The 72,089-nt window shown below is 33.4% G+C and overlaps 3 protein-coding genes and 1 non-coding gene across 4 annotated transcripts; 1 reads left to right on the forward strand and 3 right to left on the reverse strand.

The window, feature by feature from the left end:
• The first annotated feature begins 769 nt into the window (after positions 1-769).
• Positions 770-2,108, forward strand: LOC21392519 (elongation of fatty acids protein 3-like). Its single transcript, XM_010101055.2, has one exon. The coding sequence runs from the start codon at positions 842-844 to the stop codon at positions 1,883-1,885; it is 1,044 nt and encodes a 347-aa protein (XP_010099357.2). The 5' UTR covers positions 770-841; the 3' UTR covers positions 1,886-2,108.
• Positions 2,109-25,221: 23,113 nt separating this feature from the next.
• LOC21392521 (calcium uniporter protein 2, mitochondrial) lies at positions 25,222-27,863 on the reverse strand. The gene is made up of 2 exons (XM_010101057.2): positions 27,257-27,863; positions 25,222-25,876 (listed from the first exon to the last, which is right to left on the reverse strand). The coding sequence occupies exons 1-2, from the start codon at positions 27,785-27,787 to the stop codon at positions 25,364-25,366; spliced, it is 1,044 nt and encodes a 347-aa protein (XP_010099359.1). The 5' UTR covers positions 27,788-27,863; the 3' UTR covers positions 25,222-25,363.
• Positions 27,864-39,565: 11,702 nt separating this feature from the next.
• TRNAE-UUC lies at positions 39,566-39,637 on the reverse strand. The gene has a single exon. It is a non-coding gene; the product is annotated as a tRNA-Glu (tRNA).
• A 1,920-nt stretch (positions 39,638-41,557) lies between these two features.
• LOC21392522 (UPF0496 protein At2g18630) lies at positions 41,558-43,736 on the reverse strand. Its single transcript, XM_010101058.2, has 2 exons — positions 43,356-43,736; positions 41,558-43,124 (listed from the first exon to the last, which is right to left on the reverse strand). The coding sequence occupies exon 2, from the start codon at positions 42,966-42,968 to the stop codon at positions 41,796-41,798; it is 1,173 nt and encodes a 390-aa protein (XP_010099360.2). The 5' UTR covers positions 42,969-43,124; positions 43,356-43,736; the 3' UTR covers positions 41,558-41,795.
• Between the last annotated feature and the right edge of the window lie 28,353 nt (positions 43,737-72,089).

Raw genomic sequence — 72,089 nt, forward strand, 5'->3', positions numbered from 1 at the left:
GTTAAATTTTTTTTTTTTTTTCATAATCATTAAACTTTGAAAGTTGCAAAGTAAATTTTTTTAAAAATAATTTAGAAACTATAAAAATTATAATGATTATATGAGAAAGTAAACATCTAATTAATAATATTAAATGTCAAATTCTCCATATACTATATTTAGTGAGAAATTTATCACAAAATATAACATATAAAAAATTTAACACAACAGATAATACTGCATTAAAGAGTATTTTTTATACTTAAATATTAAATTTATAATTGACACATTAATTTTAACACTGCATTAGAGTTGCTCTAAATAAATTATTTTTCCCACCAATTTTTTTTTTTAAATTATTGACATCATGAAATGTAGACAATAGAAATATTCTCAGCTAATCATTCAGATGTTTTCTGATTACTATAAAATGATGGCACCTATAAATAATAAATTTATAATTAACACATTAATTATAACACTGCATTAAAATTGCTCTAAACAAATTATTTTTCCCACCAATTTTTTTTTAAATTATTGACATCATGAAATGTAGACAATAGAAATATTCTCAGCTAATCATTCAGATGTTTTCTGATTACCATAAAATGGTGGCACCTATAAATAATAAATTAATTGATTATTATCATTACTCATTTTTATTATGCGTAAACTTATAATAACCTTAACCTACCACGAGACTCGTAATTTGTCGTTTTCGGCCACCGTCAATATAATTTTCTCCAAATTGTATTGATTTTGACTCACTAATAGAAAAGTGGCGACGTAATACTCACACACTCTACACATGTGAACACAACACCCCGAATGTCCAATATCAATTCGACACGTGTCCAATAAAATGACCTTTATTTTTTCCATGGCTTCATTCTCTCTCACCAGACATTCGCGTTCCCCTAATTTAGTCGCCTCTCCAGCTCCTCTCCGCCTAATTCCCAGTTGCTCCCCGTCTCTCTCTCCCCTTCTCTTTCTCTCTCTAGATTTTTTTACCAAACAAAAACTGATCTTGGCGGTGGCAGCGGCGGAGGAGATGGTGAACGCGGCGACATTCTGGCTGTCGGAGCACCCATCAATAGTGGGGTTCCGGTGGAGCCACACCCAATCATGGGGCTCCACGTGGTCATTCCTCTTCACCTCAATCTCCCTCTACCTTACCCTATCCCTCCTCCTCTCCGCCGCCATCCGCCTCCTCCGCACCCGACCCTTCCACCTCGGCCCCCTCTCCGCCCTCCACAGCCTCTCGATGGCCCTCATCTCCGTCACCATCTTCGCCGGAATCCTCCTCTCCGCCGCCGCAGAGATCCGCGACACCCGCTGGTTCTGGCGGCGTTCCAAGACCCCCTTCCAATGGCTCCTCTGCCTCCCCCTCGGGCCCCGCCCCTCCGGTCGGGTCTTCTTCTGGTCCTACGTCTTCTACCTCTCCCGCTTCCTCCACATGTTCCGCACCTTCTTCGCCATCGTACGACGTCGTAGGCTCGCCTTCTCCCAGCTCTTCAACAACTCCATCCTCACTTTCATGTCGTTTCTCTGGCTCGAGTTCTCGCAGTCCTTTCAAGTTCTCGCGATACTTTCCACCACGCTCGTCTACTCCGCGGTCTACGGGTATCGCTTCTGGACCGCCGTCGGATTGCCTAGCGCGTGTGATTTCCCTTTCGTTGTCAACTGCCAGATCGTCCTCCTCGGGTGCCACGTGGCCTGCCACGTCGGAGTTCTGGCGATGCACTTCTTGAAGGGAGGGTGCAATGGGATCGGCGCGTGGGTTTTAAACTCGGTTTTGAATGGGGTTATGATGTTGTTGTTTTTGAGGTTTTATGTGGAGAAGATGCGCTTAGGGAAGAGAAGGGACATAATTAATCATGGGCAATTGAGAGATAAGGAGACGTGATTGGGAATTGATTAGTGGTTTTGCTCTGTTTTTGCAATTTTCTAGAAGGTTAATTGTACACAATACAATACATACATATATATACGTTATGGTTTAATTAGTAAGAGGTTTTCACGTAAGGCTCTAAAGTCTAAAGCGAAATTTGGGTGGGTTTGAGGATTAAATCTCATTTGAGATCCCACATTGACTCGGATTAATAAAATCATAAACGTGTATAATTTTCTGAATTTTCTCTATAATAGCATTGTAGGATCCGATTAGTTGATGCATTTAAATTAATATATTAAAAAATACTGTAACAGAATTAAAATTATGAGTTTAAATACATGAAATAAATGAGCCTTTAAAACTTTGTGAGATAATTAAGAATGCTAAAACTTGGGATTGAATTATGTTGGAAAATAAAAACTCTGACAATTTCTATCACAGTGATTTTGAAAAAAGAAATTGTATAGACTTAAATAACCCCCGAGGGGAATTCACTCCAGGGATTCACTCTCATTCAGTTCGCTAATTCAAGTTTTTAATTCGAGTTGAAATGTGATGTTATGTGAGAGTTTTTATTGTAGCAAAAAGTTAGATGTGACTGTTTCTGAGAGCTTTTTACTGTAGCAAAACTCGAATTCTAAACTCGAATCAGCGAAATGAACCGGACTGCCAAACTTGTGGCAGTTCCTTTAAAGTCCAAACTTTTTTTTATGTCTCTTGACATGAAATATGTGGCAGTTCCTTTAAAGTCCAAACTTTTTTTAGCCAAATGGACTATGTGATTTTACTCTGATACAAAGACGTTGTTTTAGCAAGTAAATTTTGGTCTTTTAAGCAGAAGAACCGGGAAATACCGTCGGCAGGTGGTTTCTTTTGTTTAGTTGAAAATTATACGTTTATTTTCTATATTCGTCTTTCATTTTAAATCATGATTCATAATTCTTTATAGTATTTTTTTTTTATAAAATAATACACGTAAAATGAAAATAATTCTGAATACATAAACTAAACGTCTCTTAATTTACGGAAATTATAGATTGTGGTCAAATTCCGGTGACTAATGATTTTGTTGACAAATCAAAGGAGGGTATTTTGTACTATGAAGAAGAATATTCGCACGTTTCTAAACGAGATCGTTTTGGCACCAAAAATTGGAATATCTTACTGCGATACGTGGTCACCTAAAGGGGTAGTAGACATACAAGTAATGACAATGAGATTTGACCGTCTGACTGTTTAAGAAGGGTCTCAGAGATATGCTTATTAATCTCACTTGAGCTCTTGCCTTTTATTTTATTTTGATGAGTGTTAAAAGCACTCGATTTGAGTGCAAGATTTATTTGTTTACTAGTAAAAAAAAGTAATTAATGGTGTTCCCAGCCGCGACTTGGCATACTTTCATATACTAGCATTTAGAGAATCTAAAATCACCAGAGCTCAAGCCATATTGATCATTTGATTGTTTGTTGTGAATCCTACGACAGAGACCAAGTAAATTAGGGGTTGTTTGGTCGGGGGATTCGTACCCCGATTCGAATCATGGTTAATGATTCGTTACAGTATTTTTTCTCATAAAAAATACACGTAAATTAAAAATGGTTCTAATCTTATGATTTTAATTCATGAACCAAACGTCTCTTTAATCTTTTAGACCATGCGATGGTGAGTTCCTTTTTAATGTTACTTGTTGAATTATCACTCATTTACAACATTTTCAATGCCGTGTCAAATTATTGTGTTCAATTTTAAATTTTAAAATTTGAGTAGAAAAATTACTTGAATGTAATGCTATTCTTAGTGCTATATTTGATGACAAATTTGGTACCAAGCCACCAACTATGTCATATACCAAATTATGATATTTATTTGTTATTGGGTAATGTATTGACTTTTTGACTTGCTCATCACAACATTAGTATTTTCAAATTAGAAGTTATCACAACATTAGTATTTTCAAATTAAAAGTTAACTTGTACAACTTCTAAATATTTCATTTTCACACTTTTTTTATGTCATATATAGAACTGAAATTAGCGTGTATATTAGAAATGATATTACTCAGTACTTTGTTAGGATTATTTTCTTTTGAGTAACTTTAGGAAAATTTCACTACTGCTTATTTACGATATGCATGTCTTTTTTAGATCCCCGACAGTCACTTTTAATTAGAGCTTTAACTACCATGATGTTAATATACAGTTTTGATTCGTTTGTTGAAAAATTATCTACTTTCAGACATATTTTCGAAACGACTATGGCACGTAAGGATCTTACGAGAAATAAAATGGAAAAAAAAACAAAAAAGCATATTTGAAAAAGAAAAAAGATAGTACTGATCAATCCTAATCTGATTTTTTTTTTCTATTAGCATAATTTTTTAGATATTTTTTATTTCAATAATTTATAACTTTTCAAAGCCTTGCATGACTTCCTATGCTAAATTTTTTTTTTTTTTTTTTTTAAAGAATTTATCAATAGATGAGTCAAAATTGTATATTTCAAAAACAATAAAATAAAACAAGTGCAAATCATCGTGACGTTGGTGAAAGTAACAATATTTGTTTTATCTTTTTACAAATTTCTTTCTGACATTGTTCTTTTTTTTTTCTTTTAGGATCAAAAAACTCTACCAGATTATCAATTTTGGTTGGAACGTTAATACTAAATTTATTTTTTCCATAAATATTGTGATGTTCAGTCTCACAATTTTCAGTGAATGTAACAGTGGTCTCGTTCATTTCACCGATTCGAGTTTTCAGTTCTAAATTTTTATAGTTAAAAGCTCTCAGAAAATGTTAAATCTAACTTTTTCTGTCACAGTTAAAAACTCTCAAAAAAATGTTACATCTCAGCTCGAATTAAAACTTGAATATGCAAAACGAACAATGCCAAATATATAGATTCACTATAACAGTCAAAATGTATAGATTGAGTACAGGAAATCTGCAAGATTGTTAAACTGCAACAAAGTTTAGTGAAGAGCATGTTTATTGAAGAGTTCCAACTCAGTTCAAATGATTTTATTACAGTATTTTTTTTCTTTTTTACAAAAATTTAAATTTTATTTCAAATCATCTAATTTAAACTCATAAACTAATCTGGCTAATTTTCACTGCGAATTGGATTTTCAGTCACTCTTTTCTCTGTTTCTTATGGAACTTTGAGTCTTTTTTTTTTTCGTTGGGAATTAAATGCACGCTAATCGTGATCATTAAAACCTTGGGCACTGCATGGATGTCGAAAATATTGATGATGCTTTGAGCCTTTTTGAGGTATTCAAGATTCAAGACATGGCTGGCACTTGAATTCCATAACAAGTTGCGTATATATTCTTTACTCTTCCGACTGCACTTCCATTTCCAAAGTGCTTCTTCGACAAAACTAACGTTTCCAAAGCGCTTCTGAATGACTTCATTCCAAACTAAAAATATGTTTGTTTTGACTCCCATGCAACCAATAAGATGGAACTACATCTCACTAAACGACTGCAGCTTTTATCCTCGGCGTGAAGTCCAAACGGTGGAGGAGATAATAGTAACACAAAAAAAGCGTAGAATAAATTAGATAGAAAATTCCGAAAATAAAGAGAGAATAAAGTAAATAGCATATTCACGATAAATAATTGAAGTAAATAATATATTATAAAAATATTTAAAACAAATAATAATAAATTTAAAAATTTAAGTGGTAAAAAAAAATTTTAGCACGTATTTTAATCGTAAAAAAAAATATTTCGTAATAAAAAATCTTTTTACTAAGTAATTCAGTCGTCAATAAAAATTTACGAGCTAAAAAATCTTTTTATAGCTATTTACTTTAAATATATTCTAAAATCTGTCATTTGTTTAATTTAATTTTAAAATCGGCTATTTAGTGTAATTTTTGGAAAATAGACACGTGAGTAGATTTTTTAAATTATTATTTCAACACAATTATCGAGAGATTTTTACAATTACCTTTTAAAATGGATCACCAAACTATTATTAACCGCCAAACATTAGTCATTTTTATTTCTACCCCTTTAGAATAAGCCCAATCAAAGGCTTAATATATAGATTATTAAAATACCCTCAAAGGTATTTATAAGATGTTGGCTCTCTTCGATCGCCGGCTAGCAACGGTCTCTGGTGGGGTCTTCAAAGGGCGACAGCGGTGTTTCCGACGGCCGACGGTTGTCCGTCGTGTCGCCGGTGACCGTTTGCATGTGTCTCCGGTGGCCGTCCGCATGTGTCTCCGGTAGCCGACAGCGGGGTCTCAAGTGACCGGTGACTCGCTGACCATAGTCTGTCATACTATGACCCATAGTCTGACAGGTTACGTCAGAGCCAGACATAGTTTGTCAGACTATGATCCATAGTCTGTCAGATTATGATCCGTAGTTTGCCATACTATGACTATGATCCATAATATGTCAGGCTATATCCTATAATCTGTCAGGCTATATCCCATAATCTGTCAGACTATTTCCTTTAGTATGTCAGACTATTACCTATAGTCTCACAAGTTATGCCGGCCGCCGGTCCCTAGTTGCCGGCGTTGGCCATAGTCTAGCAGGCTATGATCCATAGTTTGATAGATTACGTCGGCCGGTAGATCTTAAATCTCCGGTGCTAGTCATAGTCTATCAGACTATAATCCATAGTCTGCTAGACTATGATCTATAGTCTGTCAAGTTACGCTAGATTATAAGCAATAATTTGTCAAATTCACATAATTTTCAATACAAGAAAATACACAAAATTAGAAATATCACATTACAAAAATAAAAACACAAGATTCCAAAATCCATAAACAATAATTCCTTCAACATCCAATATAGTCCATTTAGTCTGCACGACCACTTGTGGCTCCCCTGAGTCGCTAAAATAGGCAAACATAGTAAGAAACAACAACTAATCAATCATCAATCATATTCTGTGCTAAATTGTCTTCTTGGTAGCTTTACAGAAGAAACAACAAAAATAAACATGCATTATAGTCCTTCTCCTAGTGCACACGAAACACTCTCATGAAGGGGAAAAAAGCCTTGTCAAAGGAAACTTACAAATTACAGAAGAAAAAGAAAAAAAACGAGGATTAGATTCTTCAAACAAACAACATTAAAAGAGAGAGATAAAATCAGATAACAGAAAAGAAAAACCTAGCAAAGAAGAAACCGAAAATACTAAAGAATACCTGAAAATATTCCACGTGAAAAGAAAATCCTCAAACAAATTTATACAACAAACAACAATTTAATCTGCAGATATGGCATTTTGTGCATGATCAAGACTTCAAGTCCAAAAGTTCCAAACCAAAATGCATAACAACCAACCATAATAAGCGAACAATAACATGACAGATTGTTATGCACACGTTTTGGTGTCAATGATTTAGCTAAAGACCTTTTCGATACTTCCGTTTGGCCCTTAAATCGCAAAACATAAACATAATTGTGACTAAGGAACTTCTTGTATGTCCTTTAGAGTGTAACTATCCTGCACACTTCTAACGTACTATTTACCAAGCAATTCCAAATATCGAGTTCTACTAAAATTATTACTCATGTTCTATCAGATCTTAAGAACCATGTAAAGGAACATATCATACCAGATTTGGCTTGGAATTAATTGATGGGAAATACAATGAAGCGTGACAAGTATCAGAGAACAGAGAATTTATATCTAAGAACAAAACTTCTGTAGGCCAAAATACCATGATAACAACAGAAGTGACTCCCTTATAAACACAGAAATACGTTCCAGCCCTACAAGCATATTGCTCTGAGAACTTCCTCATTAACTCAGCCGACTTCTCTAATGGTTCCACTGCAAATATTAGACAACGCGGTGTTAACAACCATAAATTTGCATTTATAGGACAGTATGTGGGTCAGCGAAACAACATGGCAAACATTAGAATGAATCCTCATCAAGTGGCACAAAAGATCAAATATAATACCGCTCTTAAAGCCACTCGAGTCTACCATATAAGAATTTATCCCTCCTTAAGCACATAGGGTTAATAAATCTACAAATTTTAGTCCCAAAGATCGCGAACAACTGAGAATCGCAAAGATCGCGAGGAAGAGGGATCTCCGAGAAGTCATCGAAGAACTCCGTCGAGGAAGCAGAGAGAAACCGCGTCTTCTACGTTCGGTTCTCCCGCGAAGTGCCGTAATCTCAAGGTTTGAATTGACTCATAACCAAAATAAATAATTATAAAAATGTCATCATACTATATTTTGAAATTCTAAAGTTGGCCTTAAGATATCGATTGGTATCCATACCGATAACCAGAGATTGCTGTAATACTAGCCAGTTACTGATCGGTAACTTCTCATATCCATCTATATGCCTTTATTTGGCCATGATATCAGCTGGTATCCACCACAATACTCACCAGTAACCGCCAATACCAGCAACACCGCGACCTTTATCGTCAACGGAACACCTAAAAAATCACAAAAATCACAAATATAGATTTAAAAAAAATCACAAAAAAATAAGAAAGAGAAAGGGAAAGAATACAAAAGAATTAGGATAAAGGAAAAAAAAAATCCACCACCGGTGGAGGAGAGCAACAGTGGCAGAAGGAGAGTCTTCTCCGTGGCAACACAGCCGACCAGAGAAAGAAAAGCAGAGAGAGAGAGAGAGAGAGAGAGAGGAGGGAGAACGGGAGGAAAAGAAGCTAATCTTGATTATATTTGAAGGTATTTTAGGTTTATTTAATTTGTTAATTTTAATATTTAATTTAAATTAAGATATAATTTTATGTGAAAAATTTTTATTATAATAAAAAAATTAAATATAATATTTTATTATAAAAAAATTTAAATTAATAAAATAAACAAGACTGTCTGTTTAGTCTCATTTTTTACCGGTGAAAAAACTGATTGTTTATAGGCCACTAGCATAAGTCGATCCTCGCTAAAATACCATAGCATTTCTAGTACTTCTCCGAAGAATTTTAGTTGCAACTAGTGGAATTTCCGCGCGTTGCTGCGGAATATCATCTTATATCATATAAAAGAGTTTTTATTATTCTAAACATAGTTATAAAGATATGTATATATACAAAAGGTCTATTATTATTATAAACATAGTTCTAAATATATACACATATAGTATTATAATTGTAACACCTATCAGATCCAATGTGTTGTCTTTTTTAACTGCAAGATAGAAATGTTACGAAATCATAATAAGTCACTACAATATATAAATAGCTTGACAAAGTTTTTATATAGATAATGTATAATAGAAGATATGATGTCAGAATCACATGATCTAATTGATCCTTGTAATGCTTTGTGTTATAAAAAAAGAAATATATTGTTATTCAATTATAATAAATATGTATTTGAGATAATTCTAATCAGAAATTTATGGAAGTTATTACCTCTTCGTCAACCAAAATATCATCAAGACTTATCAGTTGTCCTGTAACGAAATCATTGTTTGTCCACATGCAACATATTCTTGCTCTGATTGTATCGTAGATTTCATTTAGTTGCAGCGTTCAAATTGGTGTTGCCATCATATCTTACTGCTGAAATCAATAAATAATTTTTTTAGTATAAGATTGAATAAATATATTTTATATATTATTATAATAATGATATTAATTTTTCAGGTAATATAAATAATATTATAAAATAAGTAAATTTAAAGTTTTTATATTTTTATATTATGTTATGTAAAATTTCTTTGTAAACAATGTTTTTTATGTGATTTTGATATATATTATTTGAATCATTAATTAGTATGTGCAGTCCTTTTGGGTTTGTTACTCTAGATAAAAAAACATATAGTTGACCATGAGTAAAAATTTAATTTTCTAAATATATTCCAATTTTATTTAAAGATTGTCCCTGACTTTTATTTATTGTCATTGCGTAGCAAATTTTTATAGGAAATTGTCATCTTTTTAATGTAAATGGCTATTTAGATTCATGTACAGTAAGTTCAATTCTTGGAATATACACTTTTTCATTAATATTATTAGAACTTATGATTTGTGCTTCTATTATTTTGTTTGTCAATTGTGTAATAATTAATCTTGTTCCATTACATAGTCCAATGGATTGATTTAGATTTCTTAATAGCATGATTGGAGTTTCAAGTTTAAGCTTTAATTCATGTATTGGTAAACCATTAAAGTTTAAAGTGTGTAAAAATTCTTGTGGATATAATAGATTTAATTCATCTATATTGTCTGATGTAGATATTATTGTATCATAACTATAATATGATTTTAGTTCGTTAGGTACTATAGACAGTATATATTCATTAATGTCATTAGCTGTTTTATTTTTAGGTGTTAATATTGCTCGTTGTTTTAAATATTCAATATTGTTAAAATTTTGTATGAAATCATCATATACAAATGTTGAGATTTTTTGAATTGGATCTATTTCATAATGTACAATGTATTTTCAGGTATTTCTATCCATGTGATGTCTTCATTTTCTGAATCATTTATTCCTATTACTGTGCCATTTCTAATATTTAATATCCATTTTGAGAATTGCTCAATTTTTTTTTCTTCTTCTGTTTGGTTGCTACATTGTAATCTAATATTTTTTGTTAATGTTAACATACGGAACTGTGGCCATAAATATGAATTATTTATACATGCGTTTATTATGTGTTCTTTTGTTCCAGTAGGGATAACAGGTAAAATTTGTCTAAAATCACCTCCTAAAATAACTGTCATACCACCAAATGGTTAGTCAAAATTATTTTGTAAATCTTGTAGTGTTTTATCTAATGCTTCAAATCAGTATTTATTAGTCATAGGAGCTTCATCCCATAGTGTTAATGATGTTTTTTCAATTAAATGTGCTAAATGGGTACCTTTTTTAATATGACATGTGGAGAATTTATCTATTGATAATGGTATTCGAAATCTAGAATATGCAGTTCTTCCTTTAGGTAATAACAATGATGCAATTCCTGATGATGCAACAGTAAGAACAATTTCGTTCTCTGATCTAATTTTTGAAATTAGTGTATTCCACAAATATGTTTTTCCAGTACCGCCATGACCACTAATGAAAAAAAGATTATTTTTTTATTTAGATTATATTCTAATAATGAGTTCTCTTTTTTTTTAATTTGTTTATATCATAATTGAGTTCTTCTCTTAATAATTTATTTTTTAGATCATTTATTATTGAGCCAGTTGGAAGTGGTAAATTAAAATTTGCCAGTGCTGATGAATTTAAATTTAACAATTTTTCTAGTTCATATAATATAAACTTATATAATTCATTTTCAGGAATTTCAAAATACGGGTTATTAAATAAAGTTTTAATTTTATGCAATATTTCATCTGTCATTAGTTTCCAATGTTTTTGAAGTAAATTTATTGGATTATTTACATTGCAAAATAGTAAAATTATAACAAATAATTGGCGTAGTTGGGATGAACTTGACCAGAATGACGCTTCTAATATTGATTGATCCCATTCTTTATCATCTCCTAGTAAACCTAATGCACAACATGTTGCCGGATATGTTGGATATATTATGTTGTCAATTGTTTGAAGATGCTCATAACTTATAATTCCTTTTCGATGATTTAATAATAATTTTAGATAATATAATTCTCCTGAACTTGGATGGATATAATATGTTCTTCCAATTGTATGCCCTGTTTGTCTATGAGACCAATATTGATATTTACTGTTCCAAACATATTTACTTGGAAACTCATTGTAAGTTAGTTCTCTAGCATTAATATCATGTTTATTTGTTTCCCTCAGTAAAAGTTATTTTGTAAATTTTTGGATTTTGTAATATATCATTAGGATTTTGAGTTGAGCGGAAAGTTATATTTTGCTTTTTTTGTAAATGTATTGCAAGACGTTGAATAGCTGGATTTCTGTGATGAATTGGGTATTCATATAAACGCCACAATGCTTCATATGGTGTTATGTATCTATAATTAATATATTTTTTTATTTCATCTATTTCTTGTTAAATTATTTGCCTAGAGTTTTCTGTACATAAATTGTCTTCTATAACTGCTCTTATTCTATCTGGCCCTTTTGTTAAATATTTAAATAAATATTTTATAAGCATTAATTGAGAACAAACTTCTACATTTATATGAACATTATATTTGAGACATAGATATGTATTATATGGAATAACAAATCTATTATCTAATTTAATACCTTCTTTTTCAACATAAAAGCCTGTATTTCTGCGTCTATAAATGATAAATCCATTTTCTTCGATACTTGTTGTATTTTTTAATTGTTTTGGGAATTTTTTTGAGCATTCTGTATTTTTCATACATAGAGCACTTGTTTTGGCAATTACACACGGTCCATGCATCATATATTCAGCAACAACATTATGTTCTAATTTATTTTTTTCAGGATCACGTATTTCTGCAGATATATTCTATCAATCTCGGATGGTTCTCGTATTTTTTCATTAGCACGTAACCAAAACAGGAAATGACAATGTGGCAAACCTCATTTCTGAAATTCGACTACATATAAATATACAAAATGAAAAAAAAATTAGTTATTATCTAATAGAGTCTAAACAATATTTTATTTATTTATATTAAGAAATAGAATTAAAAAAAATAAACTAACCTGCTACTATTGTTCCAAATATTTTTTTTTTATTTTTTATAGTGGACAAAAAATGATCTAATTTCATTTTAAAAATTCTTGTAATAATAATTGGTCTATCTGCTGCTTTTAGACCTGGTATTTTTGCTAAGGTTCTAGTAATCTTAGACCATTTTGGATTGCATGTAAATGTTATAAATAAACCAGGATTTCCATAATGTGTACAAATTGCCATTGCATCTTGATAGTTTTGAATCATATATCTAGAACTACCTGTATGACTGGAAGGAAGAATAATTCTTTTTCCTATTGCCTGTGCATTTGTGTCACCTTTAGTAATAGCATCTTTTATACCTTGATAAATTTCAGATCTTAAATTTTTTTGATTTTGTCTAATATAATCTAATCAATCTTCTTCTACATAGGCACATGAATAAACTATATATTGTTGAAATAGTCTACCGCTTCTGAAAAGAGTATTTCCTTCATTTTAGTGTTCTAATAGTTGATAGCAATAAAATTCTCTCATAGAAATTCGTATTTCTATTATATTCTAAATTAGTTATAAAACCATCTTCTCCATAAGGAAATAATAAAGGGTATTGAAGAGCCATATAGGATGGATGTAATTTTGTAATTATTTGTAATTTATATGTTTTATCCTCGATTATAATATCTCTTTCTTGTTCACAATCACCAATATCTCTAACTATTAAACATCCTATATCACTTGAATTTGGTAATTCATATTGATTACTATCTATATATCTTCGATTTATAAGTCTTAATTTCATCGATGGTATTTCATTTTCTTTATATCTATCTCTTATCATTCAAAACATTTTGACTAAATTATTTGTATTATCCAACATTATAATTAAATTTTCTGTTATTAATTTAATAAATTCTTTTGATTGATCATTAAATGAAAATGTTGCTATACGATTATCAATTTCATTTTCTGTATCATATATATAAAGTTGTGCAAATTTATGAGGATTGTTATTAACTGGAAGAAAAGATCCTATAAGATGATGAATTTGTCCACTTATTTTAAAAATATAAGGACCATTTGAATTTTTTTTTATTTGTTTCAATATTTCTTCCAAATGATGTAAATGAAAACATAGAATTAAATATTCGAATATTCTTTCTAAAATGTGTACTTATTGGTCCTCCATAGTAATCAAGTAGGTTATCTAGTATTGGAGGTGTTTTTTTTGTCTGGGGCAATTTAATTTTTCCTCCTTTACATCAAAGATTAAATGTAGGAGTGCTTGTTGTTTTTATTCGTTCATTAAGCCAAAATAATGCACCACAGTATTGACAAATGTAAGAATAATTTCTAAAATCTACATAAATATTAGAAGTACCTATAAAAAGAAAAAGAACCTGTAAGCATAATAAATAAATTTTTTACATTTTTTAATTGATAAGAATTTAAAATGTAATGTAATTAGAATAATTACATTTTTTATTTTGATTTTCGGATGTTGATGGAGTACTTAGGTCGAGTGTGTGTACTTCAGTTTGGTAGAAAAGTGACTACATTGCGTTAACTCTGGATCAGGAGGTTGTTGTAAATGAAGTTCTTACATCTTCAGTTGTTGGGGTTTGGTCCATACGTGGAATGATACGCCGCATACGGTATTTTGATTGTATGGATTTTTTTGAATATTTTGTATTATCCATCTGTTATTTATAATGTAACATTATATATATAATTTTTGTAGCCAATAAGTTTTTATATATAAATAAAACCTAAGTATGTAACATAAATATTTATACAAACATTTTAAATAACTTTATAACAATATTTGGCATTGCATCTTAATAAGCAAAATAATTACTTTGTACAAACGTACAATAATATACAATTGTCGCATATTTATAAAAGTAAGAATAAATTATTTATAAATGTGAACAATAAACTAAATAAATGGAATACATAAAATAGTAAGAAAAATGTGAATACAAAAGTAAATTCATACATATAATTAATTTCTTTCTCATAGATGATGCAACAATATGATAATATTTTGTAATGTAATATAATTACATAGACTTAATAAAGTAGGAAAATTTATTAGACATAAGTCATAAAATATAAAAAAAAAACAATAAAATATATAATTGGAAAAAGTATAAATATATTTTACAACAAAATATTACATAAAAAATTATTTTAAAAAATTATAAAAAATAACTATAGTGCAGGTATAACTTTTTTCAGCATTATGTGACAAATATAATGAAGTTTAATATATAATGCTAATATGTAGCTATCCATGCAAGTGTTTTTAGATGGGAAAAAAACACTTGCTGTAACTGCACAAAATCATAAAATATATTAAAACATTATATATGTCACATAAATCAGGAAAGACAAAGGGAAAAAAATATAAAAGATTTAATTACAGCAAAGGCTTAGATTGTCCAAAAACTATCAGGTGATACTATAGAGAACGAAAAAACATTATATAAAATAGTACAAAAAATAAATCGAAAAGATTAATTTTGAGAAAAAAAATAAAGCTTGAAAAAATATGTACAAACGGCAATAACAAAAGTATGGAAAAAAACATTATGAAAAAAGTATTCTAAAATCAGTGAATACACATTTAAGAGATTGAAAGAAAAAATTTATTGTTGATAACACTGTACAGTGAACAGTACTGCCGAAGAGTTCCCTTTAGATTATTTAAAATAATAGTAATGGTAAGTAGATCATAAAAATACTAAAACATGAAATGTACTAAACTAAGATAAGGAAAAAAAATTATGAGTAGTTTTGTAAGATTAAAATACCAATGGTATTAGAATAAGTCTAAGTAAAGAAGAACATTAGAAAGAAAAAGGAAACTATTTTAGTAAACAAAATTTAGGAAAAAAGTTGATTCAAAATAAGGAGAATATATTCACAAAAATATTTGGACAATCTATGTGATAAAAAAGGAATATGAACATTTTGTGACATCATCATCGCTACAGTTCAAAAATTATTAGAGTAAAATGTGTAAATCAATGAAAAATATAAAATCTATTTGTAGCTAAAATCAAGTAATGTGTATATATATATGTAAACTTCAAATTTAAAAAAAAAATGTATAAAAAATTAAATAGCTACAATACGTAAAAGAATAAAAAATATATGTATATAGCTAAATAAGTATATCAAATAGTTAGTAATAACAAGAAACATGTTTAACAGAAAATGGTTAAGAATAAAAAAGATTAACAATGAGAAATATATGATAGTAATGGTTGTTAAAAATCTATTAAAGTATAGCATGAACAAATACTCTTGGATAAAAAAAAGTACATATCACTATCAGCATACTATACCCATATATGAAACAACAACAGCTGAAAAATACCTGGAGTGATACCCAATCAATGTTGAATATAGATTAAAAAGAGATGCACAGATAGCAATAGAAAGGAGCAAAGCACTGTTAATGAAGCACGAGACTAAAGGACCGAAAGAGCAACTATATTTGATTTTCAATGTCTAGCACTGATTCTGCTACGAATAAGCAAAATACAACAAAAAACATTATTATATATTAAATATTTAACATGACAAAGATGGTTTTACAAAAAAAAGGAAATTTAAATAGTTTGTACAATATACTTAACTTAATAAATACATGACATACACATTTTCCATCAAGTTATAGAATAAATTCTCCTATGACATTGTTGAGTTCAGTAAAAAAGAAAAAAAAGACACTCATTTGAATTAACATATATAAAGGGAAAAAAAATTAGAAGCGAGATTAAGTAAAACATAACTTATGCAAAACATGGAATATAAACTAAAGACAAATTTTTGGGAACCGATTAGTAAGAAGAACAAACCTTATTTTTAATAGGAAAGAACAAAAATACGACATGAATAAAAAAGTTAAAAGATACCAAAATAAATCAAGCAGCAGTAAAAACAACCAACTCATTATTAATAAAATGATTTCTTCTTTGACATTCTTCAATTCAGTAAAAAAAAATCCATTTAAACTCTTATACGTAAAAAATATTGCAGTGAGTATTTAATTTTAGTGTCAAGAGAACATAAATAAAATATGAAAATATTTATTAGTTAGTTGATTTAGGTATTTATCTTCTAATCTTACCTATATATATACATCATATGGAACTAAAACAGAACCTAGCAACGTTATTGACTGCCATCTAAGTTATTACATAATTTATGGGAAATATCAATAAATGTTAATAAAACAGTTAAAAGATAAGGGCATAAAACCATAATAACTCGGGCAACAACAAAAACAGCCAAGTCTCTATTAATAGTCATATGATACATGCTCATAATAATAGAAGACAAATACATCATCATCACCAACATATAGTAAAATACTTTAAAAAATGTAGACTCTCAAAAATGGAAGAAAAATTTGAGATGAAAAAGATATATTACCGTTTACAAAGAAGTATGCCAAATAGAGCAGATATAAAAGAAGACCAAATATTGGGAATGAAAAAGAAACATATTCGAACAAGTAGTAAAAATATTATTAAAAGTCTAATACGACTAATACTTTTAAACTGTAAGAAAACATATGAGGCTAGAAAGGATAAAATATAACAGGTAAAGAAAAAACATAAAATGAACACACACACACACACACACACACACACACACACATATATATATATATATATATATATATATAGACATGAGGTAACTGAAATCTTGATAACATGCAAAAAAAAAAAAAGAACAAAAGTAATGATTATTTTTGAACACTCAAAAGTAATGATTATACTATGGCCAGTGTCATTAAGCATGGATCGCACCGCAAAATACAACCAATAAACAACTAACAGTAAAATATTAGATTTGTATTATACAGAATTGAAAGAGATAAAGTATACGTGTCATGATATAATAATAAGGAAGCTTGCGCAATCTCCCATATAAACACCTGCAAATAAATATCAATTAGGATAATAGGTATATTACGGCAGATGTCATGAAGCATGAGTTTCACCGCAAAATAAAACCAATAAATAACTCACAGTAACACATTAGATATATGTTATACAAAACGGAAAAAAAAAAATTTGAGTATACGACTCAAACTATAACAATTGTAATAAAAAATCAGAAATAACTAATAAAGGAAAAAAATTACACAAAGTGAAAAAAAAAAGCGCATTAAAAAAACTTATGTATATAAATCCAAAATGATAGCAAAATATTAAAGAGAAAAAATAAAATATATACAAATAATAAATAATAATGTGAAAAATAGCATTAAAAAATAAGGAAAGAATGGAAAAATTAAGTGGCAAAGGAAAAAAGCGAAGCAGTAAAATTCAGAAAAAAAAACCCAGATAGAATATAAAAGATATAGAAGAAACAGTAAAAAAATACATACAAAAAAAATATCGAAATAAGTAAAGAAAAAATCAAAGCAGCAAAATCATAAAAAAAAAATACCCAAAAAGAAAAAAAAATAAAATGAAACATATCGAGAAAAAATGAAAAAGAGAAAAATTTCTAACGGACAAAATGAAGACAAAATCAGTTCTGTATCCAAATAAGTAGAATAAAAATCAAATCAGCAAAACTGTAAAAAAAAATATACCGAAAAGGGAAAAATCAAATAAAATCAACAGTCACAAAATAAAACAGATCGGGAAAAAACGAAGAAGGAAAAAATTTCTAACTGACAAAAGAGATACAAAAACAAATCTCAGCCAAAAATACAAAAACAGATCTCGGCAAAAAAAATTTCCAAAAGGGAAAAAAATCAAAGAGAATAAACAGTAACAAAATATATCAGACCGGGAAAAAATGCATAAGAGAAATTTTCTTAACGGACAAAATAGAGACAAAATCATATCTGTGCATATAATATAAAATGAAAGGAAAATGGAAGAATCAGAGAAGAAATGTAGAGAGCAAAAACTTTCAAAAATATATCAGATCGAACGCAGAGAGCAAAAACTTGCGAAAGGAAAATGGAAGAATCAGAGAAGAAATGCAGAGAGCAAAAACTTTCAAAATATATCAGATCGCGAAAAAACGAAGAAAGAAAAAAAAGGCAGAGAGCAAAAACTTGCAGAGGAAAGAGAATAAAACTTTAGACGGTGGAAAATAGTAAGAGAAGAAAAGCCCCCGCAAGAAATAGACAAAAACGACATCAGGCAGAAACTTCCCATAAACAAAAAATAAAGGACAAAACTGTAAATACACATTTAAAAGGTTAAAAATGGAAGTTAATTGTTCATAACACTGTACAGTAAACAGTAAAGTCGAAGAGTCTCCTTTAGAATATTTAGAATAGAGGTGGAAGGTCATCAAGTTGGGCTAGGAGTCAAAATTGCTTATAAAAAGAAAATCATTAGAAATTTCAAAAAAAAATTAGGTGGCACAATCTTATATATTTTTCAATTTAAGTATCAGTTTGTTTGTGATTCGAATTTATGTCGGGCTTTATTGTGTTTTAATTAGTTTATACATATGGCATAAATCAAAAGCTATTTTATTTGTGGCACAAATCGAAGCATTTTTTTTTTTTTTTTAGATTCCTCAAAATTTCTCTAGAAATTGTAGGAAACAATGCACTTTTAAAATTGTTTTACAAGTAAATTAATAGCATATGTACCGGGAGTAAATAACATTTTTAAAGGTTTTATTTGTATGTTATTCTAATTTTTTACCCTTTCGTTTTCCTTCTTCCTCATTTTCCCCTTTCTCAAATTTCTTTCCATCTTTCTTTAAAAGTTTCTTGTCATTCATTTTAGCAATTTGGCATAATAGCAAATTCAAACTTACATAAAAAAAAACTGCTATTTACCTTTCCTCAAAATTTCTGCTGTTATTTAAAAAAAAAAAAAAAAAAACAAATTCTGCCATTAATTTTTATTTTCTTTCAAACTAAGTTATTTCCCTCTTTCATTAAAATTCACCCACAACAATATTAGATTGATTTTTATTATCCTTAAAAGCTATTGCCCCAAATATCATGTTTTCTCATAATAAAAAAGTCTTGCAACAAATATACTCTTATGATTTTTATTTTCTTTCAAACTAAGTTATTTCCCTCTTTCTAGTTTCTAAACTTTTAATTTTAATAGCATACTTTCTAAACTTATGTTTTTTTAGCAGCTTTGATCCCTAACACTAAAATTAATAAATAAATTTTAAAATTTGACTGTGATAATCATGTTTTCGTCGCTTGAAACTCAAAATTTAAAAATCAACAATGCTTATAACCCTTTTATAAAAAAAATTATATATTATTTTCTCTCCCCCATTTTCTCTCTTGGTGTGGATCCGGTTAGAATATGGTGCTCTGTAAAGTAACTTTTATTTTGACATCGGGACATGATTTTCAAAATTTTTTTAATATTTGATTTTAATAAAAGCATGTTATTATTTATTTATGATCTATTATGTAATGATACATCATGTTCTGATTGGAAAAAAAATTATGTAATTAAATATTTTAATCCTTAATAGTTGACGGACTCACATCTTATGTAGTATATGTTACTTAATATATTAATGAGTGAGGACATTCGATAGATATTAGAGCAACTCCAACCATACTAATAATTTCATGTTTTAAATTAAAATGGCTAATAATTTAGTTAAAATTGTCCGTTTAGTTCGCTGATTTGAGTTTTTAATTCGAGTTGAGATGTGACTTTATGTGAGAGTTTTTTTACTGTAGCAAATAGTTAGATGTGATTATTTCTGAGAGCTTTTTATTGTAGCAAAACTCGAATCGGTAAAATGAACGGGGCCAGTTTTTCTCTACTCTAACCATTAGCTATTTTAGAGAATTCACTTCATGCTAATTAAATATAACTAGCATGAAGAGGCTAGCCATTTTATTTTTTATATTATTTTATTCTCTCAATCATAATAAATGTAAAGGTTTTTTTTTAATTCAATAAAGTTATTTATATTTTAAATTTAATAAATATTAAAATAATCTATATTTAACTAAAATAGGGAGTATAGTTGGAGTAAATCAAAAAGTACTAGTTAAAATTACTTTTTAGCTATTTTAGTTAAAATTTTGAAAATGCTCTTAGAAGCATATTACTTTGGATTGTTGAGAACATCAATTATAGACATGGAATTCACAACTTCAATACTAAAGAATAATGATATTCTCAAAAGGCATCAATTAGGGAATCTTGAGTGAATGGAGTCTCGTGTTAATTGGATATACTAAACTTTATATATAATTTTGTTCTAAGGTAAAACACTCACTAAAGAATGAATTAATGGAACTGATAGATAAAGATATAATTAGAGACATTAAAATAGAATTATTTATCCAATTTTAATTGATATTCATAGTAAAGGATCGCATCACATGGTAATTAATTATATATATGGACAAAACTTTTTTTTTTTTTTTTTTTTTCATACATTCGCTTCTCTTAAATGTATTTATGTATTCTCAGTCTAGACGTAGTGCTAGAAAAGGCCTTTTTATTGTGTCTGAAAAAATTATGTCTTTTTTTTTTTTTTAACTGTCATCAATGTTTCCTAGTTTTTCCCCTACGGAGAAAAAGAAGGCATAGCCACTAGAGGTTGGATGGAGAAAACTGATAATTGAGAAGAATTAATTGGGGGACACACCAGTAATCTAATGACTAGAGAATAGCGTGGAAGGCCAAAGGTAGAGAAGCCTTGGAGTGACTACCACGATTCGAGCATTGTTTATTGTTGCAATTAGGTAACTAACTTATGCTTACGATTAATTATTTTATGCAAGTAATAAATGTGAGATTCTGGCTAGTTATAAAAGTTTTTGAAATCAAATTCCACTATGTTGCTGCTTTATTACAACCACCAAATCGTGCATTGTCATGTTCCCCTATTGTAACGAAAGACCTCTTACAACGCCTTACGTCAATTGTTACTATTCTGTAAAGAGATCTTGCTAGTGAGAGCTGTGGTATTACGAAGATACCTTCGATCACCTGATGGGCTACTGCTAGTATCATGGTAAGTTACTCTGAGCAAAATTGCAGAAATTATAATATATAATAGGTTCCTTAAATAACATAATTTTATCAAGTGAGTAAAGAGCATATTCTTTGAAATTTGAATTTATTTTTCCTATTTTACTCACATTTATTGGAGTTAATATTGAACCCTAAAAAATCTCATCAATTTAAAAACCTAGGGAACGTTTAGAAAGAAGATTCGTGCCATGATTCGAATCATGGTTTGTAGCTCGCTACAGTATTTTCTCTCACAAAAAATACACGTAAAATGAGAATGATTTTGAATCATAATTATGAATTCATGAACCAAACGTCCCCTAAATCCCTAAAAGTTCTCTCTTTCTCTTGCTCTCCACGTGTTCTCTCTCCCATATTCTCTCTTTGTCCTCTCTCTGTCCCTCGTGTTCTTTCTCTCCCTCTGTTTCTTTGCGCGCTCTTTCTCTCCCACGTTTTCTCTCTTTGTCCCTCGCGCTCTCTCTCTCCCCCTTTGTTCTCTCGCAATTTCTCTCTCTCTCTGACGCTCTCTGTTGCTACTTTCTCTCTCTCGCACCATCAATGGCGTCTGTTTGACAAATAGGCTTCAACGTCACTGTCATTGTAGATTTGTTGTTCTGAGATCTCTATTTCAAGCAAGGAGAGAGAGGGCGAGAGAGATAAAAAGAAGAGAGAGAGAGGGGGAGAGTGAGAGAGAGAATCAAAGAGAGGAGCGAGAGAGAGAAATAGAGGGTTGTTTGCACCTACTTAAACTAAAATTATAATTCTGCTATCGTAATTTTATCTTATAAAAATTTAAATTTTAAAATTTTTTCTCTTATAAAATTTTTGTAGATAAAATTAAATCATAATTTAAATATATGTTTTAAATGAATTCATAGTTTTTTTTAATGAAAATGGGTATTTGGGGTATTTGGTTACGTTAAAATTAAAGATTTATACAAATCTTCCATTTATTAGATTGTATTTTAAAATATGCTAATAATTTTAAGAAAAATTTTCATTTTGGTACTTTGTATTGAAATTTGAGTTTGATATTCTCTATTTTTAAAAATTTCACGTCGGCACCTCGACATTTTAAAAATTTTTTTTTTTGGTATCTCGGAGCCAATTTTTAGGACACAAAAAGATAAAATTATCCATATCGTAAAAATTCATCAATTCACTAGAATTTAAAAAAAAATATGATTTTAAAAAAGATTTTGGAGAGATGAAATTTTAAAAAAATGATTATGCTCTACAAGTATAATAATTTTTAAAATCATTTTTTTCCTTCAAAATTCTGGCCAACGGATGAATTTTTATAATAATGATAATTTTATCTTTTTGTGTCCTAAAAAATGGCTTCAAGGTACTAAAAAAAGATTTTTTAAAAATTTTTAAAAATAGAAAATATGAAGCTCAAATTTTAATATATCATAAGATACCAAAATAAAATTTTCCTTAATTTTAATTAACGCTCTCAAAATTACTATTCGCCTCAATCTCCCTTTAAAATTGTTGGTATTTTCATTAATATGTGGTCGTGCCTTATTCTGCGGGAATGTTTTTGCAAAAGTCAATCCAAAAGTTTGATTGTAATATTTTTGTAAATATCCTCTATTGGCTTTGAATTTTAGAGAAAATGTAAAATTTACCTTTTAGAGTACATGAGTATGAATTTTTTACATTTTATTTTTTATAAATATCCTTTTATTAGTATAATTATTTAACTAAAAAAGTTATGAATTAAAAATAAAATATAAAAATCCTGACTCATACATTTTTAAGAATATTTATTAAGATTACCCTTAATTTTATACTTCAGTAGAAAAAGAGAAAACGACATTGATCTCAAAAACCATAAAAATAAGTATCTTAAAAATATGAAAAATTTTCAAGAAGGTCATACAAAAATATAACATTATTTTATTGTTGTCATCAATATTAAATTTATTTCTATAAGAATATTTTTTTGGCAGAATATTTTTTTTATAGCATAAATAATAAGATGATGTATTCTTTTCTCAAAAATTAAGACCATGAAAATAAGCATAAATGAACTTTAAGAAATTAGAACTAGTTTTCTTCTCTTTTAAGAATTGTATGGACCCCGGTGAATAAAATAACTCATTACTTAATGGCACCTATAAAATGAAAGGCAAGCTCGAAAACTTGGAGAAGAAAAGAAAATTTAAAAAATAAATTAATAGGTTCTTCCCCTCCTAGCCACAAAACAGGGCCATGCTATCCATCGCATTACCATACTTCAAGTCACCAATATTTATCATTGAAAGACACAGAAAAAAAAAATCAATTTATAATTCTTTATTAGTTCCAACAGAGAAGGAATTAAGCCCGGAATTTTTTTAAATTTATTTTTTCAATTCTGTAGCGTGGAATTTGTGTATCCCTAAACGTATATTAGGAGTGACAATGAATTGGGTCGGTATTGAGCATTTTGTATAGGGATTGGATAGGAACTATAAGGAAGGATATCAGGATATGTGTTGGCTATATAATAATAATCTGATTTATTTAGTATTAATTAAAAGATTCCATCCTTGCATTAGTAATTTCATATTCTGGGGAAAAAACCACCCAGTTTCGTGGAGATTTCTTCTGTTCAGCTACCTTGGCTACATTGGATATGACGGTGGCTGATTGGGGACCATATAATTTTGGACCAGCCATGTGAATTTTTTCATGTCGGTATTTGAATCCAACAACAATACAAACGTTTCAAATCCAAGGATAAAAAATTGGACCTGTCAAATTAAATTACTCTTAGCCTGTTTGGAAGAACCCTTTCCCTGGCTATAGCACCCTACAAAATTTGGAATGTATTCATATGTTCTTTTTTTTCTGTTCTGACGTGATAAGAATATTTTAATTGACATAATATTTTAATTGATGTGTCATAATATTACTAAAAATACGTGAAAAGTAACAATAATAAAGGAACATAGGACTTGGTTCCACAAAATTTGGGCACGGGGCTTTACTAATTTCCTCGAAGACTGTGGATTGATAATCTAAATTATCTCACATTGTTTCCATAATTATAAGTGGATGATATTCAATGGCACATGTTACACCAACTTTCTTTTAACATTCTACCCAAAAGGAAAAAAAATAAATAACCCTTTTTAACATAATTTGAATACCAAGTTAGGTATCAAATTTCCCTAAAAAAAGTTAGGTATCAAATTATATATAGTGTTCGTCATTACCCAAAAGAAATGATATCATTTTGTGTATTTAATATGGGTGCTCAAAACTCGATTAATCATATCCTATGATCACCAATTTGTTTTACTCATCTTTCCATCATCATCCTTTTTTTTTGTTAAACGAAACACAATATAAAAATTCGGCGTACTTAGATAATTAAGCAGTCTAACGGGGTCCAAAATTCAGGCTTTACTATTCAAAGTCCATTAATTCTCAATTGGACTACTATTCGACTGCTAACATCAACTTTGCCTCTTGTACTTGCTCTTTGTTCACATTGAAGCCGCACCATTTGAATGTCAACCAAACCGAATAAGGTTAATTTTCTTCACAAAAAGTTGGAAATACCATGCGAGCGTGTTAAGTACTATCTTATTAATATAAATAGATTCACAAATAAAATTTAATTTTTATTAATGATGATATTTAATATGGATAGTGTCCTTAAACATTTCTCATACCCAAAGAAGTTGACCAAATCTTCCTAACCTCTTTCCTTTTGTAGAATGTTATACTATTTAAGTTATTTTTATTTTTATTTTTACACAATCCCATAACAGTGGTATTACAAATCTCTAATATATTCTGTTTTTTTTTTTTTAATCATACGCTTCCCGATATGGTAGTAATACGTGACATGGGAAACTAAGATTAAAACAAAAATGTGTACTATTTCGTCTCTCATTTCATTTTGAGTATATCACGTAAAATCAATGATCATGTACAACACCCAATTGCACTTTCTCCGATTTATCAAAGGAAGAATAAGGTTGAGGAGGTGTTGCCGGCAAGCGAGTTGAGTATGGATGAAAAGCTTTCTTCAGCTCACTATACCTCTCTACATCAAAATTGTGAAGCTCCATTAGGCGCCTCTGCTTTGCGCTAAACCGGCTGCGAAAAATCCCTTCAAAAGAAGGCTCTGTTCTGGTCCTGAGGAAGAAGGCGTAACAAGCCATAAAGTACGTGGAAGTTACGAAGTAGCAAATGGGTTCCATCACATCCCATGAGAGCTCCCAAAAGGTGAGCCTAAACAACCCGGCGGTCGAGACCACAAGGTAGCCAAGACCGCCCAAGAGCTCCTTTCGGACAAGTGAGTCCGCTTCCTCGTCAATCTCGGACTTCTGCTTCTCCATCTCTTCTAGCTCATTTCTTCCTGTGTCGTTGGGGTTGGAATCTGCTGCTTGAATTAGTGCTTGGAGAGCATTGGTCCAAGCATTGGCTACCTGAAACCAGAGAGTTTGAAATGTATTGGGTAAACGATGACTGGCCTAAAGTATGATGCAATCTTATTGGGCTTTTTGGTTCGTTATGACTTTCGAGGAAAAGATAGAAAACAAAAGCAAAACAGAAAAAAGCAAACTTATTCAAATTCTTGTTAGAAAAAAGTTGCATTCAGAATCCTTAGTTGAAAGGCAAATCTCAAACCGGGACCGTCTAGACAAAAGTCATTCATTGACTAAATTGAGGGAAGGACAATCAAACAGTTAGTAGTGATGAGATAATAACACTATTTCAAGGAATGCTTCTTAGCACAACGTAACACCATCATGAAATTAGATTGATGAAGGAAATCAACATCCTAGCTAATTAAGTGTTGTTGTTCTTAAGTCATATATTTAGCCTTTACTAAAAATTTGGTTATTTGAATGTCACCGCCCCATCCCTAAAGCTAAAAGTCTATTTTTGACAACTTCACACCGACCAAAATGGTAAGGCTGAGGCACACACCAACGGCACAAACTAATAATGTTAGTATATGAAAAAAAAAAAGAAGGAAAATCAAAATTTGCCAATTCTGTAGAAAATAAATCCCAATAAACGCTAACACGAAAATGGAAAACAATTCATAAAAAAAATGGAAAATTGAAAATTTATGTAGCTTTTTTTTTCTTAAAGAAAATAAAAGAAATTTGCCCATTCTGTATTGCTTGCTAGTTATCCCTCCCCTTTTTCATTTTTGTGCCGTTAAAAGAGATAAAATTTTCTTCTGTATTAAGTTTCTCTTTTCTTTTATTGACTGATAGGTGAAAGGGCCATATTAACATTTCAGTTTTGAAAAAGTCCTCTACCTCTTTTATTTTTTTTTATTTTTTAGGGCAAAGGATCCATTTTTAGTCCTTTACCTCATTGAACCTGGGTTTTATTTAAAAAAAAAAAAATTTGTGAAAATTTTTTAGAGGACTAGATGCCCTGGGTTTAACCACCATAAGCAAGTGGGAAAAAAAAAAATCTTCAGCCATTGAAGAAACTGATATGGTTTCTATTGGTCCTTCCAAATAAGTTCCATCTCAAACGTGGTACCCTTTATCACGTTAAGATCTGGCGAAACAAAAGTTTCATTTTCCTGTCGAAAGAGAAAACACAAAAATAATGATAAAAACTATCAGTTCCCCAAATTGAAAGAATTTTGAAAGATAAAAACAATAACAATACGTAATTTTTCCCGAAATGAACAATGAAACCCTTTCAGATCAAGACCATGACAATCTAATCTGAAATCATCACAGAGAACAGAATAAAATGAAAATGAAAATGAATAGAAAAAACATTTATTTTTAGTAGCATTCAAAGGATTAAGAATCTATCAAGGAACAAGAATTCACCTGTTCTGGTCTGAGGAATACGATGTCACCGTGAACGACAACGCTTCCACTGTCTTCGAGCATTTTCGCGAAACTACGTCCCTGATCATCCTGACCAGGAGAGCCTTCACCGCAGATCCGTACAAAGTCCGAGTACGGAATCCAGGTCTTCTGAAGCTCTCTCAGCCTCGATTTCACAGCCTCCAACGGCGCCACCCTAAGGAACTTCCTCATATTTGCCACCTTCAAGTCAGATTTCTCTTCCGGCGAAATTTCCGGCGGAGTCAGGCCGTCGAATCGGAGGCGATCTCTCGCAATGCCGATTTCCTTGATCTTCTCGATCAGGCTTTCTCCCGCCGGAAGCGACCGGAGCTCCGGCGAAGTCGCCGGCGAAGTCGCCCTCTTGTGGAGGAACCGGCTGAAAATGGCATTGTCACCAGGATCCGGGGCAATACTTGCTCGATTAGGGATCCGACGGCTATTCGTGAGGCTTTTGGAGGAGGTTTTGCATATGTTGAAGAGACGCTGGGCTAGGGTTTTCTTGGACGCCATTGTTGAGAAGAAATAAACTCTTTCGAGTTTTTTTTTTTTTTTTTCCTCTCCCTGCAATCAGAGAAAATAAAAAGATTTCCCGTTTGAGTGCAGAAACAAAACGAGGCGCTTTTTCCTTATATAGGGTAAACAGTGAGGAAGACGAACGTTATATTGAATATACCGCAATATTTTCACGTTCTTTTGGAAAAACCGTGAGAGAAACTCGTGGTAATGTTACGAACGAGAAACTAATTCTACCTTACGTTCTCGAATATTCGCTGTCTTGATTCGTGTGCATCGTACGTTTTGAGAAAATTAATTTTGGAATTAATGTATTTTTTCCGTATTAACTAAAAAAACTCGTGATTTTTGAAAGGATCCGTTTATTATCTCTGGAATAGATACGTTTGTAGTCGAGATATTGATGGTGTTACATTCACGAGATGAAATATCCCCAAGACATATCCTGATCACCGTACACGTGGTTAGGTAGCTTTGATCATCAAAATAATCGTTGCCGTACAAGCATAAGAAAATTTATACAGGGAGGTTGGACTGTTGATGCTGACTAGAGCTGGGATAGAGTGCGACCATGATTATGTTCATGGGCCTTTACGCGGTGTAGAGGTGACAATTCGTATTGTAATGTAAGTGTCGTGTTTGTATTATGTTGATTTTTTTAATTAATATAATAAAATTTGATACGAATATAACTTATTTATTATTTATATTAAAATATAAAATTTAAATATATTTTACATATTAATGAGTTGATATAATACGACACGATATATTTATTTATTAAATGAGTCATAATAATATTGTGTCAACTAATTTCTAATAATTCGTTTATTAATTCATTTATAAAATGAGTAATAATAAGGTCGTGTCATTCTATTTCTCAAGATGTTTTTCTTTAAGAAAAATATATATTTATAAACATAGGTAACAAACGGGTTGTAATTGTGTTGTGTATTCGTGTTACTTATATATAGCACGTTTAATAAACAGGTTACGGCATATCAATTGTGGGTTGACAAGTCAACCTGAAACTGACAACTATTTAATTGTGTTTCATGAGTTCAACTTGATTTTGACCTAAACTTATTTATGATAAATTCAAACCTGTTAACTTCGTGTAGATTTTAAATCGCGTCGCTACTTAAATTGACAGTCCTCATATGATGTTTTTAGTAATGTAAGTTTACAAACTTAGATTATATCAAAATTATATTGTAGTTAAACAAAAAAAAATATAGATTCTAGCAAAAAAAAATTAGACAAATTTCACTGTTTTCCCCTCAAAATTTTGTCACAATTATTGCGTTCCTTTTTATTCTAGATAATCTTTCATGCGTAATCGTACAATTTTGTGATTCAAGCATAAAAATTTCAAAAAGAAAATGAAACTTTGCCTTTTCCTTTAAGAATAAAAAAGAAAAAAAAGACCAATTTGCGAAGTGTGAGCCATGTGTGCATTTACAATTTGGCATCAGCAATAATATATAAATATAAACTATCTCTCGAGAATACGTCAAACCAACTAATCAAAAGGGAGAAAAGAAAAACATGAATTTTTTTTTTTTTTTTGGTGGAAGGGAAAAATTTGAAGTTGTGCTGTAGTAAAATGTTTTACAAACACAGATGTTAGGCGTGTAACGTAAATTCATATTTGTTGATAGTCAAAAACAAACACATTATAAATTTTCTCTACGAAGAGATTGACGAGAAATTCGAACTTAAAACATCAAACACTTGAAGTAATTGTGAATATTATGTGCCTTTGAAAATAAGAATAATCATGAATACCAAATTAAGCCAGTGACCACATAATTGAGAACAAATATTTTGACGCAGTATTTTTTTTTTTCCGTCTTCAACGATTCAAAACATGATTAATATTTCTTTCACTAATTTGTATTAGGATTTTAAATGTTTAACACGTGTGACTTAGTAGAACCATCGTTATCCTTGAGAGTCAAACAATTATAATAGGCTTGCTTGTAAAAACGACCTATTCTTTCTTCTCTCGGTCTGCGAGAAAGCAGGAGATGGCACAGCTCATTCATAACTGGTGAAGGTGATTTGCATTGCGTGAACGCGAACGTGTCGCCACATATTCACTTACCTCTTCTCCACGTCGACCAAAGAAGAACCACCAAAGAAGAACATGTGTCTAGAGTTCTTATCTACGTGGCCTCGTTCATTTCACCAATTTAAATTTTTAATTTTAAATTTTTACAGTAAAAATTTTTTTAAAAATGTCATATTTAACTTTTTTTGTTACAGTAAAAAATTCTTATAAAATGTCACATCTCAACTCAAATTAAAAACTCAAATCTGTAAAGTGGTTCACGAGGCTCGTTGGGAAAGTTGTAAAGAAAATTTCAGCCCTGTTTGAAATTGTTCTGTTTTTGTTTTTTACATTTTTTAAAAAATAAAAAATAAAAATAATTTTAAAATAACGTGTAGTATAATTAAAAATAAAAATAATTTTTTAATTTAATATAAAATAAGAAATAAGTTATTTTTTTTCTCTTCTCTCAAACAAAGAGAGATATTAACGATATTTTTTATATTATAAATAATCTCTTGATAAAATTACTAAACACATTTTTAAAAATAATTTTTATCTCAAATTAAAAATATTTTCATTTTTATTTTCATATAAAAAATAAAATTATTTTAAAACGAATTCTAAACACACATTTCATCTTTTACCATTTCTGGTGGTAATTTCTTTACGTAGCATGTTTTGCCACGTGGCGGCCATCCGCTGGTTTTCCAGATGATGGCTTCACTGGATATGACCTGGTTTCTAGTTATCAGATTTTGTCGCCCATTTTAGGCGTGAGAGGAAACATAAGACGTAGCTTTAACACATGATTCAAATTGCATTATAAGTTGCAATTATTAAAAGAAATTGGAGAATTATTTAGCTAAAAAAAAAATAAATTGGAGAATTATAGGATAGAGTATGAAAAATATCGCATCAATGTAATGTAATTTTGAACTGTCGATTTTTGTTTAAACTTATGATTTTAATGTAAGCTGGCCGTATAAAGTTGTATTCTATTGGCATAATAATTTTTAATAACTTGTTATAGAATTTTCATGCATTAAGTACTTGTTAATCTTCGTAGCGGTCTCTTTGATTTTGAAAATCATATCGTTAAATTTATAGATTAATAACAAGAAATAATTTTCCTCAAAAAAAAAAAAAAAAAGGAAAAAGATATAATTTGTTGGCATTACTTTTTTACGGGTACTAAAGAGATTTTCACCTTTGGTGATAAGTTAAAAGCAGCCCCACCAAAATTGACTATCATTAGTTGTTGTCCCCAGCATGGGCTAACATATACGATTAAGTTCCAATCATTAAGGTGTATTAGGTTTCCCCGTTTTACTTTCTTTACACTGGTTGTATGCTTGACGAATAATATTTATCAACCATTTTTTTTTTCCAGCTCAAAATAAAAACAGCTTTTTATATATATAGACGAGTTTTTAACGGCTATATTTTTATCGGTAGTTATTTTTAAATATATAAATATGATGATATACCATGATAAGAATTTAATTTTATTAATTTCATTACTTTTTTATCAAATATTTAATTTATTATAACTATTAAATTAATATCGTGTGGTTAAAACGATAATATCAGTTGATTACATATACTCATTAGTAAATAGATCGTTATAATAAATTGGATAGTTGACAAAAAAATTTATGACATAAATTAACGGCATTAAATTCTTTATCACGTTATGTTATTGAATTTTTAAATTTGATAATAACTATCAATAAAAATATAGTAATTAAAAACTCATCAATATATATAAAAAAAAAAAATAGCTCCCATTGTTTTTAAGTTCTTTGAAAAGTTGTTAGGGGTTAAGTGCGTTCTCACTCAGAAAAGCAGTACTGTGATTTACTTATCGAGATAAGGAGCTAAATGAAAAACATAATAGAGAATAAGTGGGTTAGAAATAACTAATGAAGATATCTATGAAAGGGACGACAAAAAATTTCCATTACACGTTAAGCAGGCAATATTTGTAAGTGATCGAGTAGGAAAATTGTTCTCGGCTAATCATGTTCAGATATTATAAATGAAAGATCTTCACTGGTGTTTCACTTGCACAATTTGTTTTTAACGAATTTCCTAATTTTGAGGCATAAATAATGCATTTATTCTTATCTTTATCGCGTTAGTGACTCGGTGTTGCCAAGTTTTCTCACATTTAGTAATAATGGAGCCACAAAATTTATTCGGTGGGCCACTATGAAAAAAAAGTTAAAAAAGTACTTTTTATTAAATAATAATGTAGTTATATATTTTAATTATTGATTGGAGACACAATTGTAATTTTTTTTATAAGATGAGGGGTAATTAAAATTTTATAAAATACCATGGACAAAATTAAACTGAATGAGAAACGTGTCCTCGTGATCAATAAAATGCGACTTGTCATTGATCATATAAAAAGCCTTTAAATTTGTATTTTATTTCATTTTAATTATTCACATATGTATATATACGTAAACTAGTCTGCATCCAACAGAGTTCCGACATCATTAAGGTCAATGGAAAATATATTGCATTTAGAAAGGGCGGTTTTATTGGCACATGACCTCTTGACACTTGAATATTGAATAACAGGTGGATTTAAAACTCTAATGGAATGTTTGTTTTAAGAGTTCATTTTTAATTCTGAATTATAATTTTTAATTTTTTATAATATTTTTTTCTCATAAAAAATTTAAATTTTAAAATTTAAAATAATAAATAATAATTCTAAATTCATAAACTAAACGTCTTATAAGTCTCATCATTCATCTGAATAACCCCGATAAAATAGCATTCTTTCCTTTCTACAGCATCATTGAGTAAGTAAAGAGCAGCAACTGCCATTTTTGCATCACTCTTAAGGAGATGAGGCGTTTTGGGTATATGGGTTCTACTACAGTACAAATTTAAGATTTTAATTCTGTTACAGTATTTTTCTCTCATAAAAAAATTAAATTTCAAAAATTATAACAAAAAACTCTAGTTTAAACTCTAATTTGAACCCATAAAGTAAATGGGTCCATAATTTATTCAAACTCCCCACCAGTCGGTGTGGGAGCCGACTCTTATTTTTCACAACTGATGTCACATTGTCGATAAAAACAAGTTGTTGTTTCCCTTTGATATTCTTCTAGCCAACGGGCGGCGACATCCACTATCATCACAGGGTTTGAAGAATGGTCCATATGAACAAAAGAACTTATATCATGCTAAATACTCTCAACAAAGATGCAGAACAACTTAAAATCCTTTCCCGTTTAGGTGTTCTTAATCTTAATTTCTATCGGTACATCCAAGGGAGGTCGGCCACAGAATTATTGAACCTATTCCCAAAATTTGGTTTGCCTCCAAGCAAATTCCGTTCAACTACATTGAATCAAAGCATGAACAATTGATGATTTGATTCTCCATCTTCCTTGCAACAAATACATAAAAAATCACATCGCAGCGGCGGAGCTGCCTTGGGCCCAGTGGGGGTAGCCTTATTTGTCCCTGCTCAAATATTTTTATATTGTCATTTCTCCACAGTTTTTCAAAGAAAATTTCAGTTATACCTTGAGGTTTGATTTTTTTTTAGCATATTCTCATTTCAAACCTAAAATAAACCAGAAATTAAATTATACTACTACCATATAAATTTACAAGTTTTTAGACTTAAATATTAAATTTAACTCTATTAACTCTAAAAAAATTATTAAGTCATAACAAACAAAACAAAGTAGATAAATGAAGGTAAAAGATCACTGTATTATAATTTTAATTTAAAATTTTGGCTCAATGATCACGCCCATTGAAAAAAAAAAAAAAAAAATAGCTCCGTCATTAATCACAGGTGACCCTGCTCTTTTAAGATTAGCCGAAACACTGACGAAGTTATTGCATAATCTCCAAACAAAAACCTTTACTTTCTGGAGAATAAAATTTTGTTAAATAATCTTCTACCATCTAAATCAGAGCAGGAAACCTGGGCCATTCTAGGGACTAACGACATAATTTAGTTCCGGAACCGAAATTGTCTCATCACCGGCCTTCATCTAATTTGAGTGGGGAAGATGCCATTTAAGTCTTCTGTTTTTTTTTTTTTTTTTTTTTTTTTTAACTTTTGAACTATATACTTTAAGATAGAATCATGTATAAAATTACAATCTACTATAATTGTCGACTTGTATTGAAACTAAAAGTCCACTAATAAATTTTAATTTAAAGGTGTTTTAAAAGTCCAGTTTAGTGTGTTAATGAAACAACCCATTAAGAAAAGAATTACGGATTCTTAGTCTTAAACAACATATTTACGATCAATGTAAGTTCTAATTAGTCCGACATTATTCCAATAAAAGATAGACATAGATCGGGTGCCATTGAGCAATGAGTCTTGAATAGATGGTGAGATCGCTCCTTGATAATTCATTATATTCTCGTAAATTCAATAAGAATCTAACTCATGACAAGGGAAAAAAGTATACTTGTAGATGGTCCACATGATCTCTCATGTACAATAATGTTAGGGGATTGGATGCTTTGCATTTCAATTTTACTCTTTCTTAACAAGTAGCAAAATATCACAAATAATTGCTATTTTTATCCTCCGCAGCTTCAACTTGATGACATTAAGCATTTTTCATTATTATTTTTATTTTATATTTTTTTCACCCCGTAAATTAGTTTCGAGACAAAAAAAAAAAAAAGAAAAAAGAAATTGACTTGTTTGTGACTGCGTTTTATATATGCTCCACCGAGATTGATTTTGGCCGTCAATTAAACATTATTTTGTTCTTTTTGTTAAGATCTTTTCTAACTAGTTTGTCGTGTCGCATAACTAGTTCCAAGAGAAACACATTTATGAAGGATAAAAGTGGAAAGGGCGATAAAAAGATGCAAAATGCCGAAATCTATGAAGGAAAAAATCCCACCGAAAAAAAAAAAAAAAAACATAAAAAACCAAAACAAAAGGCGTAGCTTTAAAAAAAAAAAAAATCCCATTTTTTTTTTCTCGACCATCAATTACTGGCCGATATTGTCAATGGAAAAAGATGAAAGAAGTGACAAAATGTTTTTGGTATTGTTTGATCTATTTTTGACGAGGGTGTACGGCTAAGAGGTTCTAGCGCTAGCTCAAATCTTAGTGCTATATTTCTTTTCTTTTCTTTTTTCTTTTTCTTTTTGGTTGAATGAGAAAATCTCAATGCTTGATTCCTCTTTTCGACTAATGTAAAAGTAAGACAAGAACATCCGATTAAGCGAACCCCCAATGTCCATCCTAGGATAGGTAATAATTGTTCATGACTTTTGTCTTTTTTTTTTTTCCCTTCAAGAATAATTATGTATATGCACAAATTTCTCATTTTTTGAACTGGAATATGGCATATATTCGACATATTATTGTCCTCTACGAGACATATGGGATGGGACAACAATTTTTATTCCCTCTCTGTTTTTCTCCTTTCACCCAATATTTCTTTCGTGGACAAGGGTTTATCCCTTTTTTTTCAATCCTTCTAACATAATGTTTGAGTACTTGGCATCCCCAAGGAATCATCGTCCAACCGACCAATCACAACTTTTTTAGCAAAAAAAAAGATCATGTTTTTTTTTTGACAAGACATCTTGTCCACTAGTCCCAGCCTAATTACACGCAGTTTACAAATGATCTCTCAATTATTGATCAAGAATTTGAATAATTAATTATGCCTTCTTATAATCTCCTACTTAATTTGTCCATTCCATATGTTTAGCACTAAATACAGCTGTTATTAGTCTATTGTTTTATTTTGCCCTTAAATGAAGGAACAAATCACGTTCTTCATCGTTATGCTTGGAATTAAACGACTGTTATGAATGTACAAAGTCACTAAATGGAACTATTAATAAGGGAGAATGTACTAAATATCATATTTATAAAACTAAATAAATAACAGATTTTAAAATTATTTAAAATAAATATCAGTTTATCGTGTAAATGTTTTATTTATAATTAGTAAAATGATATTTTTTATGTTAATTTTCTTTTTACGACAGGTAAAAAGATATTTGTCCACGTAAATAAAAAATTTTTACCATGTAAATTATTTTTTTCAATCATAAATGACACATTTACACAGTTAACTGTTATTCACTACAAATAATTTTAAAATCTACTATTTACTTAATTTAGTTTCAAAAATATTTTATTTATTACAATTTTCTTATTAATTAATAACTAGTACCTGTATGCCATTTGTAAATTTGCTATTTGTAAAGCTAGACTTGAGGCAACTTAAAATATTAACTTGAATTTAACATTCAAAGTTAAAAACTTAGCCAGCCCTAGCAAAAATTCGGAGGGAGAGAGAAAAAAATAAAAAAAAATAAAAAAAAGAGTTTTCATGGCTAGAGGTTCGGTGTATCACTACATCTTTGGCTACCAAAATTTATCTATAAGCTCGTCATCGGATGCTTAGTTAGGGTGGAGTTCGTGCCATCCACGGAGGAGGACGATTGTTGGATAGAATCTAAAGGATGGGATCGTCATTGGACTTTAGGTGTTTTTAGACAAGTCAGTCTTTGTCTCGACATATCTTGTGGAAGTTGTGGTCTGTGAGAGAAGTTGAGTCGTCTTGTAGTGCACACGATGATTATTGTCTATGTGTGTTTACCAACCACTTGTCTTTCTATCGTTTTGTTTTGCTGGTGTTGAGCGGTCTTGCCCAACTTGGATTTTTGATGTTCTAACTTGTGTTTTTTTTTTTTTTTTTTTTTTTTTTTTTTTTTTTTTTTATTGGGTTTTTCATTTGTTATAATGGTGGGTTTTATCCCGATTAGTTTAGGTTATTGTTTTTTCGTTTGCAAGAAATGTTTTTTTTCTGGTTTCTATATATATAGCCTTCACGCTATGGGTTTCTCGACATCGGTTGATCGGATTGTTTTCATCAATTGTAGAGGATATGTTGAAGAATCATGTGTGTGCTTGATTTTTTGTGTACCTCTTTGGATGATTTTCGTTTGTGGAGTTCAGTAGATACTATTTTCTCTTGAGCTTTATTCAAATTTGCTGATGGAACTAATTATATGTGGTACCATGTTTCTTATAGTATGAGCTATGTACATGAATTGATATTTGTAACGCCTTTTCATATTTTGGAATATACTATCCATTTAAAAAAAATGATTTGAGACATACTTTTTATGAATTTGAAGAATGAAGTTAGGTATGGTTTTACGGCTTAGTAATGCTTGCAACCACATTACGTTGTTATTTTTTATTTATAGGTGTTCAAGAAATTGGTACATTAATTAATATTTCAAGATCCTATCTATATATAAATAAAATGATAATGTCGACTTATCAGTAAATTACTATAACAAAAATTCTTACATTGTTACATAATAGAATGTGGGGACGCTGAATTATTGGTAGTTTCAATCCATTAGTAGTAATGCTCTTTTTATCTTTTTCTCATTTTTAAACCGCATCTTGGCTAGTAGATATCATAAACTTGGAAATTAGCTGAAAAGGTATGCGTCGCCATAGCCAGATAAGAAAGAAACAATAGGATATTCTAAGCATTGATGCAACATGCAACTTGCGGGAGTCATATATTAATTATATATAAACTACTTGCTGACGAGCTTTTACATAAGCTTTTGGAGCTTTGTTAGGTCTATAATAAGGTTGGAAATATATTTTAATACTCACTAATCCAAATATAACACACCAAGCAGGATTTATTAGGTAAGGGAATTAAAAACTTATATGATTTGATGAATCACTATCATGGGTCGGTTCATGCCCTGAACCGGAAAACACAATAATATATATATATATATATTTGGACCATTAATTGGATTTGGATTGTTTCCTGTTTTCAGCAATAGAACTGGATCTTGGTCATTGTGTTGTTTCTTTCCCGAACGACACAAAGAACTATTAATAATAAGAATTTCAAATTAAGATGCATCTTACATTAAAGCCACAAACTGTGTTGTAGTTATCTGTAACCTCATCACCGGTTCTGACTCAGCATGTCATGACCGGTGGTGGCTTTGTATAAGCTTTGACATGGTTGAGAAGATATATATAAGAGATTAATTAAAATTTGATGCTTTAATATATATATACATATAATAGTTATAGATATGTTATATATATATATATGTATATATATTTCTCGATTGTTGTATTATTAGATCAGGGAGTCCCTAGAATATATATACAATGGATAAGATTTGCGAAAAGAGGAAGAAAGGAAGAGTGTACGGCCTGTTTGGTGTGAAGAAAAAAAAAGTAATTATTAGTGGATATTGTTAAGCGGAAAAACTTAATATTAAAGCTAGATATAGTGACTTAGACCATCTCTAATGCATTTATTAATATTAATTGTATATTTAATATCAAAAAATGTAATATAGTGTGTTATCCTCACTCTAAAAATAAAATTAATGAACATAAGTGAATGAAAGAGTAAAATAATAATTGTCGAAACAACATGTTTTCTTGGGATATTTACATTTTTATACAATGTGTTTTGAGTTTATTCAAAAATTATACTTTTAAAATTTTTAATCTCATCAAATGTATACCTTTAAATTTACTTTTTCACAATCAATTTTTGATTTTAAGCATAAAATACCTAAAGTACCCTTAAATAAAAATGGAAAAAGAAAAAAAACTTTAAAAAAACTTTAAACTTACAGAGTTAACCTTAAAAATATCTAAAATACCATTGAAATGGGGTTTTTTGTTTAAAATTTTATTTTTTAATGTTGGAAAGTTTTTATTTTCTCTCCTTTTTTAAGGATAATTTGGTCATTTCAGAAGTTAAAATTAATTATTAACCGAGATAAGCGATAGATTTGTATATTAAGGCTTAGTTTGGTAGTGCTGTAGATTTTAAACAAATTACTTTTAACTGTGCTGAACTAAGAAGCAGCTATTACAAAAAGCAACTGAGTGTTTAGTAAACTATAATTATAGTAGCTGTGCTGATTCTAAAACCATTATAATAGCGTTTGGTAAATTATGAGGTTGAATTGTTGTAAATAGTTAAAAATTACGACTATACTATATTATACTATAATATAATATATATATAATTATAATATAATATATAATTATTATTATATTATATACAATAAATATATTATAATTAATACACCATGTAGTCGTGTGTGTAATGTACTATAATAGATAATAATATTAAAATTATTAGTATAATTATAGTATTATTTGTTAAAATATTACAACTAGTGTAATATACTATAATATATAATAATATTAGAATTATAAGATTATATTAATATTTAATTATTATATTATTATATTATTATATTATTATTAATATAATAAATATAATTATATCAATATAATATAATAATATTATTGTAATATTATTAATATAATAAATATAATTATATCAATACAATATAATATATAATATTTTATAAAATAATAGTTAAAAAATCATATTATAATTATAATATTATATTATTAAAATAATTATAATATCATATTATATGATAAACTAATAATATTATAGTTATTAATATAATTATAATATTATTTGTTACAATATTACTATTATATTATATTATATTACGAGTCTTACCTAATATTGTAAATTTTAAATTTTATTAAGAGTATAATGAGTATTATAAAAGTTTTATTAATTGTATATGCTTATTAATTGTACTATCATATAGGTATATTTGGCATCAAAAAAACACATTTCAGAATAAAAATAAGGATATTCCGTTGCCGGGAATCGAACCCGGGTCTCCTGGGTGAAAGCCAGATATCCTAACCGCTGGACGACAACGGAATTGATGTCATATAAGCGTTAACATGTAAAATATTGTAGATATCTAAACCATCCATGATCTTTCCTTGATGTTCTCTACATCATCCATTTTAAAAGACGTGATGCTTTATATAATGATATCATTTTTATATCATTAAAATAATGATAATATCGTTATATAATACAAAATATGGTCATTATGATAATTATTATATCATTTTTGTTACATTTATAATATTTTGAATTTTTTTTAAAAAATTTTAACACAAGATATGAAATTTTGCCATGCAATTATCACCATAAATTTGCATACAACTTGCCTCGTACATCTTCCTATAGTGTGGGAGCCTACAAAGCGTACAAAAACTGTTCTATAAAGCAAAGCCCAATAGCGTACCTCAATTAGAGTCTAAAGTGTTTTCTTTAACTACAACTTGATAGATTGGGCCGTCTTATTCTTCTTTGAGCTTCAAAAGCTTGCTTCTAGATTAATCACTAGACCAACTTGGTGGGAAAATTCAGTGTTATTCATGAAATTAATTATTACACAAGAAAAATAACTTGTATAGGGATTTCCAAGGACATTGATGTGAAAAAGAAAATGGCTTTATGCATGATTTCCTTATCCATAACTGCTAACTCAAATGCAAGTTAATTCAAACTTAAATAGAAAGCCACGTACATTTCATTTCCAAAAAAAAAGATATTTGTATTTCTTTGGTCAATTCAATCTTTTTCCAAAATTTTGAACAATCTCGCATCTAAGTGCAAAGTTTCAACGACCAGTGTATTCGAATTGATCCAAATTCGTATCTTTTCGAAGTTCGAGTATAAAGTACTCCAATAGCTTAAGAACAAGAAAACCTATGGCCAGATTTTTGCAGATGTCCTAAGAAACCAGATACTAGTTTAACTTAATCAACCATATGACACGAATAATATCACCCAAAAACTAGAAACTTTAATGAAAAAGAAAAGAAAAAAAAAACTTGGTCAAATAATCATGTGTTTTTATGCGCACCACGATACACCACAGTACACATTATTTATACAGCCAACCTCAATCCAATTTTCTACAACTTTATAGATTTGTCATTTTTTTCTTTTAGGGATTTACATGAAGAATTATGTGAAAGAAAATGGCTTTAGTAAATGGTTCACATATCGACAGCTGTGTCATATGCAATTGAATTCAGGTCTCATTTAGTACGTAGGATAGGACAATATTGGATAGGACAGTTGTAAGATAATGCATTAAGATAGGATTAAAATTTAATCCAATCCCATGATTGGTGTCGTGTATCAGGATAAAGGCGTTTTTGAAAAAAAAAATCAAAATTGGGACTCAAATTGTAATTTTTTAAAACTCGAGGGGCAAAATATTATTTGTTTAATTATACTCATATAAAAATTGCTTATTGACCCCTCAATTTTTAAAAAGTTACAATTGGGTCACAAGTTTTGTAAAAATTTACAAATAGAACCCTAATATATTTCAATAGTCAGGGGATAGCAACATCCCCTTTTAAGAGGAGATTTGAGCAGGGGCTGAACAAAAATTTATCCAAGCCAGTCCTTTAAAAATGTTCGCTAAACACAATTTTAAAATTTAATCCTATCCAATCCTCCTTCGTACTGACCACCAAACGGGCCAACATAAAGAGCAAATCAAGTTTTTGTAATCACAGACATGCATATGCTTAGCAATAAATAAAAGTGCAATGTTGGTATAACCAGATTGCTTGAGACTTCTTTAAACCATGTCGAAGGTACGGAACATTAGAAAGAAAATGAAGCTCAAGACCGAGCAAAGCTCGTGACGTTTTCTTTTGTTGCTCACTTGCTTCACAACTCAATTGCAAACTCATATTTTTATATGTATGTAACATAAAGATTGTATCAAAGTTTAGTGCCAAAAGCAATGTAGAACCAAGTCAATAATTTAAGTTAAAACAGGAAAACTAATCCTTTATTTTTAGTTTTCGTCAAAAACTGTCTGATATCATTACACAAAATTATAAGCCTGCTCAACAACAATGCTCCAAGTTTTCGCCTTTAAGAAGGATCAAACTAAAAGCCCTTCACCAAGTGACACAAGGTGATAGTTTTACTTTGGTGGTGCACAAGATTTGCAAAACTCCACCTTCATCAAGACAACAATCAATCACAACATGGCCATTCAGCTTGACGGATGCTTAATTATTCTCTTTATAATCACCTTCCTTGCCATTGTTATTTCTTGAACACACTTTTCATTCTGTCGACTTAAGCTTTCAGTTGTTTCTGTAAACGCTTCCAGCTTTTTCTTGATCTCTTCCATGACTATCTTCAGAGCCCCATCTTCCATAAGGGCAAATTGAGCATTATGCAACAATGACTCAACCTCGATTTCTAGTTTGTTGACAAGTGCCTTAATGCTTTCCAAGTCCTTGAGTGTAACATAAGTCCCAACCTGCATTGAGCTGATTATCTCCCTCTGCCCTCTTACCGTATTCCCATAGCGATTCCAAAAAGAATTACACCATTTCCCCACCGAACCTATTGGAACAGCTAAGGCACCCAGCAAAGCTGTGACGACAGGCGGCGCAGCAATGGCAGCCGCTACTACGGAGAAAATCAGCAGAGACACAAAAGCTGCCACAAAAATAACATTCGACACCTTTCTCCACGTCTTGACAGATTTCAATTTCTTATCAAGCTTCCTCTTTCGAGTTTGCAACTTCTCCAACATCACATACTGCTGATTAAGAACAGACTGAAACAACACAAAGAACTCATCAGTGAACGGGTCACCAGCCGCCTTAAACTTTGCCAATTCGTGCAATGTCTTCTCAAAAGTACCCCCATTAGCCTCGCTGCCTTCTAGCTCTTCCTTAAACCGGTTGACCGCAGCTCGAACTACCAGCTGATTACCAGTAGCGCGCTTGAGACATCTCTCAAGCGCAGTACAGAAGTCCAAAGTTAGGATGCTGTTTTCAAAGTATTGCTCCACAAGGGAAAACATGTCCTTGTTGTTCCATATATCCTTCTTGTTTTCTAGAATGACCTTGACCACTTCCTGGTTCATCTCAAGCAGGCAATCAGTGATTTCTTTGAGTGAATTGAATGACAATGACCTAACCTCAACCCCAGTTGCCAAAGTTCCAATTACTCGGTTAGTTCTCTCTAGGAGAATAGCATCAAATGTCTGTAAGGTTGGATCAGATCTACAAGCAGCTTCATAGGAGCTTAGATCAGCAGAATACTTGGAATTTATGTTGGGTTCAAGAGGAGGTAATGGTGGTGCTGGTGGTGGTGATCGAGATTTCGGAGCACCGCCATCATTCATTTTGCTCGATTGTCCTCCCATCATTTGGAGAAATGGCCTATAGCTAATGAGAATTAAAGCCCACAAATTTGATGTTTTCTTTCCCGGGTAAGGTTCTTTCTTTTTGCCTGATTTCCCTTCAATTCAATCTCAGCTAAAGAAATGCACAATCTCCAGTCTAAGCAAAGTCTCACAGACCAGCTAATTGAAAAAAAAAAAAAAAAAAAACCAAATTCTGTAACTTTCCAAATTCGAGTGAAACTGACGAAATGGGTTTTTGCTAAGATCCTAAGAACCCAGATGCTATTTTTACTTGATACCATAAACCCAGATGAAATAATCGAAAAAAGCACCCAAAAATAGAAATTTTGCCCCAAAAAAGTACTTTCAAGGAAAGGAAAAAGCTCTATATTTAAGACGACCTGTGTTTACCTGAAATTGAGCTGATGCAAAAGGGAAAGATGAATTACTCTCACTTTAATCCTCCACCGAACTGAATAATCGAAAGATCTAAGCAAAACTCCAGTGTCTAAAACAGAAATTGAAAATCTTAGCTAAAATCGCCAATAAATTAAAGAATCGATTCCGGAAAAGGAGAAAACTTGAGGACCAAAGGACAGGCTTTTCTGAAAATAAATTGGCGGAGAAATCAAGGAGTTTAGGACTGGTTTATCTGGACGGGAAAGAGAACGAAAATGAGGGGAAAGTGAGAGAAAATGGAAGGGAGGGTGTGAGGAAACAATAGCCAGGGCTTTGTCATCTCAACTCTCAAGCAGTGCTTTGGAAGGGAGGGTCTTCACACACACTTACGAGTCAAAAGCGCGTTTGAAACTGTTCTAAAAATAATTTTGTTTTTTTTTATGAAAATATAAATGAAAATCTTTTTAATTTTAGATAGAAATTAATTTTAAAAAAATATTTAATAATTTTATTAAGAAATTATTTTTAATATAAAAAAATTTATTAATATCTATTTCTTATTGAGAATGAGAAAATAAAAATAAAAAATAAAAAATAAAAAATGATTAAAAGTCATTTTTTATTTTTTTCTCATTTTACAATAAAAAAATTATTTTGATTTCCTTTTTTTTTGTTTTTAATTATACCAAACGCTGTTAAAATCATTTTCATTTTTTTTTTCTCAAAAAACGTGCAAAACAAGAACAAGAACCATTCCAAACACGACAAAAGTGGCGTCAGCGACTTCACTCTCTCTGTTTTGTTTTTTTTTGATAAATTTTATAAATTCCCCTCAAATTTTGTCACTTATGTCAACATGCCCTCTCAACTTTAAAATATACATGTTATGTTCTCTGAATTTTATAACTTGTATTAACATACCCCCTGAAGTTAACTCTGTTAATATTTTTAACGGAAATGCTTATAAATACCCCCTGAACTTTGTCAATTGTATCAATGTCATCTGAACTTTAAAATATACCTGTTTTGTCTCAAGAACTATAATATATCTCCAATTTTTCTCCCTTCATCTTGATTCTATCAATTTTTTAAACGAAAATATTGATATGACTATTAAATTACTAATTATCTATGATATTTGATTATTAAAGTTTGTTAAGTTAATGGTTCTTAAAGTTTGTGTTGATTTTTTATTAAAAAAATGTACAATAAAATAAATGACCTGAACGCATTTAAATTTAAAATTGCTATATATGTATAAAGCTAAACATGTTTTATGTTGAACACTTCTATCTAGGTGAAATATTAAGAAAAAAACTAATAAAATTTGTTATATTATACAAATTTGCTCCTTATTTTTTTTGTGTCTTTATTGTCTCTAATTAACTAATGTTTTGAGAATTGATACTTAACTAACATTTTTAGAAGAGAATGTATTCAATAAACCTCAAATATGATAGATAATTAGCAATTTAATGGTTATATCAACATTTTCGTTCAAAAAATTGATAGAATCAAGATGAAGGGAAAAAATTGGAGACATATCATAGTTCGGGGGACAAAACATGTACATTTTAAAGTTCATGTGGCATATTGACACAAGGGACAAAGTTCATGAGGCACTTATAAACATTTCCGTTAAAAAACTTAACGGAGTTAACCTCATGAGGCATGTTGACACAATTGACAAAGTTCAAGGGGCACAACATGCACATTTTAAAATTCATGGGGCATGTTGACATAAGTGACAAAGTTTAGGGAAAATTTATAAAGTTTGGCCTTTTTTTTAAAGGGAAGCTCCTCTAGTAGGAATAGAAAAATACACAATCGAGAAAAAGAAATTCCTGTTGCTTGCTTTACAACATATGGGTCTAAGATTTTCACCGACAAAGTTAATGACCACTTCATATGGGATATTGATCCCTCTATGTGTGGTCTAGACTGTGACTGTTGGATGAACCTCGAAGATGAAGAAGATGGTCATCCGATTAGTAGAAGGAGGAAAAAGAAAGGAGCTTGCAGACCTCAACCTCAGACAACGAGGAGACAATATCACCCTGATGATCCAGATAGTCCCTGAGTTTTTAAGAAAAAAACCTAGGAATTCACCCACATCAGGAACTACACCGTGCATGATGTATTCATCATATGATCGAGATTTCCCAGTTCTTGAATGGCAAGTGGACCAGACAACCAAAGTGGTCTCCAGACCATATGTCCAGCCAACAGAGATGCAACTAGACGGAAGAACGAAACCTCCAACTCAAGTAGAAGAAGTTCTAAACTGGCAAACTCAGAATGCTAGAGCACATAACCAGGCCCTGCAGAAGATTGAAACAAAAGTTGACAAGGTTATAACCCAGGTCAATCTTGCCGACAAAAAACTTGACAGCTTCAGTAATGATATACGAAGGCTCTACGATAATCTCCAGTAAAACATCAAGCAGTTAGATTCTGACCTAAGAAGCCTCATTAATCAAGGATACTTTGGTCCATAATTTGACAGGAAAGAAGCATAAATCCAAAAGCTAAAAGCTGAACTCAGGCAGATCGATGAAGATTTGGATAGAACAGAAAGGAGAATGTTTGATCCACCTTCTTATCCACTTCCTCCGTTCGGTCCTTCACTTTTCCCTTCATACTCGTATCCATGTCAGCCTGACTATTCAAAAATCTTCAAGATGACACATGAGATCTTTAGAGATCCAATATGGTCAAAGCCATCCACTTCAAAACCAACTGCTTCAACTAAGCCAACTTCTTCAAAATCAAAGACTACTAGAATAAGAGTTTCCTCATAAGAAGATGAACCAGCTCCATAAAAGGCTAAACCCGCAGCAGAAGATAAAAGAAAAACCCAAGAGTATCCTCCTGCTTGCATGGCTCTCTCCTCAAGGATAGAGACAGCCTTAATCTCAGAATCAGACATTGAACCACTTGAGACATCAGACAGTTCATCCGAAGCAGAAACCAACTCAAAAGAGTCTGAAGAAGTAACCATGGACATCACGCGACTGTTAATGGCTACTTCCACAGGGTCTAATGATCAACAGACCCATTGGGAAATGGGAGAATTTATGAGAGAATCTTCTCCCATAATTGAAGAACTAACTGACACTCAACAACGATAAGAGAATACATTCTCCAAGCCAACAGCCGGTCCGTGGTTTACTTTTGACAATGCCTTTCCATACCAGTGGAGAGATAGAGTCAATGAATTTGGTGCTTGGATAGATTTACAGATGAAAAAAGCCGGAGCAGAACTATAGGCTGTTCTCAGAGAATTTGCCTCCAGATTCACTAGTACTCTCAGAGATTAGTTTCAAAGCCTTGGGGGATATAGACAACTCTAGTTCATTAAGGCAGACACTACAGCAGGAATTCTTGGACTCATATACGAAGAGTTCATTGGGGATTACAATCTGATTGATAAGCAGATGCGCCAAGAGTACTTTGAAATGAAGTGTTGTTCTTTAAAAAGAAAAGATATTGAATTTCACTATCAAAGAATGTCTTGGCGATACTACTTACTCAATGGATTCAATGATCCTAATCTCCGTCAAGTATACCTGTCGTCACTTCCCCAGGAATTACAGCTAAAACTTCAAAGATCTCTCCTTGCCACAAAGAGAGAATTGAAGGATGTCTCCATCGAAGAAATTCATCAACTAACATTGGCGGCTCTTAACAACTCTGTGTGACACAAGAACTATTCTCTCCCATGATGAAGGAAAGATCCAAATTCAAGAAAACATGCAGGAAGCCCTACCTACAGATCAAATGCAAAGACACTAAGTGCTCTTGTGGTCCTCTAAAGCATTCCAATCATAATTCTTCACGACGGTCTCGCAGACCTAAAAAGTTCAACAAGAAAGAAGGAAGAAAATTTTGATTCTTCAAAAGGAAAAAACGTGGCAGCCCAAAGTCAGATCGTTGTTTCAGCTGCGGAGAAAAAGGACACTATTCAAAGAACTATCCTAAGAAATCTGCCACGTTAGCCAGAATCATCCAACAACTACAAACCAACTCAGCAAATCATGATGAAGAGGATGATGATATGGAATCCCTGTTCTCTGAACAAGAAGATCCAGATATGGAGACAGTCTTCGTTATTCCAGAATCAGACCAAGATAATTTTAGCCCAGAAGAAACAGAAAAGGAAGAAGTATACTACCACATTCTAGTATACAACGTTGAATAATGCTCCATAACTGTTCCAACCCCTCCTCTACCAAATGTTGAGGTCCAGATCCTCACTTCAAATATTTGAAAAATAAAATAAATAAAAATGACGTCAAAAAATTATGAAATTTTGCAGACACAAACCTTACATTTTTGTGAGCATGCCTGCAAAAAATGGCCTAAAAAAGTGACAAAAAAGTAAAACGCGGTCAAAAATCCCCCGCCCCGCCTAGTGGGGCGCCCTGGGGCCGGGATGGGTAAAAAATTTACATTTTTATTTATGTTTTACATTCTAAAATTAATATATGATTTCTAGGAATTAATGCAACAAGCGGCACCAATTTTTGCTGAATATTCTATTTTTTATGATTTTCTTTATTTTTCATCTTTGAAAAATAAAATAAAATAAAAACAACGTAAAAAAAATTATGAAATTTTGTAGACACCATCCTTCCATTTTTTTGGGTATGCCTGTAAAAAATGGCCACAAAAAATAATAAAAAAAAATAAAACGCTGTCAAAAAGCCCCCTGCCTGCGTAGTGGGGCACCCAGGAATCAGGATGGGTAAAAAATTTAAGTTTTTATTTATGTTTTTTACACTAAAATTAACATATGATTTTTAGGAATTAATGCAACAAGCGGCACCATTTTTTCATGAATATTCAATTTTTGCTGATTTTCTTTATTTTTCGTCTTTAAAAAATAAAAGAAAATAAAAACGACGTCAAAAAATTATGAAATTTTACAGAGCCAATCCTCACATTTTTCTGGGTATACGTACAAAAAATAAGCTAAAAAATGACAAAAAAAGTAAAACGATGGTAAAAAAGCCCTCGCCCTGCGTAGTGGGGCACCCTGTGCTTGGGAAGGATAAAAAATTTACATTTTTATTTATATTTTGCATTCTGAAATTAGTATACGATTTTTAGGAATTTAATCAACAAGCGGCACAATTTTTTGATGAATATTATATTTTTTTATAATTTTCTTTATTTTCATTTTTGAAAAATAAAATAAAATAAAAACAACGTAAAAAAATTAGGAAATTTTGCAGACACGATACTTAAATTTTTCTAGGCATGCCTACAAGAAATGGCCTCAATAAAAGACATACAAGTAAAACGCTGTCAAAAAGCCCCTGGCCCACCTAGTGGACTGCCCAAAGGCCGGGATAGGTAAAAAATTTACATTTTTATTTATGTTTTACATTCTAAAAGTAGTATACAATTTTTAGGAATTAATACAACAATTGGCACCATTTTTTGATGAATATTATATTTTTTATGATCCTCTTTATTTTTCGTCCTTAAAAAATAAAATAAAATAAAAACGACGTCAAAAAGTTATGAAATTTTACAGACACGATCCTAATTTTTTTGCAAGCATGCACCCCCAGGACACTCCCGGGAGACCCCCGGGCACCTCCGGGACACACCCGCGAGACACCCCTAGGAAAACCCCAGGAGACCCCCGGGACACCCCCGGAGCACCCCCGGGAGAGCCCCGGGGAACCCCCGGGAAACCCCCAGGGCACTCCCAGGGCAACCCCACGGTACCCCCAGAGCACCCCCAGGGCACCCCCGGGGCACCTCTGGGACACCCCCGTGAGACCCCCGGGGCACCCCCGGGAGACCCCCGGGACACCCCTCGGGTGTTGGTAACCGAATCGAATTCGGATGCGGAAGCGTGGCGGGGAGGCGGATCGTGTATAACAAAAATTTCAAAACTTTTGAGATACTCTATAGATTATATTAATTTATGCACGAATAAATTAATCGCATTAATTTATATGTTAAGAACTCAATTAGGAAAAATACCTGGAGGCTGACTCGGATGATAACTTGAGTTCTTTGACCACGAACAGTCCTTGCTCCAATCTTTGTGTTTAGAAAACCAAAGTCTTCCACGTCAATTCCTTGATTCCACATAGACGTGTGTGTGGGTACACGTGAGACAAAACAGGTTTCAAAAACACTCGAATTTTTACAAACACCAACGCATGCACGATGTGGAATTTTTTGGGAGAAAAAATTTTCCTCTCTCTTCCTTTTGAGAAATTCGGCCACTCTCACAAGTTAGGGCAAAAAATTATTTTTAAAAATTGTGTTCACAATTTTCTATCATTCTCATATTTAAAGAGTAGAAGTCAAACAAAAAAAAGGAATCAAATCTCTATCTCCTATTTTGAATTTGGAACAAAAAATCTCCTACACCTTATCCCTTAAGTGGCCGGCCACCCTAGGGTTTTTATCCCTGTGTGTAGCGCCAATTGCAAATAGGGAAGGAAGAGAAAATCATCATTTATCCTGCAGTCCAATTTTAATTCAAATTCAAATTCGAATTTAAGTCAAACTTAAATTAATTTGAATTCTAAATTGAACAACTTATCAAATAAGTTTAAAAGGATAAATTTAAATTATGTTCACAATTCAAATTCAAATTTAAATAATCACATTATTTAAATAATAATTAATTCTCAATTAATTATTTATCAAGTATTTAATTTTAAAATTCCATAATTCTAAAATTCCCATTTTGTCCTTTGTGTCTGGTAGAATTACAAGGACAACGCAGGGACTTATGGACCTATAATCCCGAGCTCCAATAAAATTAATAATTAATTAAACACTTTAATTAATTAATTAATTATATTAATTCTAATAGTTACTCCACTATAAACTCGAAATTGAACTCTTAAAATTATAGACATTAATTACTTCTAAACTGTGAAGTGTCCATTTGATATAGTCATTACATATAGATCAATCCTCCATAAATAATTCATAATTAGAGTCAGGTAGAATCCGTTAACCTCTCTAATTATATCTTCAACCTTAAGTACCATTGATTCTCTAATGGATAGTGATTCATAAAACATATTCATGAACCAGAGCGCTCTTACTAATTTAAGTACCAAATCAACACTCAAGAGAATTATTTATCTACTTATTTCTCAAGAAGGAATGGATTCCATCTCGTATAATAACATTCCCGGCTACCTATTTCATCATGTCTCCAAAATACAAGGAATATGATTCAGGGTCTCAGAATTCGTACCGAGTAAATCAAAAGACATAAATCCATAAATAGGAGTTTGTTAAGAACTCATGATTAAGATCATTCTATATATGACCATCGATAGACTAAATTAGAATTTCTATGCTTAACGGAAATTATTAGAAATTCATATTGTGTCTGTGTCCTTGTTCCACACAATCTCATTATACGAAATACACTCATTTAATATCTCACCATATTAACAATGCGGATAGCACCGTTCCATTCTAAATGGGAATGACATGTATTAATAATGTTTTAATTAAAGATTCCAAACTTTAATTAAATTCATTATGAATAATGTTTTTGATTATTATCCTCAAACACTATCCTCTCGTATATAACACTTATATCCGGATGAACTTAAGCATGGCTACCGGTGAGAGAGTTTTCTCATAGTCAACTCCCTCTTTCTAGGTGTAACCCATAACCATTAGCCTTACTTTATAAGTCTCTACCTTTCCATCCGCTCATCTCTTTCTCTTGAAGATCAACTTGCATCTAATGGGTTTTACCCCTTCAGGTAGATCTACAAGTTGCCAGACTGAGTTAGAGTACATGGACTCTATCTCGAGTTTCATAGCTGCTTGCCACTTTTCCTTATCAAAATCGCCCATCGTAGCCTTAAAGGTCAACGGATCCTTCTTATCGTCATCAGCAGTGACGATATGTGCTTCCTCAGTATACCGGTCAGGTAAGTTGCTTACCTTCCCACTACGACGAGGTGCCACATGAGTTTGATTAGGAATCGTGGTCATTCTTAGCGTTCCAACAACTCTTGTCAGTTGTGGTCCAATTTTATTGGAAAGTAACTTTTCAGAACTACTTCGCTTCTAGGCTTGAAAACTATCATATAGTCATGCTCCAGAAACGTGGCATTTGTTGATACAAATACCCTTTGATTCTTGTGACTCTATTAAATAATCATTCTCTTGTCCCCATTGCATATCCCACAAACATGCATATTTATGATCTTGGTTCTAACTTCCCAGTCTATTGTTTCATCACATGAGCCGGACACCCCCATATGCGAATATGCTTCAAAACTAGCTTTCGACCATTCCACAACTCTAGGGGTGTCTTTGGTATAGACTTAGATGGTACTAGATTTAGAATATACATGGTGGTTCTTAGGGCATAATCCTACAACGAAGCAGGAAATGAAGAAGAACTCAATATTGATCTTATCATGTCGAGCAAATGGGGGTGTCCGGCTCATGTGATGAAACAATACGACCAGGGCACCGCCGGGGCACCGTTAGGGAACTGCCGGGACACCCCCGGGACGCCTCGGGAGCACCGCTGGGACTCCTCCGGGATGCCCTGGGAGACCCCAGGAACGTACACCCCCGGGAGACCGCTAGGCCACCCCCGGGGCACCCCCATGAGACCCCCGGGGCACCCCCGGGGGACCTTAAGAGAACCCCGGGAGACCCCCGGGGCACCCCCAGGAGACACCCGGGAGAATCCCGGGGAACCCCAGGGGCAACGCTGGGGAAACCCCAGAGCACCCCCGGGGTAACCCCGGGACCCTGGGACACACCCGGGGCACCACTGGGGCGCGCCTGGGGCACCCCCGGGATACCCCTGGGGAACCGCTGGGACACCCCCAAGAGACCCTTGGGGTAACCCCGGGGCACCCCCGGAACACCCCTTGGACACTAATGGGGAACCCCCGGGCCACTCCCGGGGAACCCCCGGGCCACCCCCGGGACACCCCCGGGGCACACCCGGGGCACACCCGGGGCACCTAGGGCACAGCCGGGGCACCCCCGGGACACACCCGGGACATCCCCGGGAGACCTCCGGGACACCCCTGGGGCACCCCCGGGGCACGCCCAGGGGACCCTCGAGGCACCCCTAGGACACACCCGGGGCACCCCCGGGGAAACCCCAGGACCCCACCGGGGCACCCCCGAGATGCACACCCGGGCACCTCAAAGAGAACCCCGGGAGACCCCCGGGGCATCCCCGCGACACCTCTAGGGCAACCCCAGGGCACCCCCAAGCACCCCCGAGGCAACCCCGGGCCCCCGGGGAACCCCGTGGCCACCCCCGGTCCACCGCCGGGGAACCCCCGTGACACCCCCGAGGGATCCCCGGGACACCCCCGGAAGACCCTCGGGAGACCCCTGGGGCAGTCTCGGGGCACCCCTGGGATATCACCGGGGCACACCCGCGGTAGCCCCAGGTCACCCCCGGGGCACCGCCTGGGCACCCATGGGGTGCCCCCAGGGTACACCCGGGATGCACACCCCAGGGACACCCCCAAGAGAAACCCTGTGAGACCCCCGGACTGCCCCTGGGGCACCCTCAAGAGACACCCGGGAGACCCCCGGGGCTCCGCCGGGGCAGCCCTGGGCCCCTGGGACACCCCCGGGGCACCCTTAGGGCACTACCGGGACACCCTTGGGGCACCCACGGGAGACCCCCGGGAGGCCCCCGCAAGAACCCGGGGGCACCCTCGGGATACCCCCTGGGCGCCCCCGAGGCACCCCCTGGGGCTCTCCCGGGACACCACGTGGACACCCCCGGGGCACCCCCGGGACACCCACGGGGAACCCCCGGGGCACCACCAGGGAACCCCCGGGGCAAGCCTGGGCCAGCCTCGGGGCACCACCGGGGAACCCCCGGGACCCCGCCGGGGCACCCTGTGGAAATGCTGGGGCACCTCCGGGACTAGCCCGGAAGACCCTCGGGAGACCCCCTGGAGACCCCCGGGGCAATCCTGTGGCAGTCTCGGGGCACCCCCGGGAGTCCCTTGGGAGACCCCGGGAGAAACCTTGGAGACCCCCGTAGCAACTCCGGGACACCTTCGGGGCAACCTCAGGGCAGCCCTGGAACACCGTCGAGACACCCTGAGGCTCCCATGGGACACCACTGCGGCACACCTGAGCCACCCCGGGGTACACCTGAGATACCCCCGCGACACCCCCGGGGGTAGGGGCACCCCCGGCGCAGCCCTGGGTCACCCCCAGCTTGAGGGGGAGTGTTGAAATATACAAAATATTCTCATAAGATTAGTCAACTTTCCAGTTTTATGTTTGATGTAAATAGGCAGATTTGTTTCCTTCTTTCTTTCACGTAGAATAGTCAAAGATTGTGAATTAGGAAAGTTAGATGTATTTTATTCTTTCCTGTTTTTTACTTTTTCTTTCATGTTTTATTTCTCTTGTATTTGGCTATTTATAGCCTGTAAATTTCAGTGATCAATAATAAAGTTTTGAACCATTCTTTCTTCTGGTTTTGTTTGGGATTTTTTAGCCTATGCCTATTTTATGGTTGTTTATTTATTTATTTATTTTGGGAAATCATATTTTTATAATGTATAAATTGATGTTGTATGTTCTCATATGTCTTTTTGCAATTTGTGATCTCTACGTGGGTTTCCTTTCCCTGAATCATAGAAAATCGCCTGATTTTGAAAAAGTTGAACTTCTTCCAAGGTGCATTTTAGTTTGGCAGCCGTAGAAAGCTGCCATTAAGTTTTCAGTCTTTTGTCTCAGCCCCAAGATCAAATTTAACGTAGGAATTTTAGTTGCGACTGAGGAGGCTGTTTAGTTAAAAAGGACTTTTACTTTTTGTCAATTCAAATATTTAAATGTATTTGGTCTTGATTATACGTATTCATTATTGAATAAAATGTTGAATGTAGGTTGATAGAAATCTCGTAGACTTCCTACCTTATATACCCGTCTTTTTATTCTTCAACAATAAGTGCAATGAATTAATGACCATCAACAACAGCAAAATGTTTCACTCTTTTATATTAGGTATAGAAAGCAATTAAAGTTAAGGATGTTTCTTCCTAATTTGACACAAAACATTGTTATATTTTATTTGTTATTACATTTGTCTTTATTACATAAACATTGTAATGACTTATCGCAGCTGCAAAAGCAAGCACATGGCTTGCACCTGCAGCCTTTGCTAGTATAGATTACTTAATCTTTTAACAGGTGCCTGTTGTTCACTTTCTTTTGCCCTCTTAGCCTGCAGCAGCCCACCCCTCCTTCCCTCCCGCCGTCTCTTTTTTGAACTTCTTATATGTCTTTAGTGTAAACAATTGCACCGCTTGACTATTTTTTGCTAAGTGAGTCACTGCTTGACTAGTTTGGATTAGTTTCGCATTCATTTTCTCTAACTTTGTCTTTCTTCTTCATCTCTCCTCTTCAACTCTACACGACAGAATAATCATAAAATTTGCTGAACCTACTCCTTGGAGAAACATATACCAAATAAAACTAGTCTCTCTCACAAAAGCTTGTGGAAAGCCGAAGTTAATGAAGAAACCAAGCTGAGGTCAGATTTTCCATTGTAATTTTAGAGTTTTTATTTCATTTTTTGATGTCTGCAATTTTCATTATGATTCCTCATGATAATTACGGGGTTTAAGTTGTTGAAAATGTCTGGAAAGAATACTTAAAATTTAATGTATTAAGTTGAGAAGTTTTGGTTAATCCATGACATTGGCTAATGATTTTGAGTGTTTGATAAATCTTATAAATTTTAGAGGAAACAAATAAGAATTCAGAATTCAGAATTTCACTCGGGACCTCTTGCCCAAGTACTTCAAGCACAACTTCTTCTCGAGCTTCGTCAGGCAGCTGAACACCTTTGTATGTTTCTTCCATCTTCTATCTTATATTTAGCTTCTCGAGGTCCTTGATTTTTTGTTATTAGTGCTGGTCAATGATTTTTGGAGATAGAAATTCAAACTAGGAAGAAACCCATTTCTTAGGAGCCTTGACATTGAAGGGCTGAAGGCAAGAAAAGCAAGCATTGTTTGATCGCTATTTGATTAGTGCACTCTCCATCTCCCTTTTTTCCCTCCAAATCATGTCATCTCAGGTGCTTAATTTTCTTGAAAATGTTATAATGAGGAAAGAGGCAATAAAGCATTTCATAGGTCAGATACTTCAATTTTCATTTGGTTTTGAATGAAAAATTCTGACAAATTTAACATTTTCGGTGGCTTTTCCGTGTGGTATTTAGAGTTTGTAAAGTATTGGTTCTTTTTGTTCTTAGATGTTAACTTTTACAAGATAAGAACACCAATAATAAATAATTTAATCGATGATGCTGATTCAATGAAGTTTGCATTTTTAAATATAATTTGTTAAAATGTTTCAATGAGTGTTGATTTGTGTTTAATGAAGGAAAAAAAAAACTTCACTGATTGTTTTGATTTGTTTTAAATTGCTTACATTTTATGTATATATTAGTAAATGTTGCATTTTCAAGAATGTTCCATCTAGCAAGTAGGAAGTGTAATTTTGTTTGTTTGAAAAATTTTGGTGTCTTCTTTTGTATTCCTCACTTGTTAGGAATTAGGATGCTCATTCAATGAAATTGCATTTAAATTGTTTGTTAAAATGTTTCAATGAGTGTTGATTTCTTTTACTTTTGACTATGCTTTTGGTTAGAGAGATGGAGATTTTATTTTTTACATTGCATTCACTATTAAAGGGTTTATCATTGGATTATGCTACATATTTTTAGCTTGTTTTTGCATTTTTTTTAACATGCTGCTTCTCATTGTTCGATAAGTAAAGAGATGAGTTGGCAAACAAAAGCTAACTACTATAAAAGTCATAATAACAAATCATATACATTAACCGGATATTAAAATCTTTCGTAACGTATCTTTATTAATTCTTAACAGTACAATGTGTGCTAAAATGTTTCAATGAGTGTTGATTTGTTTTACTTTTGACTATGCTTCTGGTTAGAGAGATGGAGATTTTATTTTTTGCATTGCATTCACTATCAAAGGGTTTATCATTAGATTATGCTTTGAAAGAAATGTCTTTTGGATAATTAAATTCTAATCCAACTTCTGATCTTGTTACATCTAAATTTAGCTTTATTTAATTTTTCTGTGGCGTTTTGTATTATTTGTGTAGGCTTTCTATACTATACATATGCACATAAAGTAATATTGCAATGAGAAAAAGAATAGAAAAATATGTGGTATAGTGATAAAGAGCACAATTAGAATCCTTTTTAATTTCTTTCTTTTCATTATCATCATTTCTATTATTTGTAAATTGCAGTATTGTGTCTGTGTTCGTTTAATCTATTTGAAGATTCAACAAGGAACATAGCTACATTGTTGTAGGATTTGATTCGGTGGGATCCTATTTGTAACTATTGGAATACAATTTTAGTTCAATCTTCTTTTATGTTTAGTGCTGTGACACTTTAGTACAGGTACCATTTACTGATCAATATGTTTGACATTTAATTTTCCATTCCACTTAATTATCCTTTATTACTGAAAATTACACATATACTCTTGTATTTTACATTTTAGATTCAATGTTACATTATTGACCGTATAATAAGTCATGTCTCGTTTCTTGAAAGTTATATGATGCATTACATTTTTTGGCATGTAAAAAACTAAAAGTACAGATACAACTCCGGGTTTTGGGTATAAGATCAATTTGTGTAAGTTCTCCTTGCTCAAGTGTAAAAATAACTTTGAAAATCCCACCTCATTTATCTTTGCTAATGTAATTTTTATCCAGATTCATGAAAATTCCTGCTATTTTAATCAGCAGCAGGTTCGTTTCCTACCTTTGAAGATCCAATAAGCAACGTAGGTACATTGCTGTTTGTTGTAGGATATTAACTACATCACATAAATGCAGCTAATGTAAATAGTTTTTTGATTGCATATATATTGTACATATTGCCAAAAAAAAAAAGGCCTATGTTCTATGAGCTTTGTTTGGTTCTAATACTTTTAGTTTGTTCTTTAACTTTAGTAATTTTGTTATGAAATAGAAAAGATCAATTTTTTCATCTCTCATTATCAATGTGTGATGTGATTATTGAATATGTCACTGCAAAATGAGAGTTTGAAATTATTTCAAATGATTTCATGCCCAAAATTTTTTTTGTCGCTGCTCTTTAACTAATTTAAATATGGCTTGTAAACTCATTACCAAAAAATAAAGCCAAAGAAAGAAAAGTTTGTCCTAATACATAAAAAAAAAGCACATGCCTTTCACGTGCCTCCCTTCCCTAGTAGTTATATATTACTCTAGAGAAATATAGAGAAGAAAGAATAATGAAATTGTATATTCAGTAGGTGTACAACACATCCTTAAATACTAATTACAAAGGAAACTATTCTAGGAAAGACTAGTAAATATGGAATGTTAATTGCTATACAAAATCAATCCTAATCACTACTTTCCTAATCTTCTTCAATTAGGCTCTTTGACTTAATCTCCTATGATCAGCCCAATATCTTCCATATTTGGTATAATTGATACCGAATATTCATATCTTCAACACTCCCCCTCAAGCTGGCTTGTAGATGTCTTCCATAGCTAGCTTGCTTATTAGGAACTCGAACTGTCTCTTCTGTAGTCCTTTTGTAAGTATATCAGCAGCCTGTTGAATGGTTGGTACATATGAAATACAGATTAGGCCACTCTCAATTTTTTCTTTGATGAAATGCTTTTCAACTTCAATGTGCTTTGTTCTATCATGTAGAACTGGATTATGAGCTATTGAGTTGGCAACCTTGTTGTCACAATACACCTTTATAACGAGTGGAACTGAGATCTTCAAATCCTCAAATAGCCTTTTGATCCATATTACCTCACAAATCCGTGTGCTAGGGATCTAAACTCAGCCTCGGCGCTACTTCTTGCTACGACACTTTGTTTTTTACTTCTCCAAGTTACTAGGTTTCCTCCAACAAAAGTGCAGTATCCTGAAGTTGATCGTCTGTCAGTCGTGCTTCTAGCCCAATCCGCATCTGTATAGACTTTAACTTATAGATTATTACTCTTCTTGAACATCAGTCCTCTGCTGGGAGTTCCCTTCAAATACCTCAAAATCCTATAGGCTGCATCAACGTGCCCTTGTCCCGGTGAGTGCATGAATTGACTCACCATGCTTACAGCGAAAGCTATGTTAGGACGGGTATGTGACAAGTAGATTAATCTACCTACTAATCGCTGAAATTTCTCCCTATCAATTACATCTTCTGGTTTTGTTGGAGTAAGCTTCAAGTTAGCTTCAACTGGAGTTTTAGCAGTTTTACATCCTAGAAGACCTGTTTCGCCGAGTAAATCAAGAATATACTTTCTTTGATTTACAACAATTCCTCCTTTCGATCTTGCAAATTCCATGCCAAGAAAGTACTTTCGTGTTCCCAAATCTTTGATCTCGAAGTCTTCTGCCAGTTTCTTCTTTAGTCTGGTCATCTCTTCAAGGTCGTCACCTGTTAAAATTATGTCATCCACATAAACAATTAGAATCACAAGTTTACCCCCTTCAGAGTGTAGAACATGGTATGATCTGCTTGGCTCTGATGATAGCCATGGTTTTTTACAGCCTTTCCAAAGCGTTCAAACCACGCTCTTAGAGACTGTTTAAGACCATATAAGGACTTCTTGAGTCTGCAGATTTTGTCTCGACCAAAACACTTTTCAAATCCAGGAGGTAGACTCATAAACACCTCTTCTTCCAAATCACCATTAAGGAAGGCATTCTTTACGTCTAACTGGTATAACGGCCAGTTGGAATTCACTGCAAGGGACAACAACACACGGATAGAATTAATCTTGGCTACATGGGCAAACGTTTCTTGGTAATCAATACCATAAGTTTGTGTGAATCCTTTAGCCACAAGTCTCGCCTTATATCTCTCTATACTTCCATCGGCCTTGCATTTCACAGTAAATACCTATTTACAGCCGACTGTCTTTTTACCTCTCGGTAAATCCTCAATCACCCAAGTTCCACTTTTCTTAAGAGCATTTATCTCCTCCATCACTGCTAATTTCCAATCAGGATTATCAAGTGCTTCCTGGATGTTTCTCGGGACAAATAAGTTAGAGACTTTAGATGTATAGGCCTTATGTTTAGGAGAAAGTCTGTCATAGGACAAATAATTGGCTATTGGGTAATTGGTGCAGGAACGTTTCTCTTTTCTAAAGGCTATAGGAATATCAAGGTCATAAGGTTTTTGTACAGAAGACTCAATAGAAACGGTCAAATTAGTTGGTTCATTAGTTGGTTCTAAAGAAGAAGCAGTATCAAGAATACCTAGAGTATTTGTAGGTTCGGTTCTCGGGAAATCAGATTGAGCTTGCACCAAGGGAATAGTAGGTTCTTTACTGTTCTTCCGAGTCTTCCTCCTTGAGTAAACCTGAAGCTCTAAGTTGCTCTCTTAGGAACAGCCGGTAGTATTTCTCCCCCTGTCGAAGTATCAACAATGCTTGGCAAAATAGATGTAGGAGTATTATTACCAAGAACATTATCTTTATCATTAGGTGTTGTATCAACAATTTTAGGTAAAGGGGTAGAGGAAGGAATAACATCCCAGCAATTTTCTTCTTTACTAGTTTCTCCCCCTAAAGAAAATTGTTTTTGAAAGTAAAGTTGGTGTTCAAGGAATGAAACATCCATAGTAACAAAATTTTTTCGAGTAGTAGGATTGAAACATTTATATCCCCTTTTATTTGGAGCATAGCCTATAAAAACACATTTTTCAGCCATTGGATCAAGTTTAGACCTCCCTTTACTAGGTAAATGAACATAAGCGGTACATCCAAAAATTTTAAGGGGTAGATCCGACTGAATACGAGTAGATGAAAAAAAAATTTTCAAACTTTCAAGAGGAGTGTTATAGTTTAAAATTCGAGAAGGCATCCTGTTAATTAGGTAGGCTGCAGTTAAAACTGCATCACCCCAAAGGTATTTAGGAATATTCATAGAAAACATAATGGCACGAGAAACTTCTAGTAAATGTTTATTTTTTCGCTCAGCAATACCATTTTGCTGAGGTGTATCAACACAAGTGGATTGATGATGAATCCCCTTTCCTTTTTAAAAATTTCCAAGGACTTCATTAAAATATTCGGTGCCATTATCAGTATGCAAAATTCCTATTTTAGTTTGAAATTGAGTTTCAACCATTGTATAAAAATCTTTGAACAAATTTTCAACTTCAGATTTTTCACTCATTAAATAGATCCAGCATAAACGAGTGTGATCGTCAATAAAAGTTACAAACCATTTTTTACCAAAAAGGGTTTTGATCCTTGAAGGACCCCAAACATCACTGTGAATTAAATAAAATGGTTTTGAGGATTGATAAGGTTTTGAGGAAAAATTAGTCCTCTGACTTTTTGATAAGATGCAATACTCACAATAAAGTTTGGAATAATCCACTCCACGAAATAACATAGGAAATAATGTTTTTAGATAGGAAAAACTAGGATGTCCTAGTCTATAGTGCCAAAGCATTATTTGATCCTTAACAGAGATAGAACTAATACTACTTAAGCCTTGAGCTTTTTTATTCTTGGAGTTTCCATCTTCTAAATAGCAAAGGCCATCTATCACCTTAGCACTGCCAATCATCCTCCCCGAGTTCCTCTCCTAAAACGCACAATGAGATTCAAAGAAAGTGAGATGACAATTAGAATCCTTAGACAACTTGCTCACTGATAGAAGGTTACATGCAAGTTTAGGTACATGAAGAATAGATTTAAGTGTTAAGGAACTAGATAATTTATCAAACCTTTGCCGGCAATGGGAGAAAAAGATCCATCTGCTATACGAATTTTTTCATGGCCAGAACAAGGAGTATAAGTGTCAAATAAGTGAGAAAAACTGGTCATATGGTCAGAGGCTCCTGAATCTATTATCCAGGGAGCAGAGTTGGGCAAATAGCAAGATAAGGCAATTGAGTCTCTACCTGTTTGAGCAAGAGAAGCACTAGGAGTACCCGATAATCCCGAGTTGGATTTCAGCAGTTTAAGAATGTGATCAACCTGCTCCTTGCTAAATGGGACAGCCGCGGCTTCATGTGCAGCAGGTGAGGAATTGAATCTGCCTTCATGTTTCCCTTTCCAGTTTTCTGGTTTCCCATGAAGCTTCCAGCATGTTTCACGTGTATGGCGTGGCTTGTTGCAGTAATCACACCACATGCGAGGTTTCTCCTCAGTTTTCCGCGGATTAAAGCGTCCAGCATGTGCCTCGGCAGTGGCAAAGGCAAGAGCAGAGTTTTCGACATTATGGCCTGGTATTTTCTTACCAAGCATGACAAATCTACGGCTTTCCTCTCTACGAACCTCAGAGAAAACTTCTCCAAGAGATGGAAGGGGCTGTCTGCTTATTATTCGCCCTCTAACCTCATCAAACTCAACATTGAGTCCAATAAGGAACTTGAAGATACTATTATCCTCCAAGGTTTTCTTATAGTGGTTGCAGTCCTCAGGAGATTTTCACTCATAATCACTAAATAGGTCTAGATCCTGCCACAAAAGTTTCAAAGAGTTAAAGTATTTTGTGACACTTCCCTCACCTTGGCGGATTTCTCCGAGTTTTAGTGTTAATTCATACACTTGGGATTGATTTCCCAAGTCTGAGTACATTTGGTTGACATTGTCCCAAAGCTCCTTAGCGGTGTGATAACACATGTAGTTGGAGCTTATCTCTTCCTCCATGGAATTCACCAACCACGTCATCACCATAGAGTTTTCAGCGTCCCAAGTTGGATGAGAAGAATCTTCTAGGGCTGGTTCCTTCTTTTCTCCGGTCAAGTAGCCAATCTTCCCTCTCCCGTGGATATACACGCGCACAGATTGTGACCAACACAGAAAGTTTTCCCCATTCAATCGTATTGTAGTAATCTGGACAGAATGGGAATCATGGGCAGGGACATGAGGCCTGGACGCATCAGTTTGAGTGGGTTTTGACTGGTTTACAGTGGTATTTGTGGACTCTGACATTGTTTCAGACATGATGGAGGGAAGGCTGGAATGGCTAGGGTTCAAAGGACTGCTAGGGTTGTAAGAGGACGGCTAGGGGTGAGCAAAAAAAGGATCAATGCTCTGATACCATCTAGAGAAATATAGAGAAGAAAGAATAATGAAATTGTATATTCAGTAGGTGTACAACACATCCTTAAATACTAATTACAAAGGAAACTATTCTAGGAAAGACTAGTAAATATGGAATGTTAATTGCTGTACAAAATCAATCCTAATCACTACTTTCCTAATCTTCTTCAATTAGGCTCTTTGACTTAATCTCCTATGATCAGCCCAATATCTTCCATATTTGGTATAATTGATACCGAATATTCATATCTTTAACAATTACTAAGTGCCGTAACTAGCTTCGTGGGGAAGCTTTGTTAATCTTTTTATTCCATTTTTAGCCTCCTCATTTTCCTCTATTGTATATTTTGAGAAAAGGTTAAATTTTGGATATGATATGAAATTGATTGATCAAACAGATTGAAATTTAAAGCCTCCATTTGACTCGAATCGATATCAAAACCTCATCCTCCATTGTCTCTTCTTAAAAGAATGTTTTATAAATGTAGAATAATTAAAAGAACTAGAATATCTATACCGAACCGCTATTAAATTGTGAATATTTTCATCTTCTTTAGCTCCAGTTGAAATGCGTAATGGTTTGATCTTATTGATAATTGCAGGATATTTGAAGAGGCTAAAGAAATGCAATCTGTGTTGATTGAGCTGCGGAAACATATTTCAGCCCAAGGGTTTCCTGTCCAAGATTTGATGATTGGAGTCTGTCGTCAATTAAAAGATTTGAACCAAAGTGGTGGTAACAAAAGAAGTAGTGTTCATGCTATTGCAACGAATATATTATGATTTTTGTGTTATTACAATGCATTCATTGTGGCATTTACATTTTCATGTTAGTTTTAATTTTGCCATTTATATGGTTGAAAAACTACTTAAAACTCATTTTATATAAAAAAATAGAAGGCAAGAAAGGTGAAATCAGAATGAAAATCCAAAGAAGGGAGAGGAAGATTGATCATTGGGACATGATAGATAATTGTAAGAAGAAAGCGTCTTTGCTTCGGGTTAGTGTGCTTATTCCCTTCCCCATCGCTCCGCCATTGCTGTTGCCTCTTAGCATCTAATCAATATTCCCCTCCTCCTTTTGAATTTCGATATCGATTTCACCATTCTCTTATATGTAATTTATATTTTCATATGTATATGATGGAAACCGGAAATTGCTGGTGTATAGTAGGAGATTGAAGCGTTAGTTAATTAGTAAGGCTGACGTGGACCTGAATAAGTAGGCTTGGTTGTTTGAGAGTCTCGAGGAAGTTTGGCATCCATGTAATAACTGAATTTAGTTAGAGTTGTAGTTTGTTAGTGGAGTCTATAAATAAGCAGGGCTAGGGATTGGGGACTTTTGGATTGTGTAGTATTGAGAGGAGAGACGGTGATTCTCTCAAATAATCATCCGAGTGTGTAAATTGTCCTTCAATAACATAGAGATTTCCATCAGTATGTAATGATACTAATAATTGATATAAAGAAAAAGGAGGGAGCAAAAGACAGAAGAGTCGTGTAATATTTCCATCTAATTTACTTTCTGTATTTGTTTCCTTCAAAGTAAACTACTTATTCTTCAATCACTTTATTTCTCATTAATGCACATATGTTAATGTTCAAGTTGAGATATGTTGATGAATGTACATAATATCAGTGACGGCTTTCCAAGATTTTGTACAGTATGGCAGCCTTTTTCCATAATTCCTTTTTGATATACTTTTCTCTTCTTTTCATTTGTTTAGAATGGAGGTATACTTATTAGATGCCCTTTTTTTTAAAGCTATGGAGATGAAGATGAGCAGGTAGATCTTCACAACATTTTATTGTTCATAATAGATAGTCAAATACAAATAACTAACATTTAGCTGAGTAGAGGATGTATTTGCTGTGAAAGAAAAGTCTAAAAACTTTTTGTATAGTTTAATGCTTGTTGATGTCTTGCACGTGCTACTTTTCTCTTAAGAGGTTCTTGTTGTTAACCTTTTTCTTTTGCCCTTTTTGCCCCTCTTTTGTTTAATCTTTTTACTTGTTTTTAGTGTATATTCTCATTTTGAAATTGTGATTAAGAAATGGCCCGCTTAATTTTTTTTCCTCTTCTCTAAGTGAGCCACTGCTTTGGCAGAGTTTGGATTAGTTTCATAACACTTTCAGTTTTTTCTACTTTGTCTTTCTCCTTCATATCTCCTCTTCAATTTTTTGAACTGAACTATATGGCGATGGTCTTGCTTCAATTATCCTTTATATTAATGAGAACTAATGAAAGGCAGGGTGTCTTTTTGCTTCAGACAGACAATTTCTCACTGGGGAGCTATCAAGAACATTTTCAGTTTTTTCTACTTTGTCTTTCTCCTTCATATCTCCTCTGCAATTTTTTTAACTGGATTATATGGCGGTGGTCTTGCTTCAAGTATCCTTTATATTGATGAACTAATGAAAGGCAGGGCGTCTTCGTGTTTCAGTCAGACAATTTCTCACCGGGGAGCTATCAAGAACATTTACGTTGTAAGTTTTGATTCTTATGACTGACTTGGATTATTTGTATTATGGTTATTGTATGTTTCTACTGCAATGTTTGGGTTTCTAGCTTTCACGATCAGTCTTTTATTTTGATCCTTGCAGCTTTATGCTCTTTTATTTGAGTTAGTTCAAAAGTTGACATGAAATTGGATACTACAAGTTGAGCACCTATATAGAAGGTTGCCAACATTGAGATGGGGTTCCATGGTGAACAAAATCTCTCTCTCCAAGAAGATACAAGCTCAAACTTCTTAAAAGAAAAAAAAAAAAAAAAACCCTCAACCAATTAGCGAAGAAATGTTAAAATGTAATTTTGATACACATTAGCTTAAATCTTTTACTGGATGGTAAAAAAGAAAAGTAACATTATCGAAAGGAAGAAGAGATAATAGATCTGGTTTTGTGTTTTAAATAGTCTCCATTATCCATTACATATTGATCAGTTGGAAGGCAAATGCATGTCTGTAAACTATTCTTCCTGTTTGGACTTCTAATATCAAGTTTGAGAGTTCATAACCGTATGAAAATACTTACGTATTTGCTATATTACTTCAATTTGGGGTGAGTTAACCATAGCCTCATTATCAATTTTTGCTTTCTTTTTCTATCAGATGTTGAGCATATCTCTTGCTTTGTTGGGTTCTTTGACTTGTCTACAGAAACTGTTGCAACAATGCCCTCTATCACAAGGTTAGTCTTTTCTACAGTTGATAACTTTGTTATTATATTGTCTCTGCTTTTTTGTCTACTTCAATTTTAGCCAATACTCTAACATAATACTCTAACATGTGATAGCAGTTAGCTATGGCTTTTTACCGTTGGTTTTACGTTAGATTTAGAGTGCTTATTACTTTCAATGTCTCATCATCAAGACCGATGATGATCTCGTTTATTAGCATGTACCTTTTTTCCCCTTTGTGAATTAGGTAACTGATGGGAACCGGGAATTGCTGGTTTATAGTAGGAGGAAGAAACGTTAGAAATAAGTGATGCTGACGTGGATTTGGTCTTTTGGTCTTTGGGGAGTCTTGTGGAGAAAGCTTTCAGCAATCTTGCTGAGGAAGCTTCTCTTGTAATAACAGAATTAGTTGTTGTTAGATTTGTTAGTTTGTTAGCAGAGTCTATAAATAAGCTGGGGCTCCTAGAGGTTAAGGACTTTTGGATTGTATAGAGTTGTGAGGAGAGACAGTGATTCTCTCGAAAAATCACCTGTGTGTAATTCGTCCTTCGTTAATCCTAGAGGTTTCCATCAAATTGGTATTAGAGCTGTTCCGTCTGGGAATGGTAGCTTCAAAGGCCGTAAAAATGGACAGAAGAGTGGAAGTGGTGGAGAAATACATCGGAGAACTTAGAGGAGCTGTCAGACAACTTTCGGTGGACATGGGAGCTGTGAAGGAATACATGAAGGAACTTTCCGATTGGATGAGGTCGGGGAACGGCGCGAATCGACCGGCAGAGCAGGCTAGGGCTTCTGCTTCGAACGATGTTGAAGGCGGTGGCGCGATGGCGGCGGCGTTTCACCCCGGTCATGGTTCAGCACCGATCAGCGGAGATCGAGGTTTCGCCGAATGGAAATTCCTCTTTTCAGTGGCGATGATCTGCTTGGTTGGTTGTTCCGGCTTGAGCGATATTTCTAGGTCCAAGGCGTCGAGGAGGTGGAACGAGTGGCGGCGACGGTGATTGGTCTCGAAGGGAAGGCGTTGAACTGGTTCCAGTGGTTGGAATCCAGATCTGGTCACATCTCATGGCTGAGATTCAAGGAATCTTTGATTCAGCGATTTAGGTCTTCGCAAACTGGCAATCATTATGAAGCTTTGACCCATCGGTGGCTGAATTTCGTGAGAAATTCGAGCTACTCTCGTCTCCTTTGAGAGAAGCCGACGAGGAGTTTCTAATGGGCGCCTTCTCGAATGGTCTGGCCGAAGAAATCAAGGCAGAGGTTCGTATGGTGAAGCTTGCCTCCCTTGTCCAATTGATGGACTTGGCCCAAAAGGTTGAGGAAAAGAATTGGGCTCTGGAACGGGCTCACATGAAACGGGCTTTTAGGCCTAACTCGAGTAAGGAAGGAATTGGTTTTTCAAGAGATTATAGTGGCTTAAGGGGGTCGGTGACGGGAGGAGGGCCTCTGGCAAGTGGTTCCAGTTGGATACCACCCAAACCGACTGAAGGAAGTAATACGACGGTGACACGCAGCAGCTCTCTTCAATCCAACGTGTCTGTCAACAAGGAACTTGTTAATGTTCCATCTCAGCCTGCTAGAAGGAATGAGAATTTCAGGAAGAGGATTTCTGATGTTGAAATGCAACGAAGGCGAGAACAAGGCTTGTGTTTCCGATGTGAAGAAAAGTGGCGAGTCGGTCATGTTTGTCAAAATCCCCAACTCCAAGTTCTTATTGCAGCGGAGGATGAGGAGGAAAAAGTTGTGGCTGTTGAGGAAACCAGGACACCGCGGACGCAAGAGGAAGGATCCTTGGAGCTCTCCATGAATTCAATTGTCGGGATTCCATCCATTAATACCATGAGGGTGAAAGGTACGATCTTGAACAAAGAAGTGGTAATTTTAATTGATTCAGGAGCTTCTTATAATTTCATTTCTCGGGGAATTGTTGAGGAATTAAAACTTCCAATAGATGGTACACCCAGTTTTGGAATTATGGTCGGGAATGGATACAAAGTGGCTGGGCAGGGGGTTTGCCGGCGGGTGGAGGTGAGTTTACAGGGGTTGCATATAATACAAGATTTCTTTCCGATTGAACTTGGTAGTGCCGATGTGATTTTAGGTATTACTTGGCTGGGCATGTTAGGGGAAGTAAGTGCCAATGGGAAGAAATTAACTATGCAGTTCGATTGGCATGGCGAACGAGTGTTACTTCAGGGCAACCCTTCCTTGTCCAAAACTTTAGTGTCTCTCAAAGCAATGCTTAAAGCTATTCAAGAAGAGAGACAGGGGTTTTTGGTGGAATTTGGGCAAGTGACATTGCTGGAGCAATTGGATGGAACTGTAGAAGATGCTGCCTTGGAGGAGTTACTCACTGAGTTTCACTCGGTTTTTGAACCTCCAACAAGCCTTCCTCCTTCACGATTTCATGATCATGTGATTCCATTTAGAGAGGGGGCGGATCCTCCCAATTTGAGGCCATACCGTTTTCCCCATTCACAAAAGAATGAGATTGAACGAATTGTGAAGGAAATGATGATAGCAGGGATCATTAAGCATAGTAACAGTCCGTTTTCGAGTCCGGTATTACTGGTCAAGAAGAAATCTGGAGAGTGGCGTTTTTGTGTGGACTATCGCGCACTAAACAAAATTACAATTCCTGATCGCTTTCCGATTCCTGCTATAGATGAATTGTTGGATGAGCTTGGGGGTGCGGTTTTCTTTTCCAAATTGGACTTGAAATCCGGCTACCATCAAATCAGAGTGCGTGAGGAGGATACACCGAAAACAGCCTTTCGTACTCACGCCGGTCATTACGAGTTCTTGGTTATGCCTTTTGGCTTAACAAAAGCTCCGGCAACCTTCAATCCTTAATGAACGAGGTTTTTCGATCACACTTACGGCAGTTTGTTTTGGTTTTCTTCAATGACATCCTTGTCTATAGTAAGGATTGGGTTTCCCATATGCAGCACCTAAGATGTGTTTTTGAATTGCTAAGGCAACACCAATTGGTGGCCAACAAGAAAAAGTGTGTTTTTGGGCAGCAAAGAGTGGAATATTTAGGCCATATCATCACGGATACTGGTGTTCAAGCGGATTCGGAAAAAATTGCCGCCATAGTTGATTGGCCCGTGCCCAAGACCATTTGGGATCTACGGGGCTTCTTAGGTCTCACCGGCTATTACAGGCGTTTTGTGAGGGATTATGGGAAGGTAGCGGAGCCTTTAACACGCCTCCTTAAAAAAGATGCTTTTTTGTGGACTTCGGAAGCCCAGGGTGCTTTCGAAGAGTTAAAACATCGGATGGTCACTATTCTGGTGCTCGCCTTACCGGACTTCACCAAAACTTTTATCATTGAGACTGATGCTTCTGGACACGGGTTGGGGGCTATTTTGATGCAGGACAATCGGCCTATTGCTTTTATCACCCAAGCACTTTCCGATCGTGGTCGTTCCAAATCTGTGTATGAACGCGAGCTTATAGCGGTTGCTTTGGCCACAAAAAAATGGCGTCATTATCTTTTGGGAAGACATTTTATTGTGAGGACGGATCAAGTCATGAATGAGGCTCAGCAACGGTGGATTTTGGATGTTATTTTATTTACCATTAAAGTTTTGTTTCTATGCTTTCTTGTAGCTTTCAGTTGTTTATGGCTTTCATCGATAGAGTGACTAGTGTTCTCTTGTAGACGTGGATATAGATCTACTTTATGAATGTTTCTTGTATTGCTTTCTTAGTTTTGCAGCAATCTGAGACGAGGCTTGAAGTAGCACACCCAAGGTGGTTTAGCTTAGGGGATATTCGAATGTAAGAAAAGCTTAAAATACAAGAAGAAAAACGAAGTTGTAAGAGAACTTTGGCTGTAATGTTTTTCTGTCTTTTTTCTTGAACACTATTTGGTTGCTGAGAGAGTTTTTGGGGTAAGCAACGAAGGAAAAGTGAGGAAAAAGGAAAGAATGAGAATGTTTTTGTCTCTTTTTCTTATTTTTCTTTCATGTTACTTTTCTTCGCGATTCCTAGCGTCATCCCATAGACCATAGTTCTTTTTACTGTTCATCAATGAATTTTGCTTGTTATTATTTCTTAAAACTTGGTGGTTAATTGTGAAATTGTTTATGGAATTCAACCTCAAACTTTATTAAGAGCACGATGATTCTAATTGATTTGGAATTGGATGGGATATTAACCTTTTGTATGTGTTTTTGGTTCAATTGAATTTTGCTTCTTAAGTTTGCTGCTTTATTGTGTTACCATCGTTTTCCTTTATTTTATTTACTGTTCAAGTCTTGAAGCTAATATCAGTGACAACCTCTGAAGATTTTGGATGGTCCCCCCCACCCCCCACCCACCCCAAAATCTTGTTTTTTGAAGCTATGGAAATAAAGATGAGCAGGAAGATCTCACGACGTTCTATTGTGCACGATAGACAGATACAAATACTAACATTTTCTTTCTCATTTATTTAATTATTTTAAAATTCATTTACTGTTGTTTTTCTCCATAACTTTCTCATTAATATATATTTAGTTCACAAGTCACCTTACCAAAGCAAGCACGTGCTGGCTTATTAGTGTGCATATATATATATATATATATATATATTACTATAGTTCTTAGACTTAAAGCAGCTCTTCGTAACTTTTTCTTTCCTTTTTGGCCCCTTTTCATTCTCAGTTTTTAGGTTGATTGTTGGAGTCACCGCTTAACTCATACTTTGAAGATGAGAATGGGTTGGGTTTGGAGGAACGAACCAGATGACAACAACTCCGATTAGTCGATGGCTGGGAATTTTGGCGGTGCTTCTGATTGCTGCTTCTAATTGAGGTTTATTCTTTAAACACAAAACACACAGATGCAATCAAAATATTCAGGAAGAAATAGTATGATTGTCAAAGTTAGAAAACATCACCGCACTGCTGCAGGGTCATGCATGTGCCAAAGAATTTAATTTGCTTTGAAAAAAGTAGATTCTATCTTCTTTTTTTTTCATTTTTTCCTTTTCATTAATTATTTTTCTTTATCTTCTTGATCCAGCCATCTGTTTGTCTGTATTTAGTTTGATTTTCTCTCTTTCCCTTTCTCCATTTCCTTCCTATTGTGCAATTGATTTGCTCTTGAAAAGTGGAAATTCCATCAACATACCCCAACTTGTTCGATTGCAAGGTTGTCTTCACCAGAACTATGGGAAAATTGCATTTTGTGTGCTAAAAGACGTGTTCTTAATTTCTTTCTAAAAAAGTAAAAGTGGTAGGTTTTAAATTTCTACCGTTCATTTGTTGTTGGCTAGTTTTTTCTTTTTTCCTTTCTTTTTTTTTTTTTTCATCATCAATAAAATTTGATGCTTGGGATCATGTTAATGTGGAATAAATCTATATATCATCATTATAAGGACTATTATGGGAAGTCAATTTCTACTTTAAGCTTTTGTGATAAATGAAATTGCTAAGAATTTTATCGAACATTGTATTGTTCCTAATACAACACTCGACTTTATGTTTCAAGTTGACTTTTGCTCTAAAACATGTTTATTTTGGTCTTTTTTACTCCTTTTTCTTCCCGTAACTTTATTTTTTTCCTTTTTTCCTTTTTGCCTTACAACTTATTTATATCTTCATTTAGTCCTTTTTGACCCTTTTTTTGGTTTCTTGCCCTAAAATTTTATTCGTTTTTTTCTTTTTAGGATTTTATATTCAGATGTTATATGCTTATAATAATAACACAATAATAAAAACTTAAACATGCATAACACGTGGAGTTCAACTAGTATCTTTAATAAGAGAATACATTCTTATATACAGAGGATATGTCAACTCTAAACTACCACATACTAATCATAAATGTACAACAATTAACAAGATTAAATGAGATTAGGTGGAACTAATTGCAATTAGTTGGATCACTCTTTATGAAAAAGTTTTGTTTTAGCGCGAACCTTTCTTTGCTCCACCCTTTTTTCCTACCCCAGTGGAGATATATATGTTTTTTCCCCTTAGCCAAGAAATGTTAATTGTTTTTATTTATTAGTATATGTGCTTTTTACTGTATTTTTCTTTATTGAAAGGACTCTTCAACAGAGATGCTTATTCATCATGCTTATTCATCATGCTTGTTTGTTGTAGCATTGACATCCAAACAAATACAAGGTATATTCAACCTATATATTGTGTGTGTTTCTATCATTTAGTTTTAAATCTCTATTTTGGTGCAGCTTCCATTTTTTTTTTTTTTTTTGAAATCCAAATCCACTTCTTTTGCGTCTTATTCTTAAACTAAGAAACGACAAAGGATTTGCGACGATTCTACCATTTCTTATTCCTTTTTGTCTTTTCTAGCTTGAATTTTGGTAGGGTCTACAGAGTTCTCACTTGGAGCTTCAATTTGCTCAAATATTTTGATGTTATGGTGATGCTTAACTAATTAACTTATCAATTTCTTTCACCTCAACAGAGGCTTTCCATAGTTATTGTTTT

The sequence above is a fragment of the Morus notabilis genome, unplaced genomic scaffold, assembly GCF_000414095.1.
Source record: "Morus notabilis unplaced genomic scaffold, ASM41409v2 Scaffold452, whole genome shotgun sequence".
NCBI lineage: Eukaryota > Viridiplantae > Streptophyta > Magnoliopsida > Rosales > Moraceae > Morus > Morus notabilis.

What these genes read in the sequence shown, in the direction of transcription:
- LOC21392522 (XM_010101058.2), bottom strand. Translation starts at nt 42,968, where the DNA reads ATGATGGGAGGACAATCGAGCAAAATGAATGATGGCGGTGCTCCGAAA.
- LOC21392521 (XM_010101057.2), bottom strand. Translation starts at nt 27,787, where the DNA reads ATGGCGTCCAAGAAAACCCTAGCCCAGCGTCTCTTCAACATATGCAAA. An exon ending in TATTCCTCAGACCAGAACAG is followed by an intron (nt 25,877 to 27,256) that starts GTGAATTCTTGT and finishes CTCTGGTTTCAG; the next exon opens with GTAGCCAATGCTTGGACCAA.
- LOC21392519 (XM_010101055.2), top strand. Translation starts at nt 842, where the DNA reads ATGACCTTTATTTTTTCCATGGCTTCATTCTCTCTCACCAGACATTCG.